This window comes from Carcharodon carcharias, chromosome 1 (genome assembly GCF_017639515.1).
Source record: "Carcharodon carcharias isolate sCarCar2 chromosome 1, sCarCar2.pri, whole genome shotgun sequence".
NCBI classification, from domain to species: domain Eukaryota; kingdom Metazoa; phylum Chordata; class Chondrichthyes; order Lamniformes; family Lamnidae; genus Carcharodon; species Carcharodon carcharias.
In genome coordinates, this window is record NC_054467.1 from 193,199,074 (window position 1) to 193,271,162 (window position 72,089).

General features: G+C 42.9%; 1 protein-coding gene across 1 annotated transcript; it reads left to right on the forward strand.

Annotated features, from left to right (window-relative positions):
* Positions 1-39,063: 39,063 nt before the first annotated feature.
* syt4 (synaptotagmin IV) lies at positions 39,064-46,567 on the forward strand. The gene is made up of 4 exons (XM_041197819.1): positions 39,064-39,181; positions 40,137-40,972; positions 42,104-42,224; positions 42,548-46,567. The coding sequence occupies exons 1-4, from the start codon at positions 39,148-39,150 to the stop codon at positions 42,859-42,861; spliced, it is 1,305 nt and encodes a 434-aa protein (XP_041053753.1). The 5' UTR covers positions 39,064-39,147; the 3' UTR covers positions 42,862-46,567.
* The last annotated feature ends 25,522 nt before the right edge of the window (positions 46,568-72,089 follow it).

Genomic DNA, 72,089 nt, shown 5'->3' on the forward strand with positions numbered 1-72,089 from the left:
GCCAGGGCTCTTCAGCGCTCCAGCCCAGCTGGATGGATGGCTGCTGGGTGACAAGGGCTACCCATTGGAAAGGTAGCTCATGACACCTCTCCGCCATCCAAGAACAGAGGCAGAGCAGCAGTACAATAGGAGCCACGCCTCCACAAGGGCGGTGGTAGAGAAAACTATCAGTCTTCTCAAGATGCACTTCTGATGTCTAGGCCATTCAGGGAGCGCACTCCAGTACCCCCCCAGATCTTGTGTTGTTGATAGTGGTAGCATGCTGCACTCTCCGCAATCTGGCGCTAGAAAGGGGGGATGCATTGAAGGAAGAAGATGTAGACACAGATGTTCTGGCTGCACATGATGAGTCCAGTAGTGAGTCCAAAGCTGAGCACGCTTAGGAGAACGCTGAGGGGATAGACATCAACCCGGGCAACCTCCAGGGAGGCAGAGACAGCTGGGAGGCTTTGATCCAATACTCCTTCAGCTAGCCTACCAAACATAAACCACCAACACATGCCAGGGCTGCAGGCTCCATACTCGATACCTGAAAGCAACATTTGCCTGGTCAGGAACATGAACCAGGTACCATTTCAATAAAGCTTAATGACAAACAAGTCACTCAGAACATCATGAACTTCACCTGCAGAACTAATGAAGCACCCAGAGGTTTGCTGAGAACCAAAACATTTAATGTTTGCCAACTTGCATACAGAAATCAAATTACATTAAAAAGTGTTGAACAACACACCTACTGCAAAACAACTGAATCGTGGGGTAAAAGAAAACCACCAGTGATAAGCCCGTGTTGTGTCTAAGGTGATTTACACCTACGCTTGCTGTTGCTTCGTCTAGGTGCTCCCCCTACACTGGCACAGCCATTGGAGACAGCCTGATCACTCTGCTGTCCTGTTGGCCTTGATGACTTTGGCGGGCGCCCTCTGGCATCTCCCCAGTTGCCACACCAGATGCCACAGTCACTGGCAGAGAGGTAAAGGAGCTGCTGCTGTCATCCAGAACGCCCTGAGAAGAGCTCGCAGAGACAACAGGCAGCTTGTGCGCCAAAGTTTCATTGCTTCGGACCTCCCTGCTCAACATTGATGGATGGGCACCTTCCTGGGATACTGGGTGCCCAATCCATCTCCCACGCTGACACTGACCACCTGAGGTCATTGCCGCTGTGAGGGCTTGCAGGTCCGAACGCACCCTCAGGAAGCCCTGATTGTTCTCCTGGAGGAGCTTCTCATGCCAATACAGTACTCACCCTTCCCAATCGCAAGAGGTCATTAAACCGCTTGCAGCACTGTGCCCAGGTACGTCTCATCACACCATGGGAGCTGTTCTGCCACCTCCTCCAAGGCATGTTTTGTAATGTGCGGGGTCCCCACCCAACCCCCTCCCCCCTCCCTGTCTCTTGGCACCAGGACCTCGTGGTGTGCTGCCACCTCCTCGAGGAGGGCAGTGAGGCACTCATCCGGGAACCTCGGGGCCGACTGCCCAGCCGACCTGCCCTCCCTCCTGGCCTGCTCTCCGAGGACGATATCTGTTATGCTCCTGTCTGACATCAGTGGCAGCCTTAGGATAGCTGCCTGCGCGGTTTCTGAATAGGCTGCTGGGTCGCCCTTGAACCCAGCGGCCATTGGCCTCCCGCTGCCGCCCACCCCTTCCCGATGATTTTGGGAGCCGTGATTTACGCTGAGTGGGCCTTAATTGGCCTGCACATGTAAAATGGTGCTGTGGAGCCAAATGAGGGCCACAATCGGCTGCACGCCCGCTCCCGCCCAGCCCACCTACCATAAGGAAAACCCTGGCCATGATTTTCCTTTCTCAAGCCCATGTTGACTCTGTCTGATCACATTGTGATTTTCTGAATACCCTGCCATTCTTTAGTAATGGATTCTAGCAATTTCCCTATGACAGATGTTAGGCTAACTGGTCTGTAGTTCCATGCTTTCTGTTTCCCTCATTTTTGAATAAAGGTATTATATTAGCTATTTTCCAACCCCCTCAGACCTTTCAGAACCTAAGGCATTTTGGAAGATTATAACCAATGCATCTATTATCACAGCAGCCACTTCTTTAAGGTTCAAGGATGCAGACCATCTGGTCCTGGGGATTTGTCAGCCTTTAGGTCTAATAGTTTTCACAGTATCTTTTTCCCGAGTGATTGTAATTGTTTTAAATTCCTCCCTCCCGATCACCTCTTTCATCATATATCTTTGGTAAGTTTTCTAAGTCAATGAAGGCAGACACAGAACATACCTGTTCAATGCCCCTGCCATTTCCTTGTTTTCTATTATTAATTCCCCAGACTCTCTCTCTAGAGAACCAACACTAGCTTTAGTTACTCTTTTCCTATTTAAGTACTCTTCTTACCTGTTTTTATATTGTCATGAAATCATTGACCTTTGTGTCCCTGAGTGCTAAATTAGCAGTCTGTGGAGATTGTAACATTTAAGGTACAGGATGTTCCAATGCCTGTTACATTGATTCCTTTTTTTTGTATTCATTCATGTGATGTGGGCTGCTGGCTGGGTCAGCATTTATTGCCCAAACCTAGCTGCCCTTGAGAAGGTGGTGGTGAGCTTCATTCTTGAACCACCGCAGTACGTGTGGTATAGGGAGTGAGTTCGAGCATTTTGATCCCGCGATAGTGAAGGAACAGTGATATATTTCCAAGTCAGGATGGTGAATGACTTGGAGGGTAACTTTCAGGTGGTGGTGTTCCCATCTGTCTGCTGCCCCTGTCCTTCTAGATGGTTGTGGTCATAAGTTTGGAAGGTGCTGTTGAAAAAACCTTGGTGAATTCCTGCAGTGCATCTTGTAGATGGTGCGCACTACTGCTACTGTGCGTTGGTGGTGGAGGTAGTGAATGTTTATGGATGTGGTGCCAATCAAGCGGGCTGCTTTGCCTGGACGGTGTCCAGCTTCTTGAGTGTCGTGGGAGCTGCACTTATCCAGACAAGTGGGGAGTATTCCCTCACACTCCTGACTTGTGCCTTGTAGATGGTGGACAGGCTTTGGGGAGTCAGGAGGTGCGTTACATGTTGTATGATTCCTAGCCTCTGCCCTGCTTTTGTAGCTACAGTATTTATATGGCTAGCCCAGTTCAGTTCCTGGTTAATGGTAACCCCCAGGATGTTGATAGTGGGGGATTCAGTGATGGTAATGCCATTGAACATCAAGGGGCGATGGTTGGGTTCTCTCTTGTCATGAGATGCTCATTGCCTGATACTTGTGTGGCGCGAATGTTACTTGCCACTTGTCAGCCCAAGCCTGGATATTGTCCAGGTCTTGTTGCATTTGGACATGGACTGCTTCAATATCTGAGGAGTCACAAATGGTGCTGAACATTGTGCAATCATCAGTGAACATCCCCACTTCTGACCTTCTGATGGAAGAAGGTCTTGGATGAAGCAGCTGAAGATGGCTGGGTCAAGGACACCACCCTGAGGAACTCCTGCAGTGATGTCCTGGAGTTGAAATGACTGACCTCCAACAACCACAACCATCTTCCTTTGTGCTAGGTATGCCTCCAACCAGTGGAGCGTTTTCCCCCTGATCCCATTGACTCCAGTTTTGCTGGGGCTCCTTGATGCCACACTCGGTCAAATGTTGCATTGATGTCAAGGGCAGTCGCTTTCACCTCACCTTGGGAGTTCAGCTCTTTTGTTCAAGTTTGAGTCAAGGCTGTAATGAGGTCAGGAGCTGAGTGACCCTGGCGGAACCTAAACTGGGCATCAGTGAGCAGATTATTGCTAAGCAAGTGCTACTTGATAGAACTGTTGATGACCCCCTTCTATTACTTTACTGATAATGGAGAGTAGACTGATGGGACGGTAATTGGCCGGGTTGGATTTGTCCTGCTTTTTGTGTGCTAAACATATCTGGGTAATTTTCCACATAGACCATAAGACCATAAGACATAGGAGCAGGAATTAGGCCATTTGGCCCATCGAGTCTGCTCTGCCATTCAATCATGACTGATAAGTTTCTCAACTCCATTCTCCCACCTTCTCCCCATAACCTTTGATCCTCTTACCAATCAAAAACCTATCTATCTCAGTCTTAAATACACTCAATGACCTGGCCTCCACAGCCTTTCTTGGCAATGAATTCCATAGATTTACCACTCTGGCTAAAGAAGTTTCTCCTCATCTCTGTTCTAAAAGGTCTCCCCTTTACGCTGAGGCTGTGCCTCAGTCTCTCCTACTAATGGAAACATCTTTCCCACGTCCACTCTATCCAGGCCTTTCAGTATTCTGTAAGTTTCAATCAGATCCCCCCTCATCCTTCTAAACTCCATCAAGTATAGACCCAGAGTCCTCAAACGTTCCTCATATGTTAAGCCTTTCATTCCTGGGATCGCTCTCGTGAACCTCCTCTGGACCCTCTCCAGGGTCAGCACATCCTTCCTGAGATACGGAACCCAAAATTGCTTACAATATTCTAAATGTGGTCTGACCAGAGTCTTATAAAGCCTCAGCAGCACATCCCTGACTTTATATTCTAGTCCTCTCGAAATAAATGCCAACATTGCATTTGCCTTCCTAACTCCTGACTCAACCTGCAAGTTAACCTTAAGAGAATCCTGGACTAGGACTCTCAAGGCCCTTTGCACACCAGATTTCTGAATTCTCTCCCCATTTAGAAAATAGTCTATGCCTCTATTCTTCCTACCAAAGTGCATGACCTCACAGTTCCCCACGTTGTATTCCATCTGTCACTTCTTTGCCCATTCTCCTAACCTGTCCAAATCCTTCTGTAGCCTCCCCGCCTCCCTAATACTACCTGTCCCTTCACTTATCTTTGTATCATCTGCAAACTTAGCCAGGATGCCTTCAGTTCCTTCATCTAGATCATTAATGTATAAAGTGAAAAGTTGTGGTCCCAACACTGACCCCTGTGGAACTCCACTAGTTACCGCCCGCCATCCTGAGAAGGACCCCCTTATCCCCACTCTCTGCCTCCTGCCAGACAGCCAATCTTCTATCCATGCTAGTACCTTGCCTCTAACACTATGGGCTCTTATCTTACTCAGCAGCCTCCTGTGTGGCAACTTGTCAAAGGCCTTCTGGAAGTCCAAGTAGATAACATCCATTGGCTCACCTTTGTCTAACCTACTCGCTACCTCCTCAAAGAATTCTAACAGATTTGTCAAGCATGACCTCCCCTTGATGAAACCATGCTGACTTTGCCCTATTTTACCATGCACTTCCAACTATTCTGAAATCTCATCCTTAATAATGGACTCTAAAATCTTACCAATGACTGAGGTCAGGCTAATCGGCCTGTAATTTCCCTTCTTTTGCTTCATTCCCTTCTTAAACAGGGGGGTTACATTAGTGATTTTCCAGTCCTCTGGGACCCTCCCTGACTTGAGTGATTCCTGAAAGATCACCAGTAACTCCTCCACTATCTCCTCAGCTATCTCCTTCAGAACTCTGGGGTGTAATCCATCTGGTCCAGGTGATGTATCCGCCTTCAGACCTTTCAGTTTTCCTAGCAACTTCTCCTTGGTAATGGCCACCATACTCACCCCACCCCCTGACTCTCTTGAACTTTGGGGTGTTACTCGTGTCTTCCACCGTGAAGACTGTTTGGCCATGTATGTGTGTGCAGATTTCTTGCTAAAAGAGCCATCTGCTGGCCTGTTTTTCTCAATTCTAAAGTATAATGTCCTAATTATATATGAATTCCACCTAATATCTATATTTTACCTAACTATTTGTGTAATCTGTCACACCCAGCAACCACCCCCCAAACTTGACCAGCATAAATTCGAAGAGTGAGAAGAGATATGCCGAACTGTGTAACTTGCAGAAATCAAGAAATACAAAAGGTAATAAAAAAAATACAAGAGCAAAAACAATCAAAAAACATGCGTCGAATCAGTAGTGAAGGACAACGTAAAGAAAGCCCAGACAACAATGTGCGAATTGTTGTCGATGGCCCAAGGCCACAAGGTATGTCAAGGTGAAGTGTCCATGTGCAATGTCTAATATCAAGAGATGAAATTACACAATGAGGTAGATGAATCATGTGATTGCAGTTAAAAGTTTGAGCGAAGCAGTGTTTGATAAGGTGATTGACAAAGTCGTTCAATACAGAATTGAGTCACCATGCAGAGCTGAAAACTGCTATATCAATATGGGAGAAAAAGAAAACAACAACCCTGCAAAAAGCAACAGCACAGCACACAGTTAAAAACAAAAATCACTTAAGAACAAGAATGAGGATAACAGTCCCAATTACCATGAGTACAGGAATAAGGTATGAGAATATGCCAAATGTTCATCTGAAAACTCTGGAGACTGCATCAGTCAGCCATTCAACAGTAGATTTAGCAGCAGAAGTTAATCCAGGCATTGCTTCTACAATCCCTTGGCCTGTAGCCTGAAGCCAATCTGGTGCTTGCCAAATATTAGTCAATTTTACCTGCAACAGCAAGTGTTGTGCCCTTTTAAGTTTCCTCAGCAGAATAATTGATAAATTATTTCCATGTCCCATAGCTAGCTAATGACAATACTCAACTTACTAAGTTTAATAGGTGTGTAAATAAAACGGGGAGTGTAGGAACTTCTAGATCAAGATGATTTAACATATTAGAAAATGTGACACCAACAAATAACAACCTCTGAGGGTGTTACCAGCTGGGGCCAATGTCCAGCTCACAGTCAGGACACTTGGAAGCCGTAGCAATCACATAGGAGCCATTTCCCAGAGAGAAATGTCACCAATAATCGGGTCGGACAGGAGTAGAGTTAAGAGGGCAATTTGCCAGGCCAGGACCATTACCACAAGGGTTAAATTTCTCCCAGCTATGACAAATAAGGAATCCCTGATCAGTGCACCTTTTCACATGAATGAAACATACCTCATAGAGGTAGAGTTGACAATGGAATTAGACCATGCGTTGCGGTGAACCATCCTATCATACAGCTGCTGTACTGTCACTAAAGCCTGAAGTGATCCCAAGGACTTGATGAAGCCTAAGTTAAGGATTTTCCATTGCTTATAATAAATTTCCATTTGTTTTTTTTATTAAGGTGACCATAAAAAGAATATCCAGTCTCCATTTAATAGTTTTAACCAGCCAAACTGTATTCCCTAATGTGGATCTGTCAGTGGAAATAGAAGTAATGTTGTGCAGCATGGCATGAGATGTAAGTCTAGCAAGGGCTTTTACACATGCTGAATGGGGACCAAGGTCATCTAGGGAAGAAGCCTGATACCATAGCTAAGGGACTTGGTTAGACTGAAGTTTCAACAGGGACATATGAATAAATGTCATAAGCCTATTAATTATAATACTCTCATCTGTGGAGAGAAGTTCTTTATGAATAATTTGAAGCCCTGTGACTACAAGTGATTTCTGTAATTTAATAAAATCACCAATCTTATTGAGGCTGAAATTCTGATCACAATTCCATTGATCCAACATTAAAAATGATTCTGCTAGTAGCAGAGGAGACGTTGGAGTGAGTGAGTGTTCATTAATGTAGAATGCTTCATACATTGTCGGGAACCACCAGCCAGTCACATGAAATCTGCAAAAGATGAATTTAAAGGCACAACTGCTCTACGAATGTCAGAGTGATAAATTGGGACTGAAGTATAGTCAAATAGTCCCCAGATGACGCATTTGTAGAGATGTAAGCTACAACAGTTGCAGCTTGATGCTGAATCAGTAAAGTCCTTTTTGGCATAAACTATGTGTTTTAATTTATTCTTAGTGCCTTCCCTGCCACTGTCTTTACACCAAGAATAAAGCAAATAAACTCTAATAGAAGTGTCATTGGGAACTCGATTTTCTTTATAACAGGTGTATGAGCCGTCAGAAGATAACTTGGCTATACAGACCCTTCCACAATGTTTCCCTTTGAACCATCATACTAGACCAAGGTTATAGTGAAGAGGACCATAACAAGTATTAGCACCTCTCCAAGTAACAGATGAATCAAACACAGAAAAATGCTGAACCTCAGCACTTTGGCAAGAAATTACATAGTATGTGTTATTTAAAAAGTAAGATATTTCTGCCATAACACATGCATAGCTTGCATCTGGAAGGTCACGAACAAAGAATTGACTCATACCATTTAAATCCCAATCTCGAGGTAGGCACAATTCAGCGAGATGATATTTGTCATCAGACATGTTAGACTGCTTGATATTACAATTGTCAGTGAGCATATGGTCAAGTTCATCCAGGATGGTGGAGGTGGAGTAAAATTTTGAGGTTTTTATTTTGTGGCAAACAAAATTACCATGGAGGAGAAACAGAAAGCAACCCTTTTGAGTGTATGTGATAGCAAGATATACATTCTCATCCACTGTTTGATTGCCCCAAACACACCCAATTATGAGTCCTTTAATGAAGTAGTAGACCTCTTTAAGACACATTACCAGCCAAAGCCATCCATAATAATGCAGAGGTTTAAGTTTAACTCCAGAGTAAGGGCCCTGGGAGAGTCCATTGCAATCTATATAGTGAAGTTGAAGCAGTTGACTGGGCACTGAAACTTTGGAGACACACTCAATGATATATTGCAGGGCCGATTAGTTTGTGGAGTTCGCCACGATGCCATTCAGTGCCATTTACTCGTAGACGTCAACATCAAGTTGAAGCATGCCATGGAAATGGCACTAACCATGGAAAGTGCTGTGAGAGACTCACAGACTTTATAAAACTTACAATGTGGCACTGTTCTTCATGTGGGGTAGGAAGCTACCACTGGGCTTGGCACAAAAACAAGAGACACAGCATCAAAGCGAGAGGCAAACTCTGCAGCCAGAAAAATGAAAAGGCTTAGTTGAAGCATTTCAGCAGTGACTCAGAGTTAATAAGAACATAAGAAATAGGAACAGGAGTAGGCCATTCAGCCCCTCGAGCCTGCTCCACCATTCAATAAGATTATGGCTGATCTTTTGTTTCAATTTCCACATTCCCATCTAACCCTGATAACCTTTGATTCCCTTGCCTAACAAGAAGCTCTCTACCTCAGCCTTAAAAATATTCAATGACTCCCGTCTCCACCATCATCTGAGGCAGAGAATTCCAAAGTCACACAACTCTCAGAGAGAAAAAAGTTCTCCTCATCTCTGTCCTAAAAGGGTATCCCCTATTTTTAAAATAGTGCCCCCTATTTCTGGATTCTCCCACAATAGAAAACATCGTTTTGATGTCCACCTTGTCAAGGCCGTTGAGGATCTTGTATATTTAAATCAAATCACCCCTCACTCTTTTAAACTCCAAGGGAAACAAGCCCAAGCCTAGTCTGTCCTCATAAGAAAACCCACTCTTTCTAGCTATCAATCTCTTATAGATGTGGGGGTGACCATGTAGCAGGCACTTGCAGATTCAAGGAGGCAGAATGCCTTTCCTGCCATAAGAAAGGTCACATAATAAAGCAATGCAGGGTGAAATTGAAACAGCCCATAAGGCAGCAGCCCAAAATGATTGAAGTGAATAATATAACAGAACTTGAAGCTGCTGATACCGATATCTGTTCCCGGAACATTGTCACAGCAGTAAAAACTGAATCTATTACCATCGCAATCCAAGTGAATGGGAAGCCACTAATAATGGAGGTGCATACAGGTGCCTCAACTACAGTGTTGGGAGAGCACACGTTTAAATACCTAAATGAAGATGCCCAGCCACTGAATCTGGAGTGAACAACAGCTCAACTGAAGACCTACACTGGAGAATCCATGCAGGTAGAGGGCATTGCCACAATGCCTGTGTCATATAGGCAAAAGACAACCCAGCTCCCAGTGATCATAGTGACAGGTGTCGGACCTAGTCTTCTGAGCCAAGACTGATTACAAAAAAACTGGTCTGAAATATTTCACTTGAGAACAGAAGGAGTTCCTGAGCTGCTAAGGAAATATGACAGTGTATTTTGTGATGAATTAGGAAAGTTAGGAAAGCAAAAATACTTATAGGTTCTCAGGCAACACCTCAGTTCTTTAAGGCCAGACCTGTGTCTTATGCTCTAAAGGAGAAGATGGATGCAGAATTGTGCCAGTTAGAAAAGCTGGGCATCATCCAACCAGTCCAATTTCAGAATGGGCAGCACCCATCATCCCAGTGGTGAAACCTACTCAAATTATAAGCGTTTGTGGTGACTATAAATTGACTGTGAAAAAGACAAGTAAACTAGCCAAGCATCCTATCCTGAGGACGACAACTTATATGCAAACCTAGCTGAAGGCAAATCCTGTACCAACCTGGACATAAGCCATGCATACCAACAGCTGGAGCACATCTAGAGGGTATGTCACCATCAACACACACAAGGGCCTGTATCAATATACTCGCCTACCCTTTGGAGTATCATCTGCATGTGAAATCTTCCAAAGGGCAATGGAGAATTTTTTGCAAGGACCTCCCCAAGTTCTGATCACAGGGTCAACTGAGGCCAAACATTTGGCCAACCTGGAAGAGGTGTTAAAAAGAATCTTGAAACCCAGCGTACAATTAAAGAAAGAAAAATGTACATTCCAAGCACCAGAAGTTACTTACCTGGGTCACTGGTTGGATGCCATGGGTTTGTATACAGTAGAAGAGAAAGTGTAACTGAACTCAAGTCTTTTTTGGGCATGATCAATTATTATAGCTGCTTCTTGCCAAACTTGTCAATAGTGTTAGCACCATTACAACACTTGTTGTTAAAAAAGAATCATCATGGAATTCACAACAAGAAGAAGCCTTTGTGAAAGTTAAGAAGCTACTATGTACATCATGTTTACAGGTACATTACGACCCATCAAAAGAATTGGTATTAACATGTCATGCATCTCCTTATGGTATGGGAGCTGTGTTAGCACATAGGATGGAAGATGGATCAGAAAGGTCAATTGGCTATGGCTCTAGAACCCACTCTGCAGCTGGGAAGGGTTATTCCTAATTAGAAAAGGAAGTTTTATTAATGATATTTGGAGTGAAGAAATTCCACCAGTACCTGCATGGATGACATTTCACCATTGTGTCAGACCATAAAGCATTAATGGGTTTATTCAGTGAGGATAAAGGCCAATAGCCTCAGCAAGAATTCAATATTGGACTTTGATGTTATCTGCATATGATTACACCTTTATGCACCATCATGGCTTGTATATTGCAAATTCAGTCATTCCCTGTTACCAGGTAGCATTGTACATGGTCCAGTGCCACAAGAAGTTGTGCTTGTACTGAATTTCTCAGAGTCTTTGCCTGTGTGTGCAAAACAAATTAGGAATTGGACGAGCAGAAATCCAATTTTGTCAAAAGCCTGAGACCTTGTATTGCAAGGGTGGTCAAATTCACCTGTATTTGAGGAGATGAGACCATTCCATGTCCAAAAAATAGAACTAAGTTGTCGAGATGAAATCTTGTTTTGGGGATGAAGAGTCATCGTCCCTTCACAAGGAAGAGAACCACTCTTGACAGAGCTTTACACTGCGCATCCAGGCATATTGAAGATGAAAATGCTTGTGCGAAGCTATGTCTAGTGACCAGGCATAGACAGTGACATTGAAAGCATGGTCAGGCACTGTCTCCAGTGTCAGCAATACTGAAGTTGCCTGTTTCAGCCCTACTGCATTCATGGGAGTGGCCTGGTTGACCCTGGGTTAAACTGATTAAATTGATTATGTAGCACCATTCTTAGGTACCATATTTTTATTGATCAAAGATGTGCATTCTAAATGGATGGTTATGTATGAAGTCAGATCACTGCCATTGGGTGCAACTATTGAAAAGCTGCATCAATGTTTAGTATACATGACCTACTGGAAGTCATTATTTTGGATAACAGCCAAGTCTTTGCCAGTACAGGGTTTCAGAGATTCATGAGCGTAAATGGATTTAGACATATTAAAATAGCACCATATTATCCCTCATCAAATGGTTTAGCTGAAAGAGCTGTGCAAACCTTTAAATCTGGAATGAAGAATGTACTCTAGAAACTTGACTTTCCTGCTCTCTTCTCAGTTATTGTATGATGCCTCATTTAACTATGAGTTCAACACCATCTGAATTATTGATGAAACGCCACCTCCGTACAAGGTTAAGTCTGGTATTTCCAAACTTAGAGGGGAAGGTAGAGAAGAACTAGAGTAAACAAAAGTTGAATCACAATATTCATAGCAGAGCTCAAAGATTCACTGTAGGAGACACAGTTTTTGTGCGGAATTTTGGAAGTGGACGTTGTTGGGTTCCTGGCACAATTGTCTCTGAAACTGGTCCCTTGTCCTTCCAGGTGGAAGTGGAAGGCTGAATTGTTCAAAAACATGTGGGTCATCTTAGAAATAGAGAAACAATCCTACAACCAGTTATTCTGCCTGTGATTAAAGTCGAACCATTAATCCCTGAGTTGACAAACTGACCTAAAATAGACATACCCAATGTATCTGTAGAGTTGCCTAATGCTGAACTGCCATTTTCTAATGATGTATCTGATGCTGCCATTTCTGATCATGTCGATCCAATGGAAAAACCTCAAGCAGGAGAGCTACGGCACTCTAACTGAATAAGAAAATCACCTCAGAGGCTTAATCTTTAATCACCTGACTTGTATATATGTATATGTTGTGGGACATTCAAATGTTGTCTGTAAATAGGAAGAGTAAAAAAATACTAAGGGGGGAGGAAATATAGTAATTGAAGATATTGCCTTTCCTACTGCCTATCAGGGGTGACATGATTGTTCTTGGAGACTCCGACCAATGATCCCTAAGCCCGGGTAATCCGGGGGGCATACCTTTCTTGTCAAGGACTGCTTCAAGCATGTAGCTTTTGGAAGAGATCTCTGTAATAAAGTTATCTGTTTCAAGTAGAAAACTGCCTGGTATGTCAAATCATTGCAATGTGTGAGGATAAAAACATTTAAAATGAGTTTTGGATCATTCAGGAATGAAGCCCATTTATCATATTTTATTTAAGTGGTCCTTTTCTCATCAGATCAAATCAATCGCAAATCTGGTATTTCAGTATAAATGATAATGAGGCGTGTCCCTTGAAAGGGTTGTGCGTCAATGCGGCAATGTACTTTCATAGTCATGACCCTTCCCTTTTTTACTGTACCACCTCCCAAAATTGGAGAAATCATAAGAGCAAAACTGAACAAGAACTAAGTGATTCTCATCTCCGGACATGAAAACTGAGTGGAACCTACAATTCTCTTTGTTCCAGGTCGATGGCTTTCTTTACATCACAACACAATTCCTTTAATTTCGAAAAATCATCTGGATTTGCTGCTCTCTAGCATACAGAGGTGCTGAGAGGGGGAAAATACCTTGTAGAGTTTTGAAGTCCCAAATTCATTTGCAGATTTTTCAAAGTCTAAGGGTGTTGAATTTATTCATGGGGTGTGGGGTGTCACTGGCTCAGCCAACATTTATTGCCCATCCCCCAATTCCTTCTTGTTCAGAGGGCATTTAAGAGTCAACCACATTGCTGTGGGTGGGTCTGGAGTCACATGTCAGCCAGACCAGGTTCTGGAAATTGGTGAACCAGATGTGTTTTTATGACAATTGGCAATGGTTTCACAAAAATCAAGATTTTTATTAGATTCAAATTCCACCATCTGCTATGGTGGGATTTGAACCCAGGTCCTTCAGAGTATTAACCCTGAGTTTACTAGATTACCAGCCCAGTGACTGCACCACTGCACCACCACTAGTTTTTCTTTAAAGGAATGGGTTAACCCATGACTATTTCCTGTTATACGGAGGCCTAGAAAATCAAGCTGCTCTCTGACAAATTGAATCTTCTTAATATTGATTAGATACCCAGCAACAGTGAGCCGGCATAAAACCGTGTCAACAGTATTTAAATGATCCTGGAGATCATTGTGAAAAAGATAGACATCCTCCAGGTAAGAGTTAATATTAGGAATGTCTTTTGAAAGGTTAATGACATTAGCAGAAAAAAAGAACTGGACTATTGTGAAAACTCTGTGGGAGGTGTGTCCAGCAGTACTAAAAGCCATCATGGGCTGTTATAGCTGTTTTTGACCAATCAGCTCCTGCTAGTGGGTGTGACCAAGAGCCATTTGCAAGGTCTGTACAAGATTTATACTTTTCTCTTTTGATGCCAGAGGGAAGTGCAGCAGAATTCTGCTTTTGAGCAGAATATGACACAGAAATTTTATTCATGGATGTATAATCAACTACTAACCTCCATCTACCGTCAAGTTTAGGGACACCAAACAAAAGCAATTAGTATGAGAAGGCATTTTAACTAGAACACCCTGTTCCTCTAAGTCTACAGATGGGCCACTGTTTTTGAGGTTTGTGCCAACAGGCAATAAGGAAGTGAGACCCTATATCTACCTTGCTGCACTGATTAGGATGTTGTTGTACATAAGGGTAGTAGGTTTACAAGAATGGTTCCATGGGTGAGAAACTTTGGCTATGAGAATAAATTGAAGAGGTTAGGTCTGTTCTCCTTGGAGAGAAGAAGGCTAACAGAAAATTTGAAAGAGTTGTTCAAAACATTTTGGATAGGGAGAAGCTGTTCCCACTCGTAAAAGGATAAAGAATGAGACGGCACAGATTTAAAGTGATTTTCACAAGAAGCAAATGTGACGTAAGCAAAAACTTTTTCACACAACCAGCAGTTCTGGTCTGGAATGCACTGCCTGGAAGTTTGGTAGAGACAGATTCAAGTGAGGCATTCAAGAGGGCATTAGGCGATTATTTGAATAGAAGCAACCATATGGGAAAAGGCAGGGCAATGACACTAGGTCATAATGCTTATTTGGAGAGCTGGTGCAGACACAATGGGCCGATTGGCCTCCTCCTGTGCCGTTAAAATTCTGTGATTGTTAAGGAGCTGCTCTAGGAGATATTTATCTCTCCTCTCTAAACAAGTGCGGTCTAGCTGTGCCTGAATATATATCTGCCTGTCATCCTGGACTGCAGAAATCTTAAGAAAAATGCTTTATGTCAGGCTGACGTAAAATAAAAAGACAAACTAAATCAGGTACCAGTCCTACCTCTAGGGCGGTGGTAATGCCATAAACAGTAATAGAAATACGATAAAAGTCTATCAATTGCTAAATCCCTACCTATTGTGTAAATCCCCCTACTGACAATCGATAAAAAGGGCTCCCCAAACCTTCCCACAGGGTTTTGAAAAGAGCAGAACCTATGACAGTGTAATCAAAAAGTGCCACGGTGACAAAAACACAGCAGCAGATGAACCAGATGTAGGGGCTGAGTTGAAGCTGACATCCAACATTCCAGAAGTCCAAGCCAGCAATGCTGATGGCAGGAAGACAGCTTGCTATCTAGTGTGAAAATCACCAATTCTAGGGGAGACGATGACACTTCCTAACCCTGACATGATGACCAGATTTCTTGAGACAGCAGGCGGGCCAGAGTGCAAGAGGAGTCCAGCAAACTGATACGAAGATTTTGTGTGATGTGTAATTGGAAACTTGAAATTGGAAATCCATTTGCAGCAACAATTTGTGATTTAAAACATTGTGTGGCCATTCCAGCCTGTCAATCGTCGTGAGGCCTGGGACTGCCTGGGCGGTCTTCCTTCAATGTCTGGGCATCAGTTGCCCCCTTTGCCCTCTTTTTCCTCTTCTCCATCCTTCTCCCCAACATCCTCCAAGGAAAAATGGCGTTCCAGGTCCTCCTCTGCATTCAATTCTAGTTTCCTTTGCATTGTCATGCTGTGCAGTGTTTTAAGTTGAAAAATAGCATGTACTGTGTTGTGATTATATTCAAAACAAAAAGAGTGTACACTGAACGCTGCTGTTGTGATTTCAAAATTGCTGTTTGTGATGCCTGCAAGCACATGCAAAAGCAATTGGATCGGACCATTGAGGAGCATTGAATTACACACATTACATTGAGGAGCATTGATTATTACAAGAGATGCCATGGATAAATATTGAAAGAAATAATTGCTCCAGAAAGTGGAATACTGAACAAGAGACTGAAACTACATTGGACCGAACTTACCTGACATTCATAATTGAAGAAATTCATTTGCTCAGTGAGTTAGGGAAATAGTGATTTAAGTTTGTGTGCAGCATTTATTGCTGTATGTTTAGTAAGGGATGGAATCTAAGCTACATACACCAAGTAGAAAAATCATTTTGATCTAATGAGGGTGGGATGCTAAGAGCATTAAATGCAATATGGTATTCAAATGAGATACTGTAAGGTATATTCTGTACCACATATGATGGGTTCACATGACCTGAGAGTTGAAGGTCAGGTAGCACATGTCAGGGAGTTAGCCAGCATGGCAGATTAAAGGATGTTGTTCTTACAGTTAAATCTGCAACTTTCAGTGTTGTTCTTTCAGCCTGAGATGTGAAAAAGGTATCTTTTATTGTGGTTAATTTCTGTGCACTGCACAGCATGACAATGCAAAGTAAACTAGAATTGAATGCAGAGGAGGACCTGGAACGCCATTTTTCCTTGGAGGATGTTGGGGAGAAGGATGGAGAAGAGGAAAAAGAGGGCAAAGGGGGCAACTGATGCCCAGACATTGAAGGAAGACCGCCCAGGCAGTCCCAGGCCTCACGACGATTGACAGGCTGGAATGGCCAGAAGGGCCACACTGAGTCAGCAACGCTTCACATGAGCGCTTTTCAATCATATGACAGGTGATTCTGTAACTCAACTTCCATCAGAGAGAGAAATTATCCAGCATGGACTCAGATCAGAATAATCCCGTTGCCACCCAAAAACATTGAGATTTGGATCTCCACTGCCACTAATTGCCCTACATTAAAGACCATGGACCTGCACTAAGCCTAGGCCATCCACTCCAACACCCCACCCTTAACCTTTATTTCACTTTTTACATCAAAAACACAAAGATCTGATAAACATTATAATCAATTATAATTACAACAATAAATGACCAAACAAATATAGAGAGCTCCACTTAGGTGACCTGTTAAGTGCAACTAATGATACGGTTCCTTGTGTCCTCACCCATTCACCACGTGGTTCTCCCCCTGTGGCTGAGGTGGAGGCAGCTGGCTCCATTGTACTTGCAACTGGCTGAGATTCTTGTAGCTTCAAGTGTTGTTCTTTCAGCCTGAGATGTGAAAAAGGTATGTTTTATTGTGGTTAATTTCTGTGCACTGCACAACATGATAATACAAAGTAAACTAGAACTGGATGAAGAGGAGGACCTGGAACACATTTTTTTTCTCAGAGGATGTTGAGGGGAAGAATGAAGAAGAGGCAAAAGGGCAAAGGGTGCCCAGGTATTGGAGGAAGACTGCTGAGGTAGTCCCAGGCCTCACAACGATTGACAGGCTGGCATGGCCGGAAGGGTGCCTGTGGGGTTACTCCACAGGGTATTACGCCTGTGTCATTGCAGGGGCAGTCTCTGTCACAGGGCCTTGTGGCATGGATAGATCCTGAGACAGAGCGTCGAGAAGATGAGGGATGACACTGGTGCCCTCTCAGGTGGCCTGCATATCAGCCTCTTTGACTACCACAATGGTGCTCTTGCATACTGGATGTGGCCACCAGCTGGGATACAGCTGGCATCCACTCCAAGCATCTCTGTGCCATTACTGACACTGAGTTTTGAATACTACAGAGAGTCTCACTCTTTCTGTGCATGTCAGTGCACTGCCCCTGCGCCAATTAGAGTGGTACAGTAAATGGTGTCTAAGTGTTTCCCCGCTCTCTCACTTTGTGTGGTTTGGGCTATGGCTATTTTAAATTCATTTGGATCCACTCACCCTTCTTCAATTTCTTTTTTCTGTATGTGTTAAAAAAAGATCTGCCCTCCCACAAAACAGTCACTAGTAGTTGAAACAACTGCCTTCTTCGAGGAAGAAGCCTAACCCATGTGTCCCAGTAACAGCGAATCACGGGATGAAGATTGACATTTCACTTGACCAACTGTAAGGTTATTGGGTTACTAATAAAAATACTAATTGTTGAAATCGAATCTCAGAACCTAACATCTAGAACTAATGTTTAAGTGTTGTAGTTTACTAATACTTGACTTTATTAGATACCCTTCTTTGTAGAATAGTAATGTGGAAAAACTTAGGAGTAAGACACAGCTAGAAAAGATACCAAGGTAGAGGGATTCTGAGAGTTTGTGTCAAGTTATAAAGAGCTTGCTCACAACAAAAGGACATAGACTACACCTGGAATATCTGTGTACTGTTTTGGTCTCCTTACTTAAGTAGGGGCATACTTGCATTGGAAGCACTTTAGAGAAGTTTCACTAGACTGATTCCTTGAATGAAAGGGATGTCTAATGAGGAAAGATTGAGCAGGTTGGGCCTATAATCATTAATGTTTAGAAGAATAGGAGGTGATCTTATTGAAACATATAAGATTCTGAACAGGCTTGACAGGGTAGATGTTGAGAGGGTGCTTCCTCTCATGGGGGAATCTATAACTAGGGGGCACAGTTTAAAATAAGGAGTATCCCATTTAAGACAGAAATGAGGAGGAACTTCTTCTCTCAGAGGGTCATTAGGTTTTGGAATTATCTTCCACAGAGATCAATGGAGGCTGGGTTATTGGACATATTCAAGGCTGATTTAGACAGATTTTTTGATTGATAAGGGAGTGAAGAGTTACAGGGGATAGGCAGGAAAGTGGATTTAAGGCCACTGTCAGATCAGCCATGGTCTTATTGAATGGCAGAGTAAGATCGATGGGCTGAATGGCCTACTCATTTTCCAATTTCTTATATTATGACATTGAAGACTGTCTGTGACAAACTGCTTGTGTAAGAATGGAATGTAGATTTCTTTCTCTGTCAGATAAGGAACCACAGCATGTAAGAGCATTGAGGTACTGTAGGACATTCAAAGGGCATTACATATGTAAATATGTAAATTTAGCAACAGCCACATAAATTATTCCTGTTGGTCAAGCAAGGTGTCCTCACACATAGGCTGAAGATGATTGGGGTGAGGGAGGGGTTAATTGGATAACAGCAAGAATAAAGGATGTGTAAGTTTGCCTCCTTTTTGGTAAAAAGAAAATCCATCCAGAGACAAGCACAAGACAAGAGGCAAGGGAGAGAGAGGCTCAAAGGACAAAAAAACCAAAGCTGAGAGAGAAACTATTTTGTGCACTCTGCCATTCAGATCTTGATACGGGAGTATATTCCACAGTAAACTGTATATCATTGCCCAAGTTTGTTGACATTGTTTATCTGAGAATGTAATAAACTTTGTCCTGACTTTGTTTCAGTAAAGTCGATTCACAGCAAAACATTGCTGCCAAATCTGTTCCTGCCTTAAGGGGTGAAAAAATCCCCAAAAGCTTACACAAGCAAGCACCAGATCAAAGAAAATCATGCATTCTGAGAAATCTTTTGGAGGGATCACGAGAAGGCAAAGTTTTCCTAACAAATCACATCTCACATGATAAATTCATGGGAATGGGAAACACTTATTTTAATACACAGACTGGGCATTGATTTAACTTATCCTCCTTAACATCTCTGATATTTTGATTCTTCCTTTGTAAGGTACTGAATTGTAATTTTAAGTCTTGAGCTCAAGTAATGGAATGAGATTTGAATGCAAACCTTTCTGATTTATGCATGAGATTTCAAGGTCTAGGACTACATGCTGAGGGATGAGCTAAAGCTTGGGGAAGCTGTCACAAAGGCTCAATGGGGAAAGGCCTCTGTCTAATGCTTTCCCATCAGAATATACCAAAGGCCTCGAACCCATGTAAAACTAGTGTAGAACTTCAAAAGGACATTAACAGGTTGGTGTACAAGTGGCAGATGAAATTTAGTGCAGAGAAGGGTGAATAATTCATTTTGGTAGGAAAAACACAAAGAGACAATATAAAATAAAGGGTGCAATTCTAAAGGGGGTGTAGAAGCAGAGGGACCTAGGCGTATATGTGCATAAATTATAGAAGATGGCAGGCCAGGTTGACAGAACAGAAGCATACAGCAGGGCTTTATCAATAGGGGCATAGAGTACAAAAGCAGGGAAGTTATATTAAACATGTCTAAAACACTGGTTTGGCCTCAACTGGAGTATCGTGCCCAGTTCTGAGCACCATATTTTAGGAAGGATGTGAAGGAATTAGCAAAAGTGCGGAAGAAGTTCACAAGAATGGCGCCAGGGATGTGGAACTTCAGTTACATAGAAAGATTGGAGAAGCTGCGACTGTTCTTCTTGGAGAAGAGAAGGGTGAGAGGAGATATAGGCGTTCAAAATCATGAGGGATCTCGACAGAGTAGATAGGGAGAAACTATTCCCATTCATGGAAGGATGGAGAACTAGACAGCTCAGATTTAAGGCAATTGGCATAAGAAGCAAAGATGACATGAGGAAAATCTTTTTCACACAGTGATTGGTTAGGGTTTGGAATGCACTGCCCGAGTTTGGTGGAGGCAGAATCAAATGAGGCTTTCTTCAGGGAATCAGGCCTTTATTTTATTTTGTTCTTCCATGGGAAGTTGTGTAGGTATCACAGGCAAGGCCAGCATTTGTTACCCATCCTTAATTGCTCTTGAACTTAAGGCAGCTCAGAGTCAGGAGTCACATGTACGTCGGATCAGGTAAGGATGACAGATTTCCTTTCCTAGAGAGACAGTAGTGAAGCAGGCGGGTTTTTTTTATGACAGTTGATGATAGTTTCACAGTCACTATTGCTGAGACTAGCTTCATATTCCAGATTTAATAAATGAACTTAAATTCCACCAGCTGCCATTTGAACCCATGTTTCCCAAACTATTAGCTTGAGCCCCTGGCTTGCTAGTCCAGTGATACTACTACCATGCCACCATCTCCCTCATAGCTGAAATGAAAAAAAAATGCAGCACTGAGGGGAAAAGGCACAGGAGTAGCACTAGATGAATTGCTCCTTCAGAGATACAACATTCCAGTTAAATTCTTAATTACTTGCTGCACTTGCATGCTAATTTTTTGTTTCATGGATGATTCCTCTGTAATATAGCAATCTGCACTTCCTCTCCATTTAAATACTGAAGTGACTTTTTTCCCTTGCTATTTCTTATCTGTATCAAAACTGATTCTACATCTTGATCTTCTGAGCCAAGATCATTTCTCACTTATGGACTGATCATATCCTTTATTAACAGAGCTACCCCATCTCCTTTTCCTTTCTTTCTATCCTACCAAAATGTCAAGTAACATTGAAAAATTCAGTTCCCAGCCATGGTCAATTTGTTGGGGAGATGGTGACACAGTGGTAATGCCATTGGACAATTAGTCCAGAGGCCCAGGCTAATGTTCTGTGAATATGGGTTTAAAAACCACCATAGCAGCTGGTGAAATTTAAATTCAATTAACAACAATCTGGAATTAGAGGCTAGTCTCCAAAATAGTGAACATGAAACCATCTTTGTAAAAACCCATCTGGTTCACTAGTGTCCTTTAGGGAAGGAAATCAGACATCCTTACCGGGTCTGGCCCACATGTGATTGCAGACCCACAGCAATGTGGTTGAATCTTAGTTGCCCTCTGAAATGGTCTAGCAAGCCACTCAGTTGCATCACATCACTACAAAGCATACAAAAAAAATGAAAGAAAACGGACCACCCAGCATTGACCCAGGCACCAGAACCGACAATGGCAAACCCAGCCCTGTTGACCCTCCTTGCTAATGTTGGGGGGCTTGTGCCAAAATTGGGAGAGCTATCCCAGAGACTAGTCAAGCAACCGCTTGATATAGTCACACAATCATACCTTACAGACAACGTCGCAGACACCAACATCCATGGATACGTCCTGTCCCACCAAGAGGACAGACTCAACAGAGGTGACAGCATAGTGGTAAAGAACATAGAAGTTGCTCTGGGATTCCTCAACAGTGACTCTGGACCCAATTAAGTCTCATGGCTTCTGGTCAAACATGGGCAAGGAAACCTCTTGCTGTTTACCAAGTATCACCCACCCGCCAACTCTCAACTGATGAATTAGTACTCTTCCATGTAGAACATCACTTAGAGGAAAAAATGAGGGTGGTAAGGGGGCAGAATGTACTCTGGGACAGCGAGTTCAATGTCCATCACCAAGAGTGAATCAGTAGTGCCATTACTGACTGAGCTGGCTGAGTCCTAAAGGCATTTTGAAGTGGTAATGGACAGGTTAAGATGGGACCATAAAATATAACTTGAATAGGAATTTGTATTAGGGGACAAGTGAGGAGTTGAATTTTTAGCTGTTAAATTTTAAAGAGAAATCAAAGGAAGTTTTACAACTGGCAAAGATCATAAATAAATAAAGCAAAGGTATTAAGTTTATTTTTCCTGAAAGTGGTGGCATAAAGACAACACGAAATATTTTTGGATTATGGAAAAGGTAACTTTCAAAAGAGAGTTAAGAACAATGGGTAAAGATGAAAGGGGAAGAAATGTATTTAAGGAAAGATTGAAAGTTGTATGAGGTGTGTGTGTGGCCATGTGATCTTGAAGAAAGGTCTGCGAAGGAAGCTACCTCTAGCCACCACGGAGAAGTGTCTGGTTGTTCCAGAAAACAAGGTTTTGTTACAAGCCTTGGATTTTCATTGTCGCATGAGAGGAAGAGAGAAGCTTGTGAATAACCTCCCTTATATCAACAGTGGATGCCTTGTGGTAATGTTACTGGGTGTTTTATAGATTAAGACTCTGTAGGGATGGATGCCTGGAAAAAGGGTTTTTTTTTTGTGAGTCTAGCCAAGTACAAATCTTTTGGGAAATGTTATAAGACTAAACTTAACTGTGTAACTGTAATCTTGACTCTGCTACCACTACTTTTTAAAACAAATCTCCAAAAGTGGTAGTGGAATCTTTACTTCTGACTTCAGAACACATACCTTCTCATAGTAATAATACAAGTTGCAAATTGTTGTGATAGATTGGTCAAATTTCCCTTTGGGATTTGGTCAGCCCAGCAAATATCACCTGCCATATCATAATATAAAAAAGTAAGCATATTATCTAAATGGTGTGAGATTGCAGAGCTTTGAGATTCAGAGGGATCTGGGTGTCCTAGCACATGAATCACAAAAAAGGCTACTGTACAGGTACAGCAAGTAATTAGGAAAGCTAATGCGATGTTATCATTTATTATGAGGGGGATTGAATACAAAAGTAGGGAGCTTTTCTTTCAGTTGTACTGGGCACTGATGATATCTGTCATGAAGCTATTAATGTATATAATATTTTAGAGAATATTTTTATTTTAAAGTAGAGGTTAGTCTTAATTGGATTGAAGCCAGCTACTCTGGGAACTTTCATATGTATTAGTTTTGATATGTAAGAGAGATAGCGTGCATTTGCATTTTTTGAATAGAGTATTCAAGAAATGGTGTGACACCTTTCTAGCAGCTACCAAGCCATATGTTTATATTACTAATAAAATTGGTATTATGTAATGGATTTCATTGTTAAAAGATGAAATTCAAAGAGGTTGTTGATACAATGAAAATTAACATTTAATGGGGCTAGTAGGTATAACTTTAGTAGTTTCTGGGTGTGCAGGCAGAGGCAATGTAAGATCAAAAGGCAGTTGCAAGCCTCCAATGGTGAAAAGAACCTCATTTTGAAATTGTATGGTGAAACTGCTTTGCCTGGTGTTTGGTTAAGTCTATGGGTTGCTGTTGCCTAAATAGAGATTACTTTGGGAATTTGTTAAAAGTTATGATAGTAGTAATTTGTAGCCATGTGTATATATATTTTAACCTGTGTAAATTAATAAAATGTTTCATTTAGTTTAAAGTAAAACCTCAAGAACTAGTGGTCTGATTCCTGAGTTTAGAGTCGTATCTCAAACATAACACTTAAAATTATTGGTAATGACAGTTCTTTAAAATTTCCCTCGATTTGGAGAAAGTTTACTAGACTAATACCAGGAACGGGGGTGGGGGGGCGGGGGGGGGTTGTCTCATGAGGAAAGGTTGGACAGCTTAGGCTTGTATCCATTGGCGTTTAGAAGAGTAAGAGGTGAATTGATTGAAACATTTAAGGTCCTGAGGGGCCTTGACATTGTGTATGTGGAGAGGATGTTTCCTCTTGTGGGAGAATCTAGAACTAGGGGTCATGATTTAAAAATAAAGGTTGTTCAATTAAGACAGAGATGAGGAGAATTTTTGTCTCTCAGAGGGTTGTGAGTCTCTTGAACCCTTTTCCTGAAAAGGAATGGAAGCAGGGTCTTTGAATATTTTTAAGGCAGAGCTACATAGACTCTTGATTGAGAAGGGGCGAAATGTCACAAAGGGTAGGCTGAAGATTACAATCAGATCAGCCATGATCTTACTAGATGGTGGAGTAAGCTTGAAGGGCCAGCTGACGTACTCCTGCTTCTAGTACGTATGTCCGTATGTTTGTATGGGCCCTGATGACATTCTTGCAATAGTACTGAAGACATGCTCTGGAATGAGCTATGCCCTGAGTCAAACTGTTCTAAGAAGGCTATAACACTGGCATTTACCTGGAAATGTGGAAAATTGCCCAGGTATGTCCTGTCCTTAAAGAGGAAATCTAACCCAGCCAATTAACACCCCATCAGTCTATTTACGATCATCAGCAAAATGATGGAAGGGGTTATCAACAGTAATAACCTGCTCACTGTTGCTCAGTTCAGGTTCCGTCAGGGCCACTCAGCTCCTGACCTCTACAGCCTTGTTCCAAACATGGACAAAAGAGCTGAACTCAAGAGGTGAGGTGAAAGTGACTGCACTTGACATCAAGGTAGCATTTGAGTGAGTGTGGCATCAATAAGCCATAGCAAAACTGGAGCCAATGAAAATCAGGGGGAAAGCTCTCCACTGGTTGGAGTCATACCTAGCGCATAGGAAGATGGTTGTAGCTGTTGGAGGTCAATCTTCTCCATCCCAAGATATTTCTGCTGGAGTTCCTCAGGGTAGTGTCCTAGGCCCAACCATCTTCAACTGTATCATCAATGATCTTCCACCCATCATAAAGTCAGAAGTGGGGACGTTTGTTGATGATTAAACAATGTTCAGCAACATTCGCAACTCTTCAGATACTGAGGCAGTTTCAGAGAAGGAATACTCTCCCTTGTTTGGATGAGTGCAGATCCAACAACACTGAAGCAGTTTGTGACCATCCTGGAGAAAGCACCCCATTGGCACTCCATTGGCACCTTCAGCTTTCAGTCCTTCCACCACCACCACACAGTGGTAGCAGTGTTTATCATTTTCAGGATGCACTGCAGCAACTCACTAACGCTCCTTCGACAGCACCTTCCAAACCCATAACCTCTACCTAGAAGGACAAGAGCAGCAGATGTTTGAAAATACCACAACCCGCTAGTTCCCCTCCAAGCCACGCACCATTCTGACTTGGAACTATATCGCTGCTCCTTCACTGTGACTGGATCAAAATCCTGGTACTCTCTTCCTGACATCACAGTGGATGTACCATGGACTGCAACTCACCACCACCTTCTCAAGGGTAATTAGGAGTGAGCACTAAATGATAGCCTAGCGAGTGATGCCCACATCCTGTGAACAATTTTTTTAAAATCATGTCTCCGTAATGGTTATCATATCATACCCATTTATTTCCACTTGCGCTATCACTTCATGCATCTTGTTAACATGCTGACTAATTCTCAGTTTAGGTTCAACTAGAACAACTCAGCTCCAAATATCATTGCATCTTTAATGCAGATATAGATTCAAGAGATGAATGCTAGGGGGAAAGTAAGTGTAGCTTCCCTCAACATCCCAAGACAGAGTTTAACTTACCCTGGAACCAACAAGCCTTTCAAAATTGAGTCGAATAGTGATTAACTGGAAAATCTTCCACTGTTTGCAGTCATACTTAAAACAAAGAAAGCTAGGTATGGTAAGCTAATCATTGTAGTCCCAGCACATCATTACAGAATTCATCATGTCACAACATCCCCAGCTGCTTCATAAATGACCTCCACTCTATCATAACCTAAAGAGAAGAGCTGTTTGACCAGTGCACAGTGTTCACTTCCATTCACAGTTCCTTCAATAATGAAATAGCACTTGCCAGGGCTTGAACAATATTCAGGTTTGGACTGACAATTGAGAGCCAGACCACCTAAGAGCCAAGTAATGGCCATCTCCAACTCTCCAACAAATATAAAACATTGACTTATGTTGATCCTCCTGGGACAGCACCTTGGGCCACTACTTGCATGGTCAGACATTGAAGAATACCTCATAGGTCGCATAGGTAACACTTTGCTGCACTGTCTGTGGATGCTGGAAAACTGAAAATGCTGGAAAAGCTTAGCAGTTCATTCAGGTCCAACAAAAGAAAGTTGATTCATCGCTCCATGACCTTCAACAAGTTCACCATTACAGAGTCCTCCACCAGTAATTTCATGCAGGTCTCAATAAAGCATGGGACGAAAAGTCTTCATTTGCCTGGGGATAGGCAGGTGGCAAACAACAAGGATTCCTGCATATAGTCTAGGTGCACCATGATAATGCTAGGGGTGGTAAACTTTAGTTAAGAAAAAAGTTGAGTTATCAGCTTATAATAGAGATTGTTTCTTTCAAATTATGAAGGGTTTTCATGGGGTAAATAGGGAATGACGATTTCTCCTGGTTAGGGAGTCAGCAGCAAGTGGTCATCAATCTAAAATTATCATTAAGATAATGAGATGGGAGAGGTTATGAGAACTTTCTTTATACAGAGAATTGTTGGTGCTTTGGACCCATGTTTGAAGGGAATCTTGAGGAAGAATTTTCAGGTCAGCGAGCGGGGTGGGGCCCACTCGCCAACATGTAAAATGACGCGCGGTGATGTCGGTGGGTATCCCGTCGTCACCACGCGTCATTTAGGTTTTCAGTTCAGTGGGCGCAACTGACTCGGCTGCGCGCCCGCCGAACTGTCAAAGGCCTATTAAAGTAATAAACTAAGCTGCCTGTCCAACCTTAAGTTTGGCAGGCAGGCAAAGAGCCCAGGCGGCCTTCGCATTTTTCATGGAACCTCATCCATGGGCAGGATGAGGTTTCATGAAGGGTTTATAAATTTTTCCATTAATGTTCATTGATATGTCCCAGCTCATATTTTTGAAACTTAAACTAATCTCAGGAAGATTTCTGCATTCTTTCGTGTGCATGCATGCACACGAAAGAGCGCAGGCCCTGACTTAGCGATTTCCCCCACCCACACCAGGGAGTGCTCAGCTCACCCACATAAAATGGCAGCGCAGCCCTGTTCGAGGGTGCCGATCAGGTTCACGCCCCTCCCCTCAACCCCCACTCCCACCCTCCCCCGCCCCCCCCTGCCGATGGAGGGAAATTTCTGCCCTTGGATAAATATTTAAAGCAGTGGAAGATATGTTGCTATGGGGACAGACCAGGGCAGCACGGTTAGTTTTGCATTATCCTGGCAAAGCTACAACATAAATATAATGGGTCAATTAACCTCCTTGTGTCTACGCATTTCTATGGTTCTATAGCGGAACATAGAGCTTAGGGAGAGTCTGATAATTCATAACTTATTTTGAGCTACAACAAATACATTCCAGATCCACAGTCCTTATTCTATATCTTTCATTTTTTTAATGTTTTCCTAAGCTCTCTTCTCTCGTCTCCTGATAGTGCTGATCCATGTTGAAAAACAGTGCCATAGAAGACAGCAGAAGTTTTGTAATCTTACTCAAATAGCCATTCTTCCTTTGTGAACCTAGATGGTTAGCATTGTTTATTCATGGGAGAATCTCAGCAAGTCCAATCCTTCTGCACCAGGCATTTAAACATGCACTTCTGGCAAGCCTCATTGGATATCAATTGGAAATGAGAACCTTGTCTGATGGTTCTCCATTCAGACACCATTCAGCCTCCTCCTGCCACCTTGCTTGAGATGAGATAGGTCAATACAAACCAGGATATTTCCTGGCCTGTATGGCTCAGTACCATAGAAAGTGCTTACACTCTTAGCCACTGGGAAAGTTACATTTTACTCAGATGTTTTAAAAGGGTTGCTCTTGTTTAATTTTCTTGTATTATTTTACCATTATTTTATAACATCAAGATGTTATGGAATTCTCCTACATCAATAACTTGAGTTTATATCATCTTTAATGTAAAAAAGATGCTCCAAAATGCTTCACAGAAGTGTATTCAACCATGAGAAAAATGCTGATGTTACTTCTGAGCTAATCACATAGGATAGTAATCATTGTGGAAGTCAGGAGGCAGTACCACTTCTTTCCAGGTTTTTGTAAAATTGTCTAAAAGTTTCACCTCTGCAGGAATGTTGCCCATATCACATGCCTTGCTGTTCTTCATCTGTTGGATAGCGTTTTGTACTTCAGTAAATGTAGGCAGCATGCCCAAGTTTGATCTCTCAAACTGTTGAGGGATTGTTTTGAGGGTTTTATCCAATACTGTTGACTGTCCGTTGAGAAAGTTCTAGTAGTGCTCCTTCAAACAGTCTCAGGTGGCTGTGTGGTCTTTGTGCCATCATTGTTCCACTCTTCAGGAAAGGGGACCACGGATATGATCTCTGTTGCTCAACAAATACAAGGAAAAGTGTCTGGGACAATGCAAAGAGCTCTAATGGCCTTTACTGATCTGTTGAAGACCTTTGACTCTAGCAACCATGAAGTCTTTTGGAAAATCCTCCAGAGACTTGGATGGCCAGCAATTTTTTTTTTTACTATCCTGTGAGTCCTGCAGGACTGTATGACAGCAACCATCCTTTGCAATGGATTGGAGACTGAGCATCAAGCAAGGCTGTGTAATTGTGTCAATTCTCTTCATTATCTACCTGTATATGACATGCAAACAATACAATTCTTAGTACGTTATTGTTAATATATAACTTATGTAACTTACCAATACTATTTTCATAGATTTTTTTCATGGCATGTGGCGTTGCTCGTCCCTAATTGCTCTTGAATTGAATGGCTTGCTAGGTCATTTCAGAGGGCAGTTAAAGTCAACCACATTGTTGTGGGCCTGGATCTGGAGTCATATATAAGCTAAACCAGGAAAGGGTTTTTACAACAATCAATGATAGTTTCATGGCCACCATTACTGAGGCTAGCTTTACATTCCAGATGTTTTTTTTTTCATATTTGAATTTAAATTCCACCAGCTGCAATGGCAGAATTTTAGCCAGTGTTCCCCAGGCCATTAACCTGGGCCTCTGGATTGGTAGTCCAGTGACATTATCACTGTGCCAGCATCTCCGTGCAGGCTAATTGTAACTTCATATGCTACTGGCAGTAGAAACATGATAAATACAAAGTGTGACTAAGAAGGGGGCAATGATGGCCACATCTCACAGATTCTGAATGGTTTATTTCAGTCAAACGTTACTGGAGAAACACACAATCATGCTATTCAAGTTGGACAGTGAGAGAAATCTCATTTTTACATTTCCAAAATACCTTTTTGTCTGCTGAGCAAACCTACAATACAGCAACAGTGCAGCAGTTGGAGTGCATGGTACTTATTCTTTAGATCAACATAAAAAAAAGACTGGCGGTTTGTGAAGACTACTGCATGCATTAAAGATCTGCTTAACTATTCCACTGCATGCCATAGTTTGCCTGCATGGCATGTGCAGCAGATTTTTGTCACTTTTAAAGCTTTTGTTATCATGCCCCAAAGTGCATGAAACCCTTCTTTCCTGAGGATGATAATCTTGTTGGCAGCAGGGAAGCAATGAATCCATTGGTAATTAAGGGTCATCTAAATTTACTGAATAGTTATTAACCCTGGCAAGAAACAATTGTTTTTTTATTCCCACCAGACTACTGAGTCAGAGAAACCCAGTTATTTTTTCCAGATTCTCTACATGGTCTCTCAACTTACCTCAAATTTGTAAGATCTGAGGTAGCAGGTGAGAAAATGTGTCAACTGAAGCAGGTAAACATTGGATCTTTAGCAAACTTATAATATGCCAGAGCCTTGACAAAGAGGATATGTGGCTGCATCATCAGACAATGGATAGTCTGAAAATATCCAAAAGCACAATGCCATGCTAAGACCCCTATTTTGAAGATGCATTGCACACGTTGAGCAGAAGGAATCTCTAGTCGGTATGCCATCACACTGAGGCAAAGTCAGCAATTGTCTTGTAAGATGTAGCCATCCACAGCTCCATTGAATCATCATAAAGCCTTTCTGTAACAACGTTCCACTCCCCAGAAGCTAAGATTCCTTTATCTTTCTAGAGTACAGATCTGAGGACCACCCTGTAATTGTTGGGCCCTCCCAAAGTTTGGCATATAATTATTTATAAAAGCTAAACAAAAATAAAGTCAAAATGTAGTTAAGTAGTCATGCATGCTTATAAGAGTACCTTTAGTATTGCACTTGTAGTGTGGAGTAGACTTAGTATCATGTCACTGCTATTTTATGATCACTTTTTATCTTCCCATATTATGTTTATTTTTTACACAAAATTGCTACAGTGCTCAGATTGTTTTTCCATGTAGAGAATTTAGTCATTTTAAGTTATAAAGCTAACTACAACTGATCATATATAATTTTTTACTCTCCTAATACTTCATTTTTATTTTATAATATTTCTCCAGTTGAAATTAAAGACATTTATTTATCTCACTTATTTCTCCGAAGTTTTGTTTTCCTACTTTGGCCATTTTAAAATCTACTTTTTATGCAAACTCTATGTGTTCACTGTCCTCCTGGTAAATGCAACACTTTCTGAAATGTTCTGTCCCACATGTTGCATCAATGAGATTAACGATGATGCTTTGTGCCAGTTGCTACTATATATTTTATTAAATTTTCCTATGTCTAAAAATTTGATCTATGCATGGAGAATTAATTAAGAAAAATATTTAAGTATTATACAATATAAGGAAGAAGAATATATTATTGTGTGCACCAATGTGTGATGAAGGCATGCACCTCCACACAGAACAGAATGCTGCATGCATACGTTTTAATTGAAACATTCAAAACTGGTCAAAAAGATAACTTCCTTTGTTTTAATTTTACTACAATATTGGAAATTAAATGCTGATCTATGTATGAATTATAACTCCATTTGATTGCACCACACATCTATTTTGAATATGTGGCACGTCAGAAATTGATTTTGTTTCATATTCCCATTATATAATTGGTTTCACCTTCAGATTGTTGACAGCTACAGAAAGACTCTGGCTTACTGTTGGGAAATGGATGCTCTCACATAGAAGTTTATAAGTTCTTCCAGAAGATAATAGGGTTCAAAGGTAATTATTAGCTTACATATGAATTAAGCATACAATAAATACCATTACCAATAATTGCACATATATGATGATAATCATTACTAATAATAATTGCATAATACATATAATTACATATGCTCAATGCCATATTTAAGATGATGAAAATTTACTGTTCACATGTTCAGCTCTTGAGGGGACTGTGTGGCCAAGCCTTGAAGTATCTATTCTTTTTATTCCTTTCTTTCAGTTTGGCTACATGTGAATATACATGCTATCAAAGGATTATCTGCTTAATGAATTTCAGTTATAAGAAGAAAGCTTCCCCTACACCTTATCACACTCCCTCATTTACAGATTAATGGCAGGGATGCCTTTTCAAGGTGACGGTTAGTTTGTGATCTCTCCTCATCAGCTGAAACACTGTCTGGAATCCCATTTACTAACTGAATATTGCAAACTAAAATTCATTTAACAGTTAAGGGTACTACAAAGGATTTAACTTTTTCCTTACATTGGCTATTTCGTTGTTTTTGGCTTACAGATTCCAATATAATAGTGAGGAGATGTTAAGAGTGTTGGTGTTACTCTACTAATAATTATGATATAAATTGGATATTTTAACAATTTTAAACAATTTGAATTTTCTTTTGTTTTACTTTACTGCTTCATTCTCTTTTCATGCTCACTGTGAATATTTTACATTTTTATTCATTGCATTTTTTGAGTCATTTATGTGACATGGGCATCCCTGGCAAAGCCAACATTTATTGCTCATTCCTAACAGTCCTTAAGAAAGTAATGGTGAATCTTATTGAACTGCTGCAGTCTGTGTGGTGAAAGCATTCCCACAATACCGTTATGCAAGGAGCTCCAGTATTTTAGCCAGTGGTGAGGTATGTCCAAGTTAGTTGGTGCATGACTTGATGATATTGTTCTTATGCACCTGCTGTCCTTCTCATTCTAGGTGATGGAGGTTGCTGGTTTGGAAATGCTGTTTAAGAAGTCTTGTTGTGTTGTTGCAGTGCATTCTGTAGTCAGCCACTGCAGTTGCAGTGCACCAATGGTGGAGCACTGTTTACATGCTTTATCTACTTTTAAAAGCATGTACTAAATTTCTTATCTGCCCTGGTCTTCTAAGCTTTTAGTCTAGATGCAGGTCTAGTCCATAAAAGAGATCTGAATGGGTTAAAAACATCCAGAGGTGAGTTTTGAGAACAATCAAGAGACTATAATTTATCCTGTTCTTGGAGTGACCAGATTAATATGTTGTTAGGTTCACATTGGAACACCAAAGGAAGACTGATGTCTAAGTTGGACCAATGATATTTGTAGCTATGAACCATTCAAACAAGATTGCCAGTGATATCCAAGAGATAAAATTGATATTTTATTCCATGAGTTAAAAAAAAAACAATTTACTGCTTTGTTAAGCTTGCTGGGGAGTACATGAATGCACACAAACATTGCCTAAATAGAATTATCACTTAGATAGCAACTATATGCGAAGTAGTGTGATCGTACTAAAACCACATAGCAAATTATCTCCTTATTCGTTTGTTTAGCCTTTCTGTGCAAACAGTATCAGTTGATATTTCATAAAATATATTTCATACAAAGTTAATTAGACTTCTCGATTGTGATGTTGAAAATATGAACCAAACATTTACTTGGTTAATTCAACATCACAGTGCCAAAATGTTACATTTCACGGTACATCAGTAGAAAGGTAGCAAAGTGATTACCTTAGTTGGCTGTAATCCATAGATTAATATTCAGGATATACGAATTCAGATCTCACTGTAGATTCTGAAGAATTTAAGTTGAAGGAATTAAATTCAATCTCGATCATAAAACATAAATGGGAGGGGGAGGCGGTGGCATAGTGGTGTTGTCACTGGACGAGTAATCCAGAGACCCAGGGTAACGGTCTGGGAGAAGGGTTTGAATCCCGACACAGCAGATGGATAAAATTATGAGATGACAACCTGGTGAAGCTACAACACAGGACAACTTGTGTGTCAAACAGCATCGGCCGCAAGCGATAGACAAAGCTGAGTGATTCCACAATCAATGGATCAGATCTAAGATCTGCAGTCACCAACTGTAAATGGTGGTGGACACTTAAACAACTGGCTGTAGGAGGAGGAGGCTTCACAAATATCCCCATCCTCAATGATGGAGGAGCTCAGTACATCTGCACAAAGGATAAGGTTGAAGCATTCGCAACAATGTTCAGCCAGAAATGCCGAGTGGATGATCCATCTCAGCCTCCTCCTGACATCAGAGATAGCAGTCTTCAGCCAAATCGATTCACTCCACATGATATCAAGAAATGACTGAGGGCACTGGATACTGCAAAGGGTGTGGGCCCTGACAATATTCTGGCAATAATAGTGAAAGCTTGAGCTCCAGAACTTGCCACGCTCCTAGCCAAGCTGTTTCAGTATGGCTACAACACTGGCATCTACCTGGTAATGTGCAAAATTGCCCAGGTATGTCCTGTACTCGAAAAGCAAGACAAATCCAACCTGGTCAATCAGGGCCCCGTCAGTCTACTCTCGATCATCAGTAAAGTGATGAAAGATGTCATCAACAGTGCTATCATGCGGCACTTGTTCACTGATAGATGTTCAACACTATTCCGAATCCTCAGGTACTGAAGCAGTCCATGTCCAAATGCAGGAAGACCTGGACAATATCCAGGCTTGGGTTGACAAATGGCAAGTAACATTCACGCCATACAATGCCAGGCAATGACCACCTCCAACAAGAGAAAATCTAACCATCACTCCTTGACTTTCAATGGCATTACTATCACAAAATCTCCCACTATCACCATCCTGGGCATTACCATTAACCAGAAACTGAACTGGGCTAGCCATATAAATACAGCAGCTACAAGAGCAGGGCAGAGGCTAGGAATCTTGCAGTGAATAACTCACCTTCTGACTCCCCAAAGCCTGTCCACCATCTACAAGCAAGGAGTGTGATGGAATACTCCCCATTTGCCTGGATGAGTGCAGCTCCAACAACACTCAAGAAGGACAATGCAGCCTGCTTGATTGGCACCCCATCCACAAGCATTCACTCCCTCCACCAATGATGCACAGTGCTGGTAATGTGTACCATCTACAACATGCACTGCAGGAATGCACCAAGCCTTCTTAAAGCCTCCTTAAACAACACATTCCAAAGCCACAACCAGTACCATCTAGAAGGACAAGGGCAGCAGACACATGGGAACACCACAGCCTGGAAGTTCCCCTCCAAGCTACTCACCATCTTGACTTGGAAATATTCCTTTACTGTCGCTGGGTCAAAATCCTGGAACTCCCTCCCTAATAGCACTGTGGGTGTACCTACTCTACATGGACTGCAGCAGTTCAAGTAGGCAGCTCACCACCACCTTCTCAAGGGCAATTAGGGATGGGCAATAAATGCTGTCCTAACCAGCATTGCTCACTTTGGTTTAATGATTTAAAAAAAAAATTAGTTATGATGATATGGCCAAAATCTTCCAGTCTACAGCTCATTGGAGACCAGAGATGCACATTGGGACACTGTGGACCTCCTGATATGCTGACCTGTGTGAGAGTTACCTGGGAAGTTTGAACATCTGATGGAAAATTTCCTCTGCTTCCTGGGATCCTTTGTGAATGTCTCTGACTCTTGAGTTCTAATGTACTTAGCTGAATAGTTACCCAGGAAATGATTGACAAAAAAAAACCTAGGGCAGAATTTTGCCTTTGGTGAGCTGGGAGCGGGGCCCACTCACTGATGCGTAAAATGATGTGGGATGATGTCGGGTGGAACCCCTGATGTCACCCCGCCCCCTTTAAATTTTCAGGAAGGCGGGGGTGCAGCAAAATCAGATGCGGGCCCATCGACCTGTCAATGGCCACTTGAGGCCATTGACAGGATCAATTAACCAATTAAATGACCTGCCCGTCCAACCTTAAGGTCGGTGGGTCGGTCAGGTGCCCTGGCGGCAAATAGAAAAGACATGAAACCTCATGAGGTTTCATGTAGAGTTTTAAAAATTGTAATAAAGTTGTTCTGCAAATGATGAACATGTCCCAACTCATGTGACATTGTCACATGAGGGGACATGTAAGGGAATTCTTTTTCTTCTATTTTTAATATTTTAAAAGTCCAGGTGATCTCCCTGAGGCTGCACCTAGCCTCAGGGAGATGTGCACTCTTTCGTGCTCATGTATGAAAGAGTGCACTCTCGATTTCAGGGATTCCCCTCCACCCGCACAGAGAGCGCATAGTGCTCCCCCGCAGATGTCACACTGGGTGGGCCTTAATTGGCCCGCCTATGTAAAATGGCAGTGCGGCCCTGATTGCTGGCAATTGGGTCGGGCCTGCCCACCCGACAGGCAGAAAATTCTGCTCCTAGTCTAACTCCTGGGTAACCCCAAAACTGACACCCCAATCACTCACACTGATCCCTGGACTATCCCCTGACCTACCCACTACACCACCCTGATCCCCTGACTCCCCCCCGATCCCCCAACTACTTCCCTGACTCCCAACCAACCCCAACCACTGGCCCAACCACCAACCACTTGACTACCCCCTGACCTCCCGCCTACTCCGCTGACCACTCGACTACCCTCAGGCCTGACCACCATCTCATCCATCTGTCAACTCACCCACCTGCCACCTCACCCACCAGCCACCTCACCCAGCAGTTACCTCACCCATATACCACCTCATCCACCCTGCCCACTTAGCCATTTACCTCACTCACTTACCCATCTACCACTCAACTCATTGACTGATTTGTCCACTCACCCATCCATTCAACCATTAACAAATATTCACACTGAATGTTTAAAGTTACCATACAACAGCTAGTGCCATAAAAAAGGGGGTGTGCCCTGACTTGCCCAAGACCCTACTATGCTGTGATGGAGCTCTCCGAAGGACACTGCACTCCACATTTCTAGTAAAGCAGGGCTTGGAAAACCCAGCAAGAAATGTGGAGCAGTGTTGAGTTGGGGTAAAGTGGAGTGGCAATCCAAAGGGTCTATGAAACTACTGGATTGTCATAAAAACATATCTTGTTCACTAATGTCCTCCAGAGAAGGAAATCCGCTGACCTCACTTGGTCATGTGATTCCAGACCCAGATCAATGTGACTGTTCCTTGACGTTCCCACTAGCAAACCACTCAGTTCAAAAAAACTACCACAGAAAACTGAAACAAAAAAACCACATGGACCGCCCAGCATCGGCCTACACCCCTAACACATGAAAGATACACCCAACTGTAAAGTCCTTCTCATTAACATCTAGAAAGTTGTGTCAAAATTGGGAGAGATTATTACACAAAATTAAAATTATGGTATTGAGGTTAATATATTAATGTGGATTGAAGATTGGTTAATGGACAGAAAACAGAGAGGAGGAATAAAAGGATTTTTTTGGTTGCAATGTTGCTACTAAACGGAAGTTATCTCAAGGATCATTCTTGGATCTCAGCTATTTACAATCTATAGTAATGATGTCGATGAGGGGACTGAGTGTAATGTATCCAAGCTTGTTGATGATACAAAGTTAACTGGGAAAGTAAGTAGTGAAGAGGATGCATCGGAGGGATATAGATGGTCATGTGGGCAAGAATATGGCAAATGGAATCCAATGTGGCAGAATATGAAGTTATCACTTTGGTAGAATTTTTTTTCTTTTAAAAATCATCTTTTGAATGGTGAGACTGGGAAATGTTTGCACTTAGAGGGATCTGGGTGTCCTTGTATGTGAATTGCAGAAAGTTAACATGCAGGCCCAGCAAGCGATGAGGAAGGCAAATAGTATGTTAGCTTTTGTTACAAAGGGATTGAATACAAGAGTAAAAAAGTCTTAATACTCTTTTGCAGACCAGAGGTGAGGCCATGCCTGGAGTAGTGTGTGTAATTTTGGTATCTTTAGCTGAGAATGGACATTGCCCTCAAGGCAATGCAACAGAGCTTCACTACACTGCTTCCCAGGATGAGAGGATTATTCTATGAGGAGAGATTGATTAGATTAGGCCTGTATTCCCTGGAGTTTAGATGAATTAGAGGTGATCTTATTGAAACTTATAACATTCTTAAAGGCTTGACAGGGTAGGTGCTGAGAAAATACTTCACTTGGCTGGAGAATCTGGAACTCAGGGTTGCAGTCACAGAATAAGGGGTTAACCATTTAAGGACTAAAATACAGAGATTTTTTTCACTCATAGAGTTGTGAATTCTCTATCCCAGAGAATCATGGCTGTCAGTTGTTGAGAAGAAGATCAATAGATTTTGGTAAGTAAGGGAAATGGGGATAGTGCAAGAAAGTGGAGTTGAGGTAAAAGATCTTGTTGAATGGCTGAGCAGGTTCAAAAGGTCAAATGGCTTTCTGCTGCTCCCACTTCTTATGCCATTATTGGTTTGAATTGCTGTATTTTTAACAATCTAAAACATTTTATCTTTTAAAAATTGTTCTTAAATTGGTCTTTAGTTTTTCGAGGTTATTTTGGTGCTTGTGATTAATCTAGTACTGTCCTTTGTGACGTCATCACTGAGGCATTACTGAGATGTGTTTGATCTAATTCCAGGACAATTCCACTTTTTGAAATGCTGTGATCTTCACTGCGTTTTGAGGTCATTTAAGAACTAGCCGGGACATAAATTGACATCTAACCTTTTCTGGCTACGGCAGTGTACAGTTTCTTCCTGTTTATTTCCAATCTTAATTCGAAATAATTTATGGCTCCGCGTTTAATTCAAAATGCTATTGTTTGAACTGCACTTTATGACTTTGTTTCCATACGACGAAACCTAAGAACAGCTGGAAACGAGAGATGGTGTGAACTCTCCCTGTAAGTGATTTTTTCTTTTCAGATATTAATTCATTAGGCCCTCAAGAAATCTGTGACGTTTTTGTTATTCATTCTCAGGATTGTCAAGGCTGGCATTTATTGATGCAACTGAAATACTTGCATATGGAATATTTTAAGATCCGTAGGAGGGTAACATAACGTACTGCAGAACTGAAGTTAGATGTGCGTAATAAAGGTCTTGGTTTGCGGGCGCTGACTAGATGAAATATCGCAGCGCCAATGAAACATCTGACTCATTGCAAGTCTTGCATCCCTTAAAGCAGCAGATGGTGTGTGTCTGCCCTCGCTACAAGGAAGTGGTAATAATGTCCATCTCGTTCCCTGATCAATTGCAAAATGTTGAAGTTTGCGGACGTGGAAGTGAAATGGAGGGTGGGATGGGGTGTTACATCTCTCTCGGAGAGTCGGTAACGTACAGAATTTGTCCCGAAATCCAAGCGCAGACGCATTAATCATGTTAATTCCCACCAAAAAAAAACTTTACAAAAAAAAACAGTAAAAAGGACTAGAATCAGACGGCGTCAGCGTTTTACACCATTCAGCTGAAATACGCCACTGCCATTGCAATATTGTACTCGCAAAACAGAAGTGCCCCGGTAAAGTGAGGGAGAGTTCTATTTTATGCAGACACCATGCTTGCAAATCTAGCCGAGCAGACAGTATTGATGGTGTGTGTCAGTCTCTCCCACCCCCTCTCTGGCGCTGTTCTCTCTGGCCATGAGAAATTAAACCACGCAACAACAAAAAAAAGCCCCTCCTATTACTGTCCTCCGAGCTGATACCATTCAGACTCCAGCCATTTAACATAAACGGATGGTCGGAATTTAAATACCTCGGGGAGCAGCTCAGGAAAGGCTTCGTCAGAAAGACGTCATCCAGCCCTCCACGTCTACAGTGTTTGCGACTCCTCAGAGCTGCAGCGGACAGAGGCAGAGCCAGTACCCGGGGATTCAGCGCCTCCTGCACTGTATAATCCGCCCCCCCCCCCCCCCCACCAACCGCGAATCCACCACCCTCTTTAATTCGTGTCTCATCTATTTCCAGGAAATATATATAATTATAAAAAAGTGAAAGTAATACACGGAACCTTCTGCCTGGGAGAGGAGGGAATCAGTGAACTGCGTTACCCTGAGAACTGGTGCCTTTCAGCACCGCGGACAGAGCACGGATCGCCATGGCTCCGATTGTGCTGAGCGGGGCAAGCTTCGGTAAGCTCATCGCTCGCGTGGATATTTATTGATAATGCTTCTTGTTCTAGATATCTAGCTGTCACTCTGTGCCTGTGCTTGCTGATGTTTCCAGTACAGTGTTGTTACCTTAGGCTGTTTATGCTTTGATGGAGCTCACAGCACACCTCCTGCTTTGGCTCGGCAAAGACAATCTGATGCACAGCACTTTGCCTACGAAACACAGAAATGGTAAATAGTAATAATATCTAGCTAATCATATTCTAGTCGTAAGACCTATTCTCTATTCTTGCACCTCACTTATATGCTTGGATTCGCAAGCTTCCGTTGGTCTAAGCATCAACTGCTTATTTACATCTCTTTCATTTCTCTCTGCCTCCTCTCTTTCAAAGTTCTCGATTTGTTTCTCATTGCTCCCCTTCTGGATGTCCGTTCCTTTTTCTCCATCGTTCTTTCAGTTTGCTCACTTGATCTAAGCGTTTTATTTTTAAAAAATCCATATCCATTTTTTTGTGTAATTTACCTCTTGGTGAATTGAGGGGAGCACTAATTGGAGTCTAGCTCATCGAATTCACACCGATTCGTCTTGTTAATTAAGCATTAACCAGAACAGGCGCTGTTTTTCAGTTCTAGTGACAGGACAATGTGGTGAGACGATATTGATATGAATTACCTTATCCATAAGCGCTTCAGCTACATATTCTTGTACTTTTAATGAAAAACCAACGCATCTCAATTTAGCCTAAAATGACTGTCTACACCCAATACCCTACACTGATCATACCACTCTGGAAATTGGTTTAATTTGCTCCTTTGGACTGCAGTACGAAACCTAGAATTTAAATGAAGAATATGCGGCAGGTGCAAAGTGAAATTGTCACTTTAATAAAACCAGCACTGAAGATTGTAAAATGTCCCTTTAACTGTAATGGGACTCAGAATCCCACTGAATCTTTGGGTTTTTCCCCCTCTCTAGATGATGTGCCGGCAATTGTAGGGATAGTCAGTGCCTTTGGCCTGATATTTACGGTGTCCATGTTTGCATGGATCTGCTGTCAGCGCAAATCGACAAAAGCCAACAAAACCCCTCCATATAAATTCGTGCACATGCTGAAGGGAGTTGATATCTACCCTGAGAATTTGAGCAACAAAAAGAAATTCGGGGCGGATGAAAAATCGGACCATAAAGATAAAGACCTTTTAAAAGCCAAAATACCAAAGAACTCCCTGCACCTGGACTTGGAGAGCCGCGACCAGAACGGAAATTTCACCAAAACTCACGCCAAAGTCCGGAGCTCCCCAGAAATCGAGAGCGTCCCCGCCAAGGTGTTCACAGATGGCGAGAAAGACAGCCTGTCATCCGAGACTTCAATATCGGACAAGTCCACGGCTCCTTCTGAAGAACAAAACAATGAGGCCAAACTGGGATCCTTGATATTCTCCTTAAAATACAACTTTGATAAGAAAGCATTACTTGTGAACATTATAGAGGCTCACGGGCTGCCTGCCATGGACGAACAGTCGATGACATCTGACCCTTATATTAAAATGTCGATCTTGCCTGACAAAAAGCACCGAGTGAAAACTCGTGTCCTCAGAAAAACCCTGGATCCAGCTTTTGATGAGACGTTCACGTTTTACGGTATCCCCTACAGCCAGGTACAAGACCTGTCTCTGCATTTTCTGGTGCTGAGCTTTGACCGGTTTTCGAGAGACGATGTCATTGGAGAGGTCCTAGTGCCAATATCAGGAATCGATCTATCAGAAGGCAAGGTGCAGATGAACAGGGACATCACCAAGAGAAACTGTCGGGTAAATGTTTGCAAGATCCTCTTGTTGGGGTTGGGGTTGGGGGGCGGGGGCGGATGGGGGGAATGCGCTCTGCTGCTACCGGAGTATAGATCTGAAAGTGTGCTTTGCGGGGTTTATGAAAAAGATAGCTCATCAGTTATTGATGGGAATAAGGGAGAGGTTAGGCTAGGGCCGGAGGCAAATCTCTCATGTGGTACTCACACATGAGGAGATTGAATTTTGAAAGGATTGACATGGAATCCGAAACTGGGTGAGCTGCACAAACATACAAAAAAGCGTTAGACTTTGATCAACTGTAATTCTCGAATTAGATACATCTTATATAGGTAGAATTTTGTAACCTTGTATAGTATACAGTTTAATATTTCTGATTTAAATAAAAGGTACATATGTCAGGTGTACAGGCACTTTTTGCAGCTTAATACAATAGCTACAAAAATCTTCTATTGGAAACACGGGCCACAAGAACTGTCCAAATAATACATGTTCTAATAACCCAGCCGAGAAATTGACCTTTATTTCGTATAAAAAATGGGAAAACGAAAACGAATAATTACATTGCTTTTACAACACAAAAATAGGCTATTCGACCCAACTGGTCTTTGCTAGCGTTTATACTTAACAAATCTCCCCCACCTTACTTCCTCTAAGCCTATGTTTCATTGGTAGAAGATGCCCACCTCAAGTTTAGCACCATTCTGATATACAGTCTTACAGGGAGAGATGATACCCTGTACATTTGCCTCAAACAGCAATAAAGGGCCTGCCATATCCTTAAGCTATATTGAAACTATATGCAAAACACAATTAATGTCCCCAAAACATTTTGAACAAAAATTGATTATAATATTAGATGTATAAAATCAAAATACCAAAGTAGATTACTGACAGACACAGCTTCAATTTCCTGGTTGGAAATGTTATCCACAGGAAAAATTTATCAGTAAGGAACATTTAAAATAGTCTATCATTTTAATCATGGGTGACAAGGTAACAGACAGATGTTGGATCATCATTTTTGACTCCAGCAGAGGTGGTGTCATCAGGGAGGGCAGTGAGAGGATCTATTGTGCAGTGATAACAGCAAGTTTCTGAAAGCCTATTCATGTGTTTTCTTTTGTGCATTCACAGAAATCTGTGGGCCGTGGTGAATTATTAGTGTCCCTTTGCTATCAATCTACCACCAACACCCTGACTGTTGTTGTACTAAAAGCTCGCCATCTGCCTAAAAATGATGTGTCTGGATTATCAGGTAATTATCCAAATAAGGTAACCAGTACTAGTACAGCTGGAGCTAAGCTAATTCACATTGGGATCAATCAATCTATCTCTGCATCTATGTACCCATCCTTTTATCATTATAACCATTTATTGTCTTCAAATAAATGAAAAGTTACTTACTAAATATGCACATGTGTATATATGAAGAAGGTTGTGAATGGAATAATTGTATAATAATTTACATTTGAGGGATTAATGTGGTTGAATCATATGAATATTTGTATACGCTACCTGATAGGGTAGAAAGTTTAATTAGAAATATTGAAATTCTGTATTGTCTTGCTTTCTTTCCAGCTGCTGACCCTTATGTGAAAGTGAACCTGTATCATGATAAGAAACGAATATCAAAGAAAAAGACCCATGTTAAGAAATGCACTCTTAATCCAGTGTTCAATGAGCTGTTTGTCTTTGACATTCCATGTGAGGGGATTGAAAACATCAGTGTTGAATTTATGGTGATCGATTTTGACAGAATGATGAAGAACGAGATCATTGGGCGCCTAGTGCTAGGAGCATCAGCAGAAGGGACAGTGGGAGAGCATTGGAGGGAGATCTGTGAGCATCCAAGGCGACAAATTGCCAAATGGCATTGTCTCAGTGATGGTTAGCAGCCAAACCAAGGGTTGGACTTTATTGTTTGATAGGGAAGGAACAAGCTGTGCATTAACCAACCCAAAGCCTTTCTGAAGATTTTTCAATTTATACTAAATATACATAATTTGTACATCTGATTGTGGTATATATTGTGATCTGTACTGTATAAGATGAAAGTGGCGTTGTTCTCCTGTTTGCTAACAATTTTAAGAGATTCAAAGTAGCTATTAGAATGGGTAGGCAAAATAAAACTATTTAATGTATTTCTGCATTCTGTGTGGCTGTTCAAGTTGGGGAACTTGTTCCTGGGGATTAAGCTTTTAGGATGTAAGTTTGAAGGAAAAACCTAGAATTCACTGAAACGTTTTGCAATGAAATCTGTAATACATTGAATGAACTGAAAATATTTGAAGTAAAGCCATTCTAATGTTTATAGTTTGAGAAGTGAAAAAAAATGAATTATGAGCAGGTCATGTGTTGCCTTAAACATTGAAATATATTGGAGGGGAGGATCACAGTGGTGGCATAGTGAGTTTGATACTGGCAATTTATCTCTGGATTCAAATCTAGCCTATATTGATTGAGCAAAACTCTCCTCTATTAACTAACAATAAATGTCTGATATGAAGGAATCCATTTTCCAGTCATAAGGTCCCAAAGTATAATACTATTTCTAATTTGGCAGCATAATTTAGAGAGGCAGTAAGAATAGCTGGATGTATTACTGGTGTGGGCAAAGGAAAAATGTACTGTTGCAGTAAGAGATGCTTTCCTGAGATTGAGGTGGAGGTAGGGTAGAGGGAATTTACGGTGGAATTAACTGTGCTGCACGTGACCTAAAAATACTTGATATGGATGCCTAAAATTGAAAGTGTTCCACTTTGAATGCTAAAAGCCCATACAAGCACAGAATTTACCTAGAAAAATGTCTTTTATAAATTGGAGCCACCATATTCAAAAAGAATAGCAACATGAATAACAGTAAATCATACTGAGAGAGTTCATATTACAGTCATAACTGTTTTGAAGTTATTTGTCAATACGGAGCTTCAGTGATTTTAAATGTATTGGTATTTGCGCATTTGACATTTGTGGATGTCATATGTGTAAATAGTACATTTAAACTTTTACTTATTAAAAGCTGTAACTGGAAAACAGTTACACATTAAAACATTAATGTTGTTTAATTGTGAAATCCTTTTCTTCACTGACAATTTCATGATGAAAATAAAACAATGGTGATCTTGAGGGAAGCTGCTAAAATGGACAAATAAAAGCTAAAATTCACTAAAGCTTAGTGGAAACTATTTGGCATACTAAGGAGAAATTTAACAGTATTTATTTTTCTGTGCCTTTGCCAATGCTACATATGAATATGAAATAAATATTTGATGATGAGCCATGAGATGTAGTTTTTACCTCAAGAGTGTGTTGAGCTGTAAACTTGTGAGTAACAAAATGGCAGGAAAGGTAGTCAGCACAATGCTTGGCATATACATACATCCCATTGCACCTCACATGTTTTATTTACATCATACATTAGCTAATTAAGGAATTGTGTAGATAATGGAGTGGTTTCAGTGACATCATATGGATTTTGTTTTCATAGTGGTGTCAATTATGAACCATGACTAATCTCCAATATTCTTTGGAGGTAATGTCATTATGTGTCAAATTTGGTTTTAGGAATGGACATATTTGGTTTAAAAGGTAGGCTGCTGAGACAACAAAATAACCTTTATGTTTTGCCTACCCTATGTTCTATAGCTTCAGGTTGAAAATTTTGCCATTGTTATGAATTTATTTTGCTCTACTTGGAAAACTACATTATATAACCATCTAGCTTGTGTAAATCATGCTGCAAATGAATTGCAAACCATGCATTTACTATGCATGTTTGCTTTAAACTAGACCTCAGTGACAGGTGTAGGAACACTTGTAATATACTTAATGATTAAAATTATTATTGATGCAACACTAAAAGATGCAAGAATAGAATGTGACATCAAAGTCATTAGTCACTATAAAAAATATCAGACAGTGATTATAGCTTTGAGAATGCTATTTGATCTTGAATGTCAATGCATTTAGTGCATTGGATTTTTCTGTCACTGAACCTTATGGTTCCAGGAAAAATCATTGTTTAAAACATTAATGAGCACTCAGTACCATTATTGATTCTTTCACTTTGGATCTTAATGGATCATATTTTGAGTTGCCATATATTGCTATATAACAAATATTGCCATTTATGTTTACTATAGATGGCTTACATCATATTTTTAAGTTTAGTGTTTATATTTTTATGCTTATTTTAAAAAGAAAAGGGCTCAAAATATTTTTAAGCTGCTTTTGGGCACGCACACTGCCAGAGACCAAATTTCTTATCTTTTGATGGACAGATCAAGCTAGGCTCACTTTGGGAATTAGGAGTGCTTTGTGAAAGGATGACCTGTAGGGTAACATTATATGCATTTTTAGAATGAAAATGTGAGAAATGTTAGATAAAATATACTTTTGTAGGATAGGAGTAAGTGATAGTGAGTTTATAATGGTTCAAGAGGACATTTTAGCACAGGTGAATTTGGCTTGGCAAGATTTAACTGGTGAGAACAAATCAGACTGAATCTGGGTCAATGCAGAAAGAAATGTTACCATATTTCAGCCAAATGGCATTATATTATGAAATGCTGAAAATCTAATGCTAGTATGCCAATTCATTACTATGCAGCATGGGATTGAAACTGTCACCACATGGAAAATGATAAGGCTGCCTGAAGCCACATTAGTAATCATGAGTTCTATTGATGTTTGTGCAGCTTAAAGGATTCCTGTTACTGTTGTAGTTTTTTTTTTACTTTCAAAATAATACATCAATTAAGGATGGAATAAAACCTTAGCATTAGCCTGTTTCCATTCCCCAAAACAATGATTATCCATTTGTTGGTTGTCAAATTAAGTTCATTTTTTTGAAACTTCAAATGCCACAGATTCATCAATAAACAGAAACTGTGACAACAGTCTTATTAATATATTCAAACAAAGAATTTTAAAGAACTTATGAACATAGTATAATGTTACTAATAGGCAGAATCATATAATAGCAACTTATGAACAGCAGCAGAGCTATTTCAGCTTTGGTTTCAATAACATATCTATTCTATGTATAAACCATATTTGTTTCAATTGCCTTTACTTTTAAGAAGCGTGTAAGGTATTTTAACTCCAGCCAGTTAATTAATTTTCACATCATTCATTTCCAGTTCACAACACTGTTCAAAACATTGCAGCTGCAGTTGTAATTTTTGTAAAATAATTTTGAATAATTCTGAAAGATGTAACTGTGTGTGGTTTGAAACGTTGATGTGCTGCAAATTACATACTCAAAAACTCCAGTATTAAATGGTCACAGCAGTATATATAATTACACTGTGTAAATCTGTACACGTAATATGTTTTGTATGTTGCATTACAATGTGGTTACAATCAATTAAATAAAAGAATGCAAACATTCACATCATGTGGTAGTAATGTAAATTACGGGCAATGATTGTATTTATTATCTTCTTTGTGCTGTTGATGTAAAAATATGGTGCACAAGTTTTTTTTTCTTCAATGAAAAATTTAAATAATACTCAGAAAAATCTACCATTCTGCTAAGGTCTTGTGCCCATGTGTTTTGTGTGTGTTAAACAAGAATAAAGCACTACATAAATTGATTGTTTTTGCAATAGAAATGTTATTGTACCATGGATATCAATTTTCAGATCACAATAGTAACACAAAATTCTGTTCAAGTTATTTTGAATACTTATACAGCAGGTAGTAAATATCCTGCTACAAAATACTCAAAATACTTAATTGTTTGATCAGGTTTCTTCACAACTGTGTGTGGAAGTAAACTAAAATTAAGGAGTTTTCTAAAATTGTACAATTTCTTCTTAAAGGAGTTTGCTGATCAGCTTCAATGCAAAATACAGTGATTGCCAGATTTATGCTCAATCTTACAAAGAATCAATACTTGGGGACAGCTTTTTATTGGGCAGAGAGGTGGATTTGAGTGCACGCAGGGAGTTAAGTCCCCTAAAATTACATTGAGCCTGGATTTCAACATCAAGGTCCTTAGACAGCACTTTCCAAACCCACAGCCACTACCATCTAGAAGGACAAGGGCAACAGACACATGGGAATACTACCACCTAGAAGTTCTCCTCCAAGTCACATCCTGACTTGGAAGTATATCACTGTTCCTTCGCTGTCACTAGTTCAAAATCCTGGAACTCCTTAACAACACTGTGAGTGTAACTGCACCACATGGGCTGCAGAGCTTCAAGAAGGCAGCTCACCACCATCTTCTGAAGGGCACTTGGGGATGGTCAATAAATGCTGGCCTAGCCAGTAATGTTCACATCCCATGAATGAACAAAAAAAAAATCACCTGGCTCACTTTGAGATTTCACCCTGGCTGGTTTACAAGCAAGTAGGAACCCCGCAACCCCCGCCCCCCCCCCCCATCCCCCCAGAGCCGTTGAAAGTAAGTGTCAAATACAAATAACTGCTATTTAAACTAACCATTTTGGCTTTAACAGAACAGAAACAATCTATTTCCCAAACTGTCAGCAACTCACAAGGGCCAATGAGGTGAGAGGACAGCAGGGAGCACTTTCTCAGTGAAACCAACAGACTGGGAAGCCTTTAAGCAGTGAAAGTCAAGAGCTCCAGCTTAGCCCAGGTGAGAAGCTTTTGCTCACGACCATTCTTCTTAGCGTGTGCTTCCAGTGTTTGACAAGTGAAGTCAGTTCACCTGTCTTGCACTTTACTTGCCATGAGCTGCAGTCAGCCTTCATTATGGCATGAAAGCAACTTTTGCAGTTCTACCTTCCACCTCTGATGAGGAGCAAGAGGAACATCAACATCAAGAGTACAAGCAGCAACAGGAGCAACACCAGCAGCAGCACTAACTGCTATCTCAGCCACATACCATTCCATAGGATAGCTGTGGTGAACATACAACTCCAGCTCCAAGAAAGTCAGACCCCCAATACAGGATCTGCAGACAGAGGATCGATTTTCTTGATTTTTTTGACCACCAGTGCTTCAGGAGGCTTAGGTTTTCATGGCAGGACTTTGCTGATATTTTCCACCTCTTGGAGCAGACCACTTTCCCAGTGGACTCGCTGGACATGCATTGCCAATCACCGTCAAGTGGTTGTCATTGGAGAGTTACCCACCACTCTACCCATCCTCCTCCTGTATCTCTGCCTCCCACCAAATGTGTGTGCTCCTTTGCAAGGAGAGAAATTAGACAGTTACGAGTGTTAGAAATATCTTGTATGGAGAGAAGAGAGTGATGTACATGATTCTCTATTAATTATTTCAATGATCCTTCTCAGTACAGGCTTGAGGATGTTGTCCAAATTCAAGTTTATAATTCATATGCAAAATTACAGTTATTATTACAGTTATACAATAAACTAATAACACCCAGTTTCTTGCTGTGCAGAAGCGACCAGGCTCAGCTTCCACAGTTGCTCTCTTTCCAACTGTCTGTGAAATTTCCCCAGAAAGGGGAGGCTGTTCTCTGGATATTCCAATGATTCCTCCAACTACAGACCAAAACTTTCTCCCTTAATGTCAAGCCATGTCGCCTGCTGCTCGGTCCATACAAACCTCCAGGCTACGATACAATTGCTGTTTCTATGATACAGCTTATGTTTATATATCACCTAGAACATAATGAAACATCCCAAGGTGCTTTGCAGGAGCCTTATGAAACAAAATATGACACCTAGCCAGGTAAGGGAATAAAAGCAAAATACTGCAGATACTGAAAATCTAGAACAAAAACAAAAATACCTGGAAAGACTCAGCAGGTCTGACAGCATCTGCGGAGAGGGTTACAGTTGATGTTTTGAGTCTGTATGACCCTTCATCAGAACTAAAAAATATAGAAATGAGATGAACTATAAGCTGGGAGAGGGAGGTGGGACAAGTAGAGCTGGATAGGGGGCCAGTGATAGGTGGAGGCCAAGAAGAGACTGCCAAAGATGTCATAGATAAAAGAACAAAGGGGAGTTGACGGTGGTGATATTATCTAAAGGATGTGCTAATGGGGACATTAAGGGTAGCAAGCAGGACAAGCTAGTGGCAGATGGCCCTAATGGGCATGGGGTGGGGGGAAGGGATTGAAATAGGCTAAAAGGTGGAGATGAAGCAATAGATCAAAATAAATTTTAAAATATGTGGGAAAAGAAAAATATATTTGTTAAAAAATTATAAATTATTGGGAAAAGGAGGATTGGATGGAGGAGAGAGTTCATGATCTGAAATTGTTGAACTCAATATTAAGTCCGAAAGACTGTAAAGTGCCTAGTCAGTGCTGTTCTTCCACTTTGCGTTGAACTTCACTGGAACATTGCAGCAGGCCAAGGATGAACATGTGGGCATGAGAGCGAAGTGGTGTGTTGAAATGGCAAGCGACAGGGAGGTCTAGGTCATGCTTGCGGACAGACTGAAGGTGTTCCACAAAGCAGTCACCCAGTCTGCATTTGGTCTCTCCAGTGTAGAGGAGACCACATTGGGAGCAGCGAATGCAGTGGACTAAATTGAGGGAAGTGCGAGTGAAATGCTGCTTCACTTGAAAGGAGGGTTTGGGCTCTTGGACGGTGAGGAGGGGGGAAGTAAAGGGGCAGGTGCTGCACCTTCTGTGGTTGCATGGTAAGATGCCGTGGGAGGGGTTTGAGGTGTAGGGGGTGATGGAGGAGTGGACCAGGGTGTCCCGGAGGGAACGATCCCTGTGGAAAGCTGCTGGGGTTGGGGGGTGGGGGGTGAAGGGAAGATGTGTTTGGTGGTTGAATCATGCTGGAGTTGGCGGAGATGGTGGAGGATGATCCTTTCAATGCGGAGGCTGGTGGGTTGATAAGTGAGGATAAGGGGAATCCTATTATGGTTCTGGAAGGGAGAGGAAGGTGTGAGGGCAGATGCACGGGAGATGGGCCGTGTCTGGTTGAGGGCCCTGTCAACCACTGTGGTTGGTAAACCTCGGTTAAGGAAGAAGGAAGACATGTCAGAGGAGCTGTTTTTGAAAGTGGCATCATCAGAACAGATGCGATGGAGGCGAAGGAACTGAGAGAATGGGATGGAGGCCTTACAGGAAGCGGGGTGTGAGGAGCTATAGTTGAGGTAGCTGTGGGAGTTTGATCTAAGATGCAGGTTTGAAAGAGTGTCTTAAAGGAGGAAAGTGAGGCAGAGGCAGGGATCTGTGGGGAGGAAATTGCAGAGCTTAGGACCAAGGCAACTGAAGGCACAGTCACCAATGGTGGCACAAATAAAATCAGGGAGGCTCTAGAGGCCAGAATTAGAAGAGTGCAGATAATTGAGAGGATTGTGGCTGAAGGCGTTTACAGAGACAGGGAGGGGCAAGGCTATGAAAACAAGGATGAGAATTTTAAAATCAAGAGGTTGCTTGACCGGGAGCCAATATAGGTCTTGTCGGCATGGAGGGAAGTGACCGAGGTAGTCAGCAGCAAGTGTGGTCCCTCTAATCTGGAGGCAGTGACCAGGAGGATCAAGGACCTCAGTGGATGGTTAGGGTTACTGGCATTGCAATTTCAGGAGCTAAGAACCATGCTCTGAATTCCCCAGCATTCTCCTGTGCAGCACTCCTCAGATCAACACACCTTGCAACTGCATTCATTCATTTCTCTCCTGGCATCTCACATCCTCATCAGTACAGCCAATACTCATACTCATCCTCATCAAATTGCCATCTCTCACTGACATCTCATAGTCACCCTTTAGCTGCTGCTGTGACTGGTGTTGCTCCTGCTGCTGGTGCTCTTGGCGGTGTTGGTGTTGCTTATCTTCCTGTTTCTCATCAGAGGAACAAGGTAGAGCTACGTAAGTTGCTCCCCTGCTATGGTGAAGGCTGACTGCAGGGAAGTGTAGCACAAGGTGAGTGAAGTCCAAGAAAGGTGAACTAAATTCCATGAAGTTGGCAACCACCTGTCAAGCAGTGAAAGCATTCTTTGAGAAGCAATGCTGTGTTCTGCACTCTCTCACCTGGGCATGGCTGGAGTGCTTCAGTTTTACTGTTCAGAGGCTTCCCAATCTGCCAAATTCACTGAAGAAGCACTGTGCTCTCACCTGGTTGACCCTTACAACTTGCTGATGGTTCAGGAAATAGTTTTCTTGTACAAACATACATATCACCATATGAATTAGAAGCAGGATTAGGCCATTCACCCCTCCGGTATGCTCCACCATCTGATAAGATCAGGGCTGACCTGATTGTGACCCTCAACTCTACTTTCCTGCCTACCCTCTCTAACCTTTGACTCCCTTGTCATTCAAGAAGCTATCTAATTCAGTCTTCAAAATATTCATTGACCCTCAGCTGCTCTTTTGGGAAGAGAATTCCACAAACAGCAACCCTCTGAGAAAAAAAAGTCCTCATCTCCCTCTTAAATGGAATACCCTTTTTTTTTAACTGTGCCCCTAGTTCTAGCCTCTCCGATAAGTAGAAAAATTCTCTTAGCATTCACCCCATTAAGTCTCCTCAGGACCCTTTTTTAAAATTCGTTTACCAGATGTGTGCTTCGCTGACAAGGCCAGCATTTATTGCCCATCCCTAATTGTCCTTGAGAAGGTGGTGGTGAGCTGCCTTCTTGAATCGCTGCAGTCCCTGTGGTGTGGCTACATCTACAGTACTGTTAGGGGGGGAGTTCCAGGATTTTGACCCAGCAACAGTGAAGGAATGGCAATATATTTCCAAGTCAGGATGTGTGTAGCTTAGAGGGGAATGTGTGGGTGGTGGTGTTCCCATGTATCTGCTGCCCTTGTCCTTTTAGATGGTAGTGGTCATGGGTTTGGAAGTTGCTGTCTAAGGAGCCTAGGTGAGTTTCTGCAGTGCATCTTGTAGATGGTACACACTGTTGCTACTGTGCGTCAGTGGTGGAGGGAGTAAATTTTTCTAGATGGGTTGCCAATCAAGCTGCCCGCTTTGTCCTGGATGGTGTCAAGCTTCCTGAGTGTTGTTGGAGCTGCACTCATCCAGGCAAGTGGGTCCTTCACACCCCTGAATTGTGCCTTATAGATAGTGAACAGGCTCTGGGGGAGTCAGGAGGTGAGTTACTCGTCACAGGATTTCTAGCCTCTGACCTGCTCTTGTAGCCACAGCATTTATATGGCTAGTCCAGTTCAGTTTCTGGTCAATGGTAAACCCCAGGATGTTGATAGTGAGGGATTTAGTGATGGCAGTGCCTTTGAATGTCTAGGGGTGATGGTTAGATTCTCTCTTGTTGGAAATGGTCATTGCCTGGTTCTTGTGTGGTACAAATGTTACTTGCCACTTGTCAGCCCAGGCATGGATATTTTCCACGTCTTGCTGCACTTGGACATGGACTGCTTCAGTGTCTGAGGGATAGCAAATTGTGCTGAACATCATGCAATCATCAGCGAACATCCCCACTTCTGACTTTATGATGGAAGGAAGGTTATTGATGAAGCTGAAGATGGTTGGGCCAAGGAGGACACTACCCGAAGGAACTCCTGCAGTGATGTCCTAGAACTGAGATGACTAACCTCCAACTACCACAACCACCTTCCTTTGTGCTAGGTATGACTCCAACCAGTGGAGTCTTTACCCATTGGTTCTCATTGACTCCCAGTTTTGCTAGGGATCCTTGATGCCATGCTCGATCAATTGCTGCATTGATGTAAAGGGCAGTCACTCTCACCTCACCTTGGGAGTTCAGCTCGTTTGTCCATGTTTGAACTAAGGCTTTAATGAGGTCATGAGCTGAGCGGCCCTGGCAGAATCCAAGCTGGGCATCAGTGAGCAGGTTATTGCTAAGCAAGGGCCTCTTGATAATTCTGTTGATGACCCCTTTCATCACTTTACTAATGATTGAGAGTAGACTGATGGGGCAGTAATTGGTCAGGTTGGAGTTGTCCTGCTTTTTGTGTACAGGACATACCTGGGCAATTTTCTACATTGCCGCGTAGATGATAATATTGTAGCTGTACTGGAATAGCTTGGCTAGGGTAGTGGCATGTTCTGGAGCACAAGTCTTCAGTACTATTACCGGAATATTGTTAGTATCCATAGCCTTTGCACTATGCAGTGCCTACAGCCACTTCTTGACATCACATAGAGTGAACGTAGGGTGAATTGGCTGAGAACTGGCAGCTGTGATATTGGGGAAATGTGGAGGAGGCCGAGATGGATCATCCACTTGGCACATCTGCCAGAAGATTGTAGCAAATAGTTAAGCCTTATCTTTTGCACTGATGTGCTGGGGATATTTGTGGACCCTCCTCCTCTAGTGAGTTGTTTAATTGTCCACCACCATTCATGACTGGATGTGGCAGCATTACAGAGCTTAGATCTGAGCTGTTGGTTGTGGAATTACTTGGCTCTATCTATCACATGCTGCTTATGCTGTTTGGCACGCAAGTGATCCTGTGTTGTAGCTTCACCAGGTTAAGACCTCATTTTTATGTATGCCTGGTGCTGCTCCTGGCATGCCCTCCTGCACCTTTCATTGAACAGGAGTTGCTCCTCTGGCTTGGTGTTAATGGTAGAGTTGGGGTTATGCTGGGCCATGAGGTTGCAGATTGTGTTCAAGTACAGTTCTGCTGCTGCTGATGGCCCACAGTGTCCCATGATGCCCAGTCGCGAGTTGCTAGATCTGTTTGAAACCTATCCATGTTTGTATGGTGGTTGTGCCACACAACACAATTGAAGGCATCCTCAATATGAAGAGGGACTTCGTCTCCATAAGGACTGTGTTGTGGTCACTCCTACCAATACATATATCTATGACTCCTGTCATGGACAGATGCATCTGCAGCAGGCAGGTTGGTGAGGTTGAGGTCAAGTATGTTTTTCCCACTTGTTGGTTCCATCACCACCTGCCGCAGATCCAGTCTAGCAGATATGTCATGTAGGATTCAGCCAGTTTGGTCTGTAGCAGTGCTATCAAGCCACTCTTGTGGATGGAGATTGAAGTCCCTCACCCAGAGTACATTCTGTGCCCTTGCCATGCTCAATGCTTCCTCCACTTACTGTTCAACATGAAGAAGTACTGTTAATCAGTTGAGGTGGAGCGGTACATGGTAAGGAACAGGAGGTTTCCTTGCCTATGTTTGACTGGAGTTGATGTAGAGGACCCCCAGGGCAACTCCCTCCCAAATGTATACTACTGTTCTGCCACCTCTGCCAGTGGGACTGGACATATCCAAGGATGGTGATAGTGGTTTCTGGGACACTATCTGTCAGATATGATTCCGTGAGGATGACTATGTCAGGCTGTTGCTTGACACAGCTCTCCCATTTTTGGCACAAGCCAAAGGAGGACTTTGCAGGATTGACAGGGTTGGGTCTGCAGTTGTCATTTCCACTGCCTGGGCCAATGCCGGATTCTCTGTCTGGTTTCTTTCCTTTTTAGGCACTTGACAGGCCATTTCAGTGGGCATGTAAGAGTCAACCACAGGGAAGAGGGAACCACATGTAGGACAGACCAGATGAGGTAATGTCCCTAAAAGACATTAGTGAACCAGATGGCTTTTTACAACAATCAACAATGGTTTCATGGCCATTATTAGAGTTTACTTCCCATCTGCTGTCATGGGATATAAACCCAGGTCCACAGGGCATATCCCTGGGTCTCTTGATTACCAGTCCAGTGACAATGCCACCGCCTCCCCTTAAACATGTTTATATGTTTCAATAAGAACACCTCTCATTCTTTTAAACTCCAATGGATACAACCTATCCATTTTTTTTTCCTTTTCCTTTTTTTCTGTTTCAGACGCACCAGGGCACTCAGCTAACAGCTTCGAGGGAGTGCCCAGTGGCAGGGGCTGGGACAGGCCAGATTGGTTGGTTAAATCAATAGTTAATAACCTATTTGCATTTGACAAATGCTTACCTGACAGCTTGAAGGGGCTTCCCACTCACTTGAAAACCCACCTGTTTACCAAAAGTGAATGGGATGAGGCTAGGATCCCGACCCCATGGGATTTATCTCCTCCCATGGACAGAAACCCAACTTCTTTTGCCTTTGTGTGTTCAATGGTAAATAATCACAAAGTGTAAACTAATATGCTGCTTATATCATCATAGGTAAAATAATCTAGATATGCACCACTAAATCCTATCTTTTATTTATGAAGCATATTAAATAGTAAGCTTGAAATAGCTTTTAGAATCAAGGAATCATCGAATGAGACAGCACAGAGGGAGACCATTTGCCCCATCACGCCTGTCCTGTTTGGGACATCTATTCAAGTAATCCCATCTGCTTCCCAACCACACCACCCACCAACCCCCCCTCAACTCCCCCACCACCCATTCTTACCCCACAGCCTTGAAAATTGTTTTTCCTTCAATTATTAATCCAGTTTCTTTTGAATTTTCTTTTCCAATTCTATCAAATCTGCTTCCACCAACCTTCCATGCAAAGCATTCCAGATCACACCAACAACTGTGTATAAAATGCCTCCTGTGGTTCTTTTGTCAATTACTGTGAATCACCTTTGTTCCCTTTCACCTTGTTATTCCTTAGAATTATCATGGCAATAATGATATTTTTTGAAATTATTGAGTTTAATGCTACTGCCTAGCCCCCGGAAATATCTGTAATGAAAGCTAATGTTATCAATAATGTAACTTCAGCAAATACTTGTGCATTAGCATATTTATTTAGCTGCACTTTTCATGATAAATGACACCATGAAAACTGATTCACAGGATTCCTTGAGCCTGTTTCATTTAATTAAACCATGGCTGATCTGTGTCTTGATTCCATTTACCCACATATGTTCCAAATCCAGGGATACTTTTACCTAATAAAATCCTGTTGCAATTTTGAAAATTGTGGGGAGAATTATACATTTCCAGCACTTTTGAGTGAAAAAGTACTTCTAAATTTTACTCCTGAAAGCCCAGCAGTAATTTCAAGATTGTATCCCTTGTTCTGGATTCCCTCACTAGAGCTCAATATCGTTTTGGTAAATCTATGCTGTAAAGCCTCTAAGGTCAATATATCTTCCCTGAAGTGTAGTGTCCTCAATGCGGCTCTCTATGCAGTGCAGAACTCAATGCAGCTCCCTGTGCACGACAGAATTCAGTGCAGCTCTCTATATATTACAGAACTCAATGCAGCTCCCTATGCACTACAGCACTTAAGGCAGCTCCCTCTGCAGTCTAGAACTCAATGCAGCTCCCTATGCGCTACAGAACTAAACGCAGCTCCATATGTACTATAGAACTCAATGCAACCCCATGCAAAAAATACAGATGGCAGGATAATTCTCCATGAGTTCAGAATTCACTGTTGTTGTCAACAGTCAGCGTCTGGAAGTGAGATTATGGTTATGGTTATAGTCTCAGATTGGTATCGGAGGAGTGTGTTGCTCAATTGAGAGTTTATCTGCCTATTATACATTGCTACAGGCCATATAAATGTCAGTCATGAGAACGTCATGTGTGTTCATATTTGTTCACTGAAGAGCTAATGATTATTATTATGAGAGCCAATAGAAGGCCTACCTTCCTCTAGCAAAATTTTGAATATTCAGAGAAACAGCTTTTCCAATGTGACTTCAGACTGAGCAGGATTTCTACTTTAATGCAAACCCAAGAAGGTGTGAAATCATCTTCTTGCCAGGCTCTTTCACAGCTTCATGTTGTAGGGTTAGGAGTCAGTGGTCAGATGAAGACATGACTCCTGAGATTGGCTTTCATTTTTATTTTGGTGTACAGCTCGAAGTAGTTTGTATCGATGCAAATGACTACATTGCAGCAACACTGAGCATAACTTGCAGTGTGTTTGACATTGCACAGCTCCTCGCAGAATCACAGAATGGTTACAGTGCAGAAGGAGGCCATTCGACCCATCTGCACCAACTGTCCCAATGAGCAATTCACTGAGTACCATTCATCTGCCATCTCCCTATTACCCTGCACATTCTTCCATTTCAGATGACAGTCTAATTCCTTTTGAATTCTTCACTTGAACCTGCTTCCAGCACATTCTCACAGGGCAATCCAGACCTTAACCAGTTGCTGCATGAAAACATTTTTCCTCATGTTGTTTTTGCCTCTTTTGCCAATTACTGTGTCCTCTTGTTCTCGATCCTTACAAGAGTGGAAACAGTTTCTCCTTATCTATTCTGTCCAGGCCCCTCATGATTCTGAATACCTCTATCAAATCTCCTCAAGGCCTTCTCTTCTCTGTGGAGAACAGTCTCAACTTCTCCAATTTATCTTCATAATTGAACTCCCTCATCCTTGGAACAATTCCCATGAATCTTTTCTACACTCTCTCCAACACCTTCACTTCTTTCTTAAAATGTGGCACCCAGAAATGGATGCAAAACTCCGTTTGAAGCTGCACTAGTGCCTTATACAAGTTCAATATAAACTCCTTGCTCTTGTATTCTATGCCCATATTAATAAAGCCTACGATACTGTATGCTTTACTAAATGCGCTCTCAACCTGTCATGCCACCTTCACTGATGAATGCACATATACACCCAGGTCCTTCTGCTTCTGCATCCCCTTTAGAGTTCTACCCTTTAGTTTGTATTGTCTCTCCATGTTCTTCATACCAAAATGAAACACATTACATATTTTTGCATTGAACATCATCCATCAATTGTCCACCATCAACTTGTCTATGTCTTTTTGAAGTTCTACATTATTTTCCTTAGAGTTCCCAATGCTCCCAAGATTCATATCATCCGCAAATTTTGAAATTGTACCCTGTACAACAAGATATAAGTCCTCTGGCACCACCACTGAGTCTGAGGAAGATTGAAAAACTTTGGCCTGTGTCTCCGCAATTGCCACTCTCACCTCCTTCAGTATCCTTGGATACATCTCATCCAGCCCTGGTAGTTTTTCAACTTTAAATACAGGATCAATACCTCCTCCTTATCAATTTTAAGTCCTTCCAGTGCATTATTACCCCTTCTTTCACCATGACCTGGATAGCACCTTCTTTCTTGGTAAAGACAGATGCATTCATTTAATACCTCAGCTACACCCTCCATGTGTGAATTACCTTTTTGTTCCTAATGGGCCTTATCCTTGCATTTATCACCCCTTTAGTATTTATATTCCTATAAAAGACATTGGGTTTCCCTTTTATGTTGGCTGCCAGTCTCTTTTTATACTCTGTGTTCCTCTTATTTGCTTTTTCACTTCTCCACACAATCTTCTATATTCAGCCTTGTTCTCCATTGTATTATATACCTGATATCTGTCATAAGCTCAGGGGTGGTGCCAGAGGACTGGGGAATTACAAATGTTAAACCTTTGTTCAAAAAATTGTACAAAGAAAAGCCCAGCAACTACAGGCCAATCAGCTTAACCATCCTAAACACCTTATATCCTAAACACCTTGGATCCAGAAATATTTAACACCCAGTCCTGCCCTTCTTTGAACCAGGTCTCTGTTATGGCCACAACATCATACTTCCACATCTCAACCTGCACCTGTAACTCACCAATCTTATTGACAACACTCTGGTCATTCACATACTTGCACTGTAAACTTGATTTAGACTTTGTTACTTCCCCCCTTACTCTGACCCCAACAGTAACTTACTAGTTCCTACCGTAGTACTATTTGTCTTTGCCAGTATTCTCTGTACCTTGGTATTCCTCGCTAGTATTACCTCCTGGTTCCCACAGCTCTCCCAGGTTAGTTTAAACCCTCCCCAATAGCATTAGCAAATTGCCTGGCAAGGAACTCAGCCTCGACTCATTTTAGATGCAAACTGGCTGGCCTGTACAGGTTCCATCTCTCCCAATGCCGGTACCAATGCCCCAAGTAAGGGAAGTGAGAGTGGAAATTGTAGAGGCGCTAGTCATAGACACAGAGGTGGTGCCAGAGGACTGGAGAATTGTGAATGCTACCCCCTTGTTCAAAAAGCGGTGCAAGGATAAAGCCAGCAACTATAGACCAATCAGTTTGACTTTAGTGGTAAGGAAATCTCTGGAAACTATAGTTCTGGACAAAATCAGTAGCCACTTGGACAAGTGCAAGATAATTAAAGAAAGCCAGTATGGATTCATTCAGGGAAAATCATATTTAACTAACTTGTTGGAGTTTTTTGAGGAGGTAATAGAAAAGGCTGATAAGGACAATGCTGTTGATCTGATGTATATGGATTTTTGAAAGGCATTTGTTACAGTGGCATACAACAGTCTTGCAAGCAAAATTCTAGCTCATGGAATAAAGGAGAGAGTAGATACCTGGATAAGAAATTGGCTGTGTGACAGGAAAGAAAGAGTAGTGGTTAAAGGATGTTTTTCAGATTGCAGCAAGGTTTATAGTGGAGTTCCCCAGGGGTCAATGTTGGGGCCCTTGCTCTTTCTAATGTATAAATGACCTAGACTGTGGTGTTGAGGACATGAGTTCAAAATTTGCAGATGAAATGAAGATTGGAAATGTTGTCAACTGATCGAATTTTACATTCAGTTTGAAAGGAAGAAGAGTGGGTCTAAGACTAGTATTTTAAACTTAAATAAGGGCAACTATGTGGGCATGAAAATTGAGCTAGCTGAAGTGAACTGGGATACTAGGCTAGGGAATAGATCAATAGAGGAGCAGTGGCAGACATTTAAGGGGATATTTCAGAATACTCAGAATAAATAAATTCCTACTATAAAGGAAAATTCTAAGGGGAAGACTTACCATCCATAGTTAACTAAAGAAGTTAAGGAAAACATCAAACTTAAGGAAAATACATGTAACTGCACAAAGATGAGTGGCAGGTCATATGATTGGTCAGGATATAAAGGATGGCAGGGAATGAAAAAAAGGTTAATCAAGAAAAAAGATTAGAATATGAGAGGAAGCTAGCTAGAAATGTAAAAACTGATAGCAAGAGTTTCTACAGGTATTTAAAAAGGAAAAGAATAAATAAAGTGAGTGTTGGTTCTCTGGTGAGTGACAGTGTAGAGTTAATAGTAGATAAAAAGGAAATGGTGGATGAAATGAACAAATAATTTGCTTCTGTCTTCACTAGCGAGGATGCAAAAGGCAATTTCAGTAATAGCTGTAAATCAGGAGGTGGACGAGAGGGAGACTTAGTGAAATTAATATCACTAGCGAATCAGTACTGAGCAAACTGATGGGGAAGAATTTTGAGGCCGCGGGCGGGCTCAGTTGGCAGGCGCGGGAGTGGCTGGGAAACGGCCCGCTGCCTGTGATTGATCCCCAACCAATTTCATGATTGGTCAATTAAGTCCCGCCCAGCGTGAAAGTTGGCTCCTCACTGGTCTGGAAGGCACAGGAGGGGGCGGGTACTGGTCAGCAGCCGGATCCAATGGCGACTCGGCGGCCAGTTTAAAAATGGCCCAGGCAGCCCCTGGTAGGCTACCATGGAAGAACGTCTCCTCTGTGTCTTCAACATTTGAGTAATGGAGTCGAGCGCAGCTGGACATGACAGGTGGGAGGGCAGTTCAGGTGGGCTCTCAGCCCCCTACTTTTTGATGAGTACCTCGCCGTCCTCCTGGAGGAGGTGGCTGCCAGGAGGGACGCCCTTGTCCCCAGAGTTGGGAGGAGGAGGGCACTGCACTCATCAAGAGAGCATGGGAGGAGGTTGCAGCGCTGGTTAGCAGCCATGACGTAGTGCAGTGCACATGGGTGCAGTGCCGGAAGAGGCTCAATGACCTGCTGCACTCAGGAGGAATGAGAGTCGTGTTGGCATGGGTCAGTGTAAAGTGTTGCCCTGTGGACCTCAAGGGTGTTAGAGTCTGAGTGCCAACTGTCAATGATGCCGGAGCTGGCCAAGCAGGTGAGCCCTGACTGCTTGCACTGAGTGTCCTGTGGCTCAAAGGTCATGATTTAGAGGTGCCCTACATGGTGTCTATCAGCTGGGGCTGGCAAGCTGCAATGGCGCTGCAGGTAGAGAGTGGACTACTCAATGCTCCTCTGTCCTTTCAGGAGAAGACAAGCCATAACCAATCAGAGAGATCACGTAATGTTGAAGGCCTGCCCAACCTGGTGCTGCTCACCAAATTCGAGCAGGATGCGCTAGAGCTAGACAGCTGGCATGCTTCATGTGCAACTGGGTGTGGAAAGGCGGGGTATCAGACAAAGGCAAGAGCACAGTGCACAGAGGTGAGAGTTTCAGATTCTCTTCATTGACGGGAGCCTCAAAACTGGGGTCCCCATTGATCATTGAAAGACAATGGTCGTGATGCAAATCTCCATTGTCTTAGCAGGGTGCCTGGCATGCACAATGACAGTGTGATGACTTTAAGTAATGATATGTCCTTGTTCTCCCTTAGATTCGCCAGCATGGAGTCTCTCTCGGGACCCCAAAAGGCCACCCCTGCTGTTGGAGGACCACCAGGCTTCATTTGCACCTGTGTTACATCCGCTCTCTGAAGCATGCACCAGCACAGATACCAGCCCCTCAGTGGGCTGTGGATCGGCAGCTAGAATGTTGGTGCACACTGGTGAGGGCACTTCACACTCACTTGAGGTGCAGGTGGAGGAGGAGAGTGCCCAGGGTGCCGGCATTTAGAGGACTGCTGGGGGCCAGGGCAATGCTCAGTCGAAGGCAGAAGATGAACTCTGGAGTCATCCATTAGGCAGTAAATGCTGGATGTCCAGTGGGGTATGCGGGAGGATCTGGCAGAGATCCATGAAGGTCCGCTTGCCATGGTCTCCATTATGGAGGAGTCCAAGCGGAGCCTGAGCACTGCATTGACACTCATGACTAAGTGCACGGCCTCCTCCATTGAGAGATTGGTGATTTTCATGGAGAGGCAGCTCCAGGGGCAGAATGAGGCGTTCCTGGGGTTGCGCTCAGACCTGCAAGCCCTCACACTGGCAGCGTCAGTGTGGGAGATGGATGAGAGGCCGAGTGTCCCATCTAAGTGCCCGTTCATCAATGGTGAGCAGGGAGGCCCAGAGTGACCTTGCATTGGCGCACGAGCTGCTTGTCAACTCTGCGGGTTCCTCTCAGGGCGCTCCAGATAACAGCAGCAGCTCCTCCGCCCTTCTGCCAATGGCCACAGCATCTGATGAGGCTGTGGCAACTGGAGAGGTGCCAGCCATGGCACTGGCCACTTCTTCCCAGCTGGGGCCAGTACAGTTTCCACTGGCCAGAGGATGACCGCCAGGGTCATCAAGGCCAACAAGACAGCAGAGTCAGTAGGCTGTCTCCAATGCCGGTGCCAGCGATGTGGGAGTTACGGGGTGGGGGGGGTGGTGTGGGGTGCTGGCAGTGAGACGTAGAATTGGGAAACGTAAGTTAAAGGCACCATGAATACAAGAGGAACTGTTCAAGGGTGATTTTTTTGTGCACTTATGTTTGGTTTATATGTTTGCCGGTGTGGACATCAACAATAGTAATGGTAATGTCATTAGCTTTCAATGTGACAATAACATTCAATTTGCTTTGGTTCTGATGGTCTGAGTGTGCTTCACCATTTTTCTTTCTGGTGCAGGGTAAAGCAGTATGTAATGCTGCATGTGAGTGACTCGATACTTTATTGTACAGGCACTGAGAGGACTTTGGTGCAAATGAAAGGGTTATTCAGACATCTGGGATGGAGGCGGCAGTCCTGGCATGAGGTGGAAGCAGATCTTTGATAGCCTAGCTGAACAAAGAAGAAAGAAAAGTACAGCACAGGAACAGGCCCTCCGGCCCTCCAAGCCTGCGCCAGTCATATTGCCCGTCAACTAAAATATTTCGCACTTCCGGGGTCCAACCCCTCTATTCCCATCCTATTCATGCATTTGTCAAGCTTCCTCTTAAACACCACTATCGTACCTGCTTCCACCACCTCCTCTGGCAGCGAATTCCAAACACTCATTGCCCTCTGCGTAAAAAACTTGCCCCGCACATCTCCTCTATAGTTTTCTCCTCTTACCTTAAATCCATGTCCCCTAGTAATTGACTCTTCCACCCTGGGAAAAAGCTTCTGATTATCTACTCTGCCTATGCCACTCAAATTTTATAAACTTCTACCAAGTCGCCCCTCAATCTCCGTCGCTCTAGTGAGAATAATCCGAGTTTCTCCAACCTCTCCTCACAGCTAATAACCTCCAGACCAGGCGGCATCCTGGTAAACCTCCTCTGCACCCTCTCCAATGCCTCCATATCCTTCTGGTAATGTGGCGACCAGAATTGTACGCAATATTCCAAGTGTGGCCTAACCAAGGTTCTATACAGCTGCAGCATGACTTCCCAGCTTTTATACTCAATACCCCTGCCAATGAAGGTAAGCATGCCATATGCCTTCCTGACTACCGTATCCACCTGCGTTGCCACTTTCAGTGACCTGTGGACCTGTACACCCAGATCCCTCTGCCCGTCGATGCACTTAAGGGTTCTGCAATTTACTATATAATTCCTCCCTGTATTAGACCTTCCAAAATGCATTGCCTCGCATTTGTCCAGATTAAACTCCATGTGCCATTTCTCCGCCCAAGTCTCCAACCGATCTATATCCCGGTGTAACCTTTGACAATCCTCTTCACTATCTGCAACTCCTCCAGCCTTAGTGTCATCTGCAAACTTACTAATTAGCCCAGTTACATTTTCCTCCAAATCATTTACATATACTGCAAACTGCAAAGGTCCCAGCACTGAACCCTGTGGAACACCAGTAGTCACAGCTCTCCATTCAGAAAAGCACCCTCCCACTGCTACCTTCTGTCTTCTATGACCAAGCCAATTCTGTATCCATCTTGTCAGCTCACCTCTGATCCCATGCGACTTTACCATCTGTACCAGTCTGCCATGAGGGACCTTGTCAAAGGCCTTACTGAAATCCATGTATATAACATCCACTGCCCTTCCATCATCAATCATCTTTGTCACTTCCTCGAAAAACTCGATCAAGTTAGTGAGATATGACCTCCCCTTCACAAAACCATGCTGCCTCTCACTAATATGCCCACTTGCTTCCAAATGGTAGTAAATCCTGTCACAAAGAATCTTCTCCAATAACCTCGCTACCACTGACGTAAGGCTCACTGGCCTGCAATTTCCTGGATTATCCATGCTACCCTTCTTAAACAAGGGAACAACATTGGCCATTCTCCAGTCCTCTGGGACCTCACCCATAGCCAGTGAGGATACAAAGATTTCTGTCAAGGCCCCACCAATCTCCTCCCTTGCCTCCTTCAGTACTCTGGCCCTGGGGACTTATCCACCTTAATATTCTTCAAGATGCCTAACACATCTTTTTTGATCTCAACATGATCCAGGCTATCTACACACTCTTCCCTAGACAAATCAACCGCTATGTCCTTCTCTTTGGTGAATACTGATGAGAAGTACTCATTTAGTATCTCTCCAATTTCTTCCGACTCCACACATAGATTCCCACCTCTGTCCCTGAGTGGGCCTACCCTTTCCCTGGCTACCCTCTTGCTTTTTACATATGTATAAAAGGCCTTGGGATTTTCCTTAATCCTGGTTGCCAATGACTTTTCGTGACCTCTTTTAGCCCAACTGACTCATTGCTTAAGTTTCTTCCTACTTTCTTTATATTCTCCAAGGGCTTCATCTGTTCCCAGCCTTCTAGCCCTTACAAATGCTTCCCTTTTCTTTTTGACTAATCTCACAATATCCTTCATTATCCAAGGTTACTGAAACTTGCCATACTTATCCTTCATCCTAGCAGGAACAGGCTTGTGCTGAATTCTTATCAACTGACGTTTGAAAGCCCCCCACACGTCAGTTGTTGATTTGCCTTCAAAACTCCGCCTCCAGTCTAGATTCCTCAGTTCCTGCCTAATATTGTTATAATTAGCCTTCACCCAATTAAGCACCTTAACCCGAGGACTCCTGTTTCCTTATCCACCAGCACCTTGAAACTTACTGAATTATGGTAACTTTTCCCGAAATGCTCCCCTACTGAAACTTCGACCACCTGGCCGCGTTCATTCCCTAATAGCAGGTCCAGTATTGCCTCTTCCCTAGTTGGACTATCTACATACTGTCCCAGGAAGCCCTCCTGGATGCACCTTACAAATTCTGCACCATCCAAACCCCTAGCACTAAGTGATTCCAAGTCAATATAGGGAAAGTTAAAATCACCCACCATAACAACCCTATTGCTTTTACATCTTTCCAAAATCTGCCTACATAACTGTTCCTCAATCTCCCAACGGCAATTGGGAGGCCTATAGTAAACCCCCAACATTATGACTGCACCCTTCTTATTCTGGAGCTCTACCCATATTGCCTCGCTGCATGAGCCCTCCGAGGTGTCCTCCTGTCGTATAGCTGTGATATTCCCCTTAACCAGCAGTGCAACACCCCCACCTCTTCTACATCCTTCTCTATCCTCCCTGAAACATCTAAATTCTGGAATGTTTATCTGCCAATCCTATCCATCCTCCAACCAAGTCTCCAAAATAGCAATAACATCATAGTCCCAAGTACTAATCCAAGCTCTCAGCTCATCTGCCTTGCCTGTTATACTTCTTGCATTGAAACAAATGCATTTCAGACCCCCAGTCCCACTGTGTTCAGTAATTTCTCCCTGCCTGCTCTTCCTCTTAGTCCGACTGGCCATATTCACTAGCTTCCAGTCATTTATTTCACCTGCTGACCTATTGCTCTGGTTCCCAACCCCCCTGCCATACTAGTTTAAACCCTCCCGAGTGACACCAGCAAACCTCACAGCCAGGATATTGGTGCCCCTTCAGTTTAGATGCAACCCATCCTTCTTGCACAGGTCCCACCTGCCTCGGAAGAGATCCCAATGATCCAGATATCGGAAACCATCCCTCCTACACCATCTGTTCAGCTACGTGTTTAGCTGCACTATCTTCCTATTTCTAGCCTCACTGGCACATGGCACAGGGAGTAATCCTGAGATTACAACCCTAGAGATCCTGTTTTTTAACTTTCTGCCTAACTCCCTGAACTCCCACTGCAGGACCTCGTCACTCTTCCTGTCTATGTCGTTAGTACCAAAATGTACCACGACCTCTAGCTGTTCTCTCTCCCCCTTCAGAATGTCCCATACCCAATCAGAGACATCCTGGACCCTGGCACCAGGGAGGCAACCATACCATGCTGGTGTCTCTTTCACGACCACAGAAGCGCCTATCTGAACCCCTGACTATAGTCCCCTATGACAATTGCTCTTCTGTGCTTTGACCCACCCCCCCACTCCCTGCCCCCGCTGAACTACAGAGCCAGCCGTGGTGCCACTGCTCTGGCGACTGCTATTGTTTTCCCCTGATACGCCATCCCCCCCAACAGTATCCAGAACGGTATACCTTTTAGAGAGGGGGACAGCCACAGGGGACTTCTGCACTGACTGCCTGCCCCTTCTAGCGGTCACCCATCTATCTGTCTGTATCTTGGGTGTGACCACGTCAGCAAAACTCCTGTCTATGACGCTTTCCGCCACCTGAATGCTCCGAAGTGCATCCAACTGCTGCTCCAACCGATCCATGCGGTCTGTGAGGAGCTACAGTTGGGTACATTTCCTGCAGATGTAGTTGTCTGGGACACTTGAAGCGTCAAAGATTTACCACATCCCACAGGTGATGCACTTCACCCCAGCAATTGTCATTTCTAGAATTATTTAATAAATTAATTTAAATCTAATAACTGCTTATTGACTCCTTATTAACTGTTTGTTCCCTAGGGCTAGATTTCTACTATAAATGCTAAATTCTAAGAACAGTAATCCCCTACTTCTGGTCTAGATACCCTCTACTTATTAAATAAGTGATTAATTTATTTGGTTTAATTAGTTTAACAATGTTTTAGTTTCAAATTCAGTGTAGATTCCCTTCCAGCCAATCAGGTCACAGATATACCATGACGCCTCTTTTAATTTTTTTTTTTATTACCCAAGGTCTGCGAATCCCTGAGGTAAGGTTTTTATACTGACCTCTCTGGAACTCCACCCTCTGACTCTGCTCCCTGGAACTAGTCTGTGAATAAGACCATAAGACCATAAGACATAGGAGCAGAAATTAGGCCATTCGGCCCATCGAGTCTGCTCCTCCATTCAATCATGGCTGATAAGTCTCTCAACCCCATTCTCCCGCCTTCTCCCCGTAACCTTTGATCCCCTTACCAATCAAGAACCTATCTATCTCAGTCTTAAATACACTCAATGACCTGGTCTCCTCAGCCTCCTGTGGCAATGAATTCCTTAGATTCATCACTCTCTGGCTAAAGGTCTTCACTTTACTCTGAGGCTGTGCTCTCGGGTCCTAGTCTCTCCTACTAATGGAAACATCTTCCCCACGTCCACCTTATCCAGGCCTTTCAGTATTCTGTAAGTTTCAATCAGATCCCCCCTCATCCTTCTAAACTCCATCGAGTATAGACCCAGAGTCCTCAAACGTTCCTCATATGTTAAGCCTTTCATTCCTGGGATCATTCTCGTGAACCTCCTCTGGACCCTCTCCAGGGCCAGCACATCGTTCCTGAGATACAGGGCCCAAAATTGCTCACAATATTCTAAATGTGGTCTGACCAGAGCCTTATAAAGCCTCAGCAGCACATCCCTGCTTTTATATTCTAATTCTCTCGAAATAAATGCCTTCCTAACTACCAATTCAACCTGCAAGTTAACCTTAAGAGAATCCCGGACTAGGACTCCCAAGTCCCTTTGCACTCCAGATTTCTGAATTCTCTCCCCATTTAGAAAATAGTCTATGCCTCAATTCTTCCTACCAAAGTGCATGACCTCACACTTACCCACGTTGTATACCATCTGCCACTTCTTTGTTCATTCTCCTATCCTGTCCAATTCCTTCTGCAGCCTCCCTGCTTCCTCAATACCACCTGTGCCTCCACCTATCTTTGTATCATCTGCAAACTTAGCCAGGATGCCCTCAGTTCTTTCATCTAGATCACTAATGTAAAAAGTGAAATGTTGTGATCCCAACACTGACCCCTGCGGAACTCCACTAGCTACCGGCTGCCATCCTGAGAAGGACTCCCTTTTCCCCACTCTCTGCCTCCTGCCAGACAGCCAATCTTCTACTCATGCTAGTACCTTGCCTCTAACACCATGGGCTCTTATCTTACTGAGCAGCCTCCTGTGTGGCACCTTGTCAAAAGCCTTCTGGAAGTCCAAGTAGATAACATCCATTGGCTCTCCTTTGTCTAACCTACTCATTACCTCCTCAAAGAATTCTGACAGATTTGTCAGGCATGACCTCCCCTTGATGAAACCATGCTGACTTTGCCCGATTTTACCGTGCACTTCCAAGTATTCTGAAATCTCATCCTTAATAATGAATTCTAAAATCTTACCAATGACCGAGGTCAGGCTAATCGGCCTGTAATTTCCCGTCTTTTGCCTCACTCCCTTCTTAAACAGGGGGGTTACATTAGTGATTTTCCAGTCGTCTGGGACCCTCCTTGACTCCAGTGTTTCCTGAAAGATCACCACTAACGCCTCCATTATCTCTTCAGCTATCTCCTTCAGAACTCTGGGGTGTAATCCATTTGGTCCAGGTGATTTATCCACCTTCAGACCTTTCAGTTTTCGTAGCACCTTCTCCTTGGTAATGGCTGCCATACTCACCTCTGCTCCCCGAATCTCTTGAACTTTGGGGATGTCACTCGTGGCTTCCACTGTGAAGACTGACGCAAAGTACCTATCAGTTCCTCCACCATTTCTTTGTTCCCCACTACTACTTCTCCAGCGTCATTTTCCAGCGGCTCAATGTCCACTTTTGCCTTTCTCTTACTCTTTATATATCTAAAAAATTTCTTGCAATCTTCTTTTATATTACTGGCTAGTTTACCCTCATATTTATTCTTCTCCCTCCTTATTTCTTTTTTAGTTGTCCTCTGTTGGTCTTTGTAGGCTTCCCAATCCCCTGGTTTCCCACTGCTCTTCGCCGCATTGTATGCTTACAATCCCCGAGCTAAGGTTTTTATACTCACCACTCTGGAACTCCGCCCTCTGACTCTGCTCTCTGGAACTAGGCCGCGAATCCTCGAGGTAAGTTTTTTATACTCACCACTCTGGAACTCTGCCCTCCAACTCTGCTCCCTGGAACCTGAACAATGAAGGAGCATTGGATCAAGGTGTCCTTGCCTCCCTGGAGGTTACTGAGGTCTGGCTCCATGCCCTCAGCTCCTCTTTGGACTCACTACTGGACTCATCATCTGTGGCCTGTGCAGCTGCGTCAAGATCCTATTCCTCCAGTTGGTTCCCCTTGCCAGTGCCAGATTGTGGAGAGCGCAGCATGCAACCACTATCAGTGGCACCCACTCTGGGGGGTATTGTCGTGGACTGAATGATCCAAGCATCAGAAGCACATTTTGTGAAGACCTATGGTCCTCTCTACCATTGCCCTTGTGTAGGCATGACTCATACGGTAACACGGTTCTGACTCTGTTCTTGGGTGGTGCAGAGGTGCCATGACCCACCGATTCAACGGATGGCCCTTGTCACCCAGCAGCCATCCAGCCAGTCAGGCTGGAGCACTGAAGAGCCTTCGCACCTGGGAGTGTCTCAGGATGTACATATCATGGGAGCGGCTAGGGTACGTCGCACAGACTTGCAGAATATGCATCTTGTGGTCACATACTATCTGCATGTTCATGGAGTGGAAGCCCTTCCTATTGCAAAGGCACCGGGCTGACCCTCTGGCACCTTCATGGCCACATGTGTGCAGTCGCTGGCACCCTGGGTGTGGGTGAACCCAGCAATTGCTGCAAAGCCTCTGGCCTGCTCAGCCTGGCTGGCCTCGTCCATACAGTAAAGAAGAAATATCAAAACCCGCCTGAACAGAGCTTCTGTCACCAGCTTGACACTACTGTGGACAGCTGATTGGGAGACTCCACACAGATCCCCTACTGATCCCTGGAAAAAGCCAGAGGCATAGACTATGAGGGCCACTGTGATCTTTAGGGTCACTGGCATGGGGTGTCCATCCATACAGTTGGAGTTGATCTCAGGCTCAATCACCTGACAAATGGAGGTCACTGTTTCCCTTGAGAAGTGGACCCTTCTTCAGCATTGCATCGCAGACATATTGAGGTAGCTGCTTTGCCGCCTGCAAACCCTGGCAGCAGGATAGTGGCATCTTCTGCAGCCCCTTCTGCTTTGGACTACCTGTTGACTCTGCGCTCCTTCTGCCTGCGCCTCTCCTCCCACAGGTCGCCCCCCTGGAAGCTTCACTGGGATACCTGGCCTCCTCCTCCTTCTGCCCCTCTCTTCCTCCTCAGAGGAGGTGCCACCAGCAGAGACCACAATCCCCATTATCAGGGTAAGGGAAGGCTGTCTGATACTTGGAAGTGTTCACATGCTCTGAAACCTCCAGGGGTCTTGCAGTCAGCAACGAGTCCTGGAATGAAACCTGGAAATGCTAAGAATGAAGCCCCAAATGGAGATGAAGCTGCCCAGTGCCAATAAGCAACTAATGGCAAGGTATCTCCAAAACTCCTCATTACTCACACTGGCAATGTGACCGATCCTTTTTATCCTGGCCTTGGATGTGGTTTTTCAAATTGTCAGCTGCCCACCTGTCCATTTTGCCTGTGCAATGAGCGTGAAATTGCATGGGCACCGGAAAATACAGCTTAATTGCCTTTTTAATGGCCTTGTAATTGATGGAGAGCTTGGCTCTGACTCCCACTCGTGCCCACTGTGTGAAATATTGTGTGAGTGTGCAATGATGTTGGTATGCTCACCCGATGTCATTGTGCACCGTTTTATGCTCGAGTGTGTTGGGCGCCCACCCGCACGCTGAGAAAAAATGATGGACGTGGAGTTGCAGACTGACAAGTCCTGATGGATTTCGTCCTAAGGTTTTAAAATAAGTTGCTAATGAGATACTAGATGCACTAGGGTTAATTTTCCAAAAAATGCTAGATCCTGGAAAGGTTCCATCAGATTGGAAAATAGCAAATATAACCTCGATTTAAAAAAAAATAAACATTAATATCTTCATGACAAGGACATGCCTGGGCAAGTTTCCACTTGCCAAGTAGATGCCAGTGTTGTAGCTGTCCTGGAACTGCTTGGCTAGGAGTGTGGCAAGTTCTGAAGTACAAATCTTCAGTACTATTGCAGGAATATTGTCAGGGCCCTTAGCATTTGCAGTGTCTGCTGCTTTCCACTGTGGAGTGAATTGAATTGGCTGAAGGCTGGCACCTGGGATGCTGAGGACTTCAGGAGGAGGTCAAGATGGATCATCCACTCAGCACTTCTGGCTAAGAATTTTGCAAATGCTTCAACCTTGTCCTTTGTACTGGTGGCTGCTTCATCATTGAGGATCTGGATATTTGTGGAGTTTCCTCCTCCAGTTAGTTGTTTAATTGTCCACCACCATTCACAATGGATATGGTAGGGCTGCAGTGCTTAGGTCTGATCCATTGTTTGTGGGAACACCACTTAGCTCTGTCTAAATCTTGTTGCTTTCATTGTTTGGTCCTGTGTTGTAGCTTCATCAGGTTGACATCTAATTTTTAGGTATGCCTGGTGCTGCCCCTGGCATGCCCTCCTGCATTCTTCATTGAACCAGGGTTGATCCCCTGGCTTGGTGGTAATAGTAGAATGGGGGATACACCGGGCTATGAGGCTACAGATTGTGGTTGAGTACAATTCTACTGCTGCTGATGGCCCACAGTGCCTCATCGATGCCCATTCTTGAGCTGCTAGATCTGTTTGATACCTATCCTATTTAGGTGGTAGTGCCACACAGCACTATGAAGGGTATCTTCAATGTAAAGATGGGACTTCATCACCACAAAGACCGTGCAGTAGTCACTCCTACCGATACTCTCATGGACAGATCTGTGGCAGGCAGGGTGGTAAAGATGAGGTCAAGTATTTAGTAGATTGACACCTGGAATAAGTGGCGTGTCTTATGAGGAAATGTTAAACATATCGGGCTTCTTTCCACCTGAGTCTAGAAGTGTAAGGGGTGACTTTATTGAAGTATATATAACCCTGAACAGTTTTGACAATGTGGACATGGAAAGGATGTTTCCTCTTGTGCTTGAATCCAGAACTAGGGGGCACTATTTTATAATTTGGGGTCACCCTTTTAGAACAGAGATGAGAAGAATTTTTTTCTCTCAGAGGATTGTGCAACTTTGGAACTCTCCTCCTCAGAAGGTGGTGGAGGTGGAGTCATTGAATATTTTTAAGGCAGGGATAGATAGAATCTTGTTAGGTAAGGGGATCAAAGGTTATGGGGCATAGATGGGAATGTGAAATTCAAAGCACAAACAGATCAGCAATGATCATATTGAATGGCA

Excerpts from the sequence above, each read along its gene's own strand:
- syt4 (XM_041197819.1), top strand. The coding sequence starts at position 39,148 with ATGGCTCCGATTGTGCTGAGCGGGGCAAGCTTCG. Across the intron at positions 39,182-40,136 it reads GCTGAGCGGGGCAAGCTTCG|ATGATGTGCCGGCAATTGTA; the intron begins GTAAGCTCATCG and ends CCCCCTCTCTAG. Across the intron at positions 42,225-42,547 it reads TGATGTGTCTGGATTATCAG|CTGCTGACCCTTATGTGAAA; the intron begins GTAATTATCCAA and ends CTTTCTTTCCAG.